Here is a 65,979-nt window from a genome sequence, read left to right as displayed (position 1 = left end):
CCCTTGAACAATATAGGTGTGAACTGTGTGGGTCTGCATATATGTGGATTTTTTTTTTTTTACTGCACTGTAAAATGTATTTTCCTGATTTTCTTAATATTTTTTTCCATCTAGCTTTTTTTAAAACACAGAATGCAATAAATATCATATACAAAATGTGTTAATGAACTGTTTATGTTATTGGTAAGCCTTCTGGTCAACTGTAGGCTTATTAGTAGTTACCTTTTGGGGGAGTCAGGAGTTATACATGAAGGGGCGCCGGGGTGACTCAGTTAAGCATCCAACTTGATCTCAGCTCAGGTCTTGATCTCGGGATCATGAGTTCAAGCCCTGTGTTGGGCTCCATGCTGGGCAAAGAAAAAGAAGAGATATACATGGATTTTTAACTGCATGGGGGGTTGGCATCCTTAACCTCTGCACTGTTCAAGGGCAAACTATAGTTGATAATCTTTCCTCAGTGCTTCTCCATTTTTAAAGTGCCCCTTGGTTCTCTGGATGAATTTGGATATTTCTAATCAGATGTCATATGATTACAGGATCCAGTCAGTCCCAGGAGCAGCCATCCAGTAGCTCTGAGGAAGCATCTGGAACGGAGGAGGAGGAGGAGGAGCAACCCAGCTTCATCACAGGGCGATGACAGTGTTTTCTGTAGTGGCTGTCTGGAGCCTGGCCCATTCTGAAACCAGGGCCTCAGAAAACCCTCCGCACAACCCGAAGGCAAAGGAGGCTCTGTTTCAACTCCGGTCCCCTCCCAACGCCTTGCTGAAAAGAAGCAAGTGGGAACCAATCCTGACTGTTCGCAGCCCGCCTGTTAGCAGGTCTCCATGCCTGTGGGACAGAGGAGACTCTCCTGAACCCTTGGGGCACCACCGAGCAGAATTCATTCATGCTTCCACTGGTGGGGATCACGCATAACCTTCTGCCCCTGGTGCCTGTTCTCATATTTGGACAGTGATATGATAAGTTTGGACTAGTTTCTATGAAAGAAATGTTTATTTAAAAAAAAAAAAAAAAAAGATGTTTATTTAGTAAAGAACAGAAACACTTTAGGTTTTGTTCAGACCTGTGTAATGTTGTTCCAAAGCTGTAGGGAAGGGCTGGGAAGTAATGTGACAGGGTGGGCCTGCTTCCAAGCTTGCTGAAGGAAATGGCCCTGGCTCTGGGGCCAGCCCACACTGCACAGTGCAGGACCTCCACTTCCTTCAGCTGAGGGGCAGACTATACCCCGTGATACATGCTGTTGCCCATCAGCCCCCCAGGCAACAAGTGTAAATTGGGAGGCTTGTGCAAAGGGAGATGTGGGGCTCAGCCAGGGGGCCAAGCCATAGGAAGGGCAACTTGGTGTATGAAGGGAGCTTTTGAGAAAAACAGACTAGAAAATAAGCAGGTAGAGAATCCATGCTGGACTGGACCAGAGCAGAGTATGGGGAGTCCTGGCCCAACTGGAAGGGAGGGAGTGAATTGGCTAAAAGCTGCATTTTCATCCTGTGTTAAAAGGGGAGCTGAACAAAGTGTGAGGTGACCAGGGGCAGCCTCTCAGGCCAGCAGGAGGGACAGAGATGGTTTGAATTAGAGCCTGTGCTCACTTTTGGGGTTATTTATCTCTAGTTCCAAGTTTCTAAGTATATTTTATGCCTTTTATGGAGTTTGGTAGAATTAAGGAAATAGGTTTTGAGCTAAGGGAAACTAAGAAGCATTTTACTTTTTAATTTTTGCAGTATAGATTTTCCTGGCCCCACCCTGAGCCAGGCGACATCTGTGATCACTTCTGTACTTTAAGCAATTCAAGCCACAGGAATCTTTCTTTCCCAGGAAGCTGAAATGGAAAATCAGCCCTAGTAAATTAGCATACCCCGTGGCTCTACATTTTGGAACCTGTGTTTCTCTTGTCAAGGACTGGCTGGTTAGTTTTGTGTTTATTTTTTGTTCCACTATCTTTATACTGTTGGTTTCCTTATCTTCCCACAAGATGTGTGTCACAACTCTTGCTTTGAATCTGTAGCCTGCATCTCGTGGATGTTCTCTTGCCCTGGAGGCTGTCGACAGTGCTAGAACTTGGAGCCTGAAGACCTAGGTATTCCAGTTCCTTTTTTTTTTTTTTTTTTTTTTTTTTTTAAGATTTTATTAGAGAACATGAATGGCAGAGGGAGAGAGACAAGCAGACTCCCTGCTGAGCACGGATCCCAGTGTGGGGCCTGAGATCATGACCTGAGCAGAAGTCAGACACTTAATCAACTGAGCCACCCAGATGTGACACCCCGCCCCCCCCCCCCCCCCCCCCCCCCCGCCAGGTATTCCTGTTCTGATGCTACCTCTGCCCAGTGCACCTGGCCAATAGCTCAATGAGAATGCAGAAGTGTGTGGGACGGGGGAGGGGGGGGTCAATGCTGGGACAGATAACAGGATGCTAGATTGGAGGTTTATGTTCTACACCTTTACTAGGTTTCAGAAGAGGATGTTTACATAGGAAATGTCTATAGCAATTTCTGGCAATTTTTAAGAGGCTGTCAGTACCTTGGGTTGAATGATGGTCTTCAGAGTATTGTTTGAGAAAAGGGAAGTTAGATGTCATCATTGAGAAGGGAGTGGAAGATAGATACCCCCACCACCACCAAAAAAAGCCATGATGGGAAGTTAATCATTCAGTAATGCCCTCATTAATTGGCTCGTGGGTGGGGGTAAATCTGGGCTTGATCCACAAAGGTGTGTATGACTTGGTTGTCTCAGGAAACCTCATGTAGAAGAACTCTGACTGACTCTGTTCACTTACTTGCTCCCCACATTTTTATTGAGCACTTCATGAGACACTCTTGTGCCCGCCCCCGCCCAAGTTATTTGTATTAGAATATTCTGTCCTTTGATCAGATGTTCCTCATAGGTTTACCAAACAAGATTTATACACAAAGAGCAGTCTGGGAATTTGCCCAGGTCACCCAGCAAGTAAGTGGCAAAGCTGGCATTTGAACCCCAGCACTGTGGCTCCCAGGATCCTCCCAGAATTCCAGCCCCTGCACCATAATGCTGTGCTGCTCTAGGGAGAAGCTGTGTGTAGCCTGGACCTGGTAGGGAGGGAGGCCCAGGGCATCTCTTTTGGTGCCAGAGTTGTAGGCTGAAAGGCATTTATTGTTCCTAAGCTCTCCATTTGTGAATTCACCTGTTCACTAACACCTGTAACCCCAAGATGAGTACTTGTAATTTTGCGGTCATCTGCAGACATGCACAGAGTGGTAAAAAATGCATTGTTTCCAGCTGAGTTCAAACAAGGCAATGCTCTACCTTCTGCTCAGCTCACGTGTCTATTTAATGGCAGATTTTTTGCATTTTTTGCTTTTGCTTTTTTTTTTTTTTTTAAATGATAGTCACAGAGAGAGAGAGAGAGGCAGAGACACAGGCAGAGGGAGAAGCAGGCTCCATGCACCGGGAGCCCAACGTGGGATTCGATCCTGGGGCTCCAGGATCACACCCTGGGCCAAAGGCAGGTGCCAAACCACTGCGCCACCCAGGGATCCCCATTTTTGGCTTTTTCCTTGATGATTTTGCCATTTTTAAAATGGCCCCAAAGCATAGTACTCAAAGTACTGTCTAGTGTCGTAAACACAAGACCAGATGTGCCTTAGATAAGCTTCGTTCAGGCATGAGTTACAGTGCTATTGGCTGCAAGTTTGTCATTAATGAATCAATACATATTAACACAAGTGTTTTTATTTTTTCTTTAAGATCTTATTTTTAAGTAATCTACACTCCAACGTGGGGCTCAAACTCAACCTCAAGATCAAGAGTTGCATGCTCAGGGTGGCTAGCAACTCTAGCCTAGGTGGCTCAGTAGGTTAAGCGTCCAACTCTTGATTTCAACTCAGGTCATGATCCTCAGGGTCAGAGGATCAAGTCCTGTGCCAGGCTCTGCACTGAGTGTGGAGTCTGCTTGAGACTCTCCCATTCCTCAGCCCCTCTCCCCCAAATAAAACTAAATAAATAAAAGAGTTGCTTGCTCCACCAAAGGAGCCAGCCAGGTGCCCCCAACTAAAGTGTTTCTAAACAAAAATAAAACAAGGTTACGTGCTGATCGGGTGATGTGACTGTGGGAGGAAACAACCCTATTTCCTCAAGCAGCAATGGTTCACTATTCATTAATCAATACTCAGGGCCCCGTGACTTTACAGAACATAACTACCATGAATAATGAGAACCAACTGTGTGCGTGTGTTTGGAGAGTGAGGGAACGTGCATGAGCAAACCTAGGCTTCCAGAGAGCAGTGTTACCTAAAGCAAAGACTTGTACTTTGTGCTGTATTACCTGTGTGACTGGGACTTTACCTCACCTGGGGGATCAGGAGCTGGACTCCCCAGTCTGACTTGGAATGTAGGACCATAGCAGTCACATGGGAAACAGCACTCCCCACCTCTCCTTAGGTCTTCCCTAATATATTCATCCTCTACCATCTAAAAGATGCTTTTACATGTCCTTTCTCGGCCTTCTTCCCCCTCAGCAAGAAATTGTCTCCCAGAGCAGAGAGAAAGCAGAAGTTCAGGCCAAGCCCTCCTGCCCCACCACATGCACTGCCAGGCTTGCCCTGCAAGTACCGTGCCTGGTGCGCCCCCTCCCTCCCAGCTGCAAGCAGCTCTGCTGTCTCCCATTTGTGACAACAGAGCAAAGGCCGGCTCCAGGCTCTCCTGCAAACTACCACCCCATTTATCTCCTCCCTTCTCAGCTGAACTCCCAAAGAGTTCTGTGTTTGCTTCCACCTCTCCCAAGTTTTCATCCCCATCATTCCACTGAAAGCTTTCAATTTGGCCACATCCAGGGCCTGGGAGCATCTGTACAGTTTAGAAACCTAAACCCTTAGCATCCCTGACAGTACTGCTTCCTGCCTTTCTGCCTTTCCGCCTTTCCCTGATTTGCTTCTCTGCTCAAATTCTAAATGTTAGGGTGACCCAGTGCACTGCCTTTTATGGTCAGCACTCAGGCCCCAGGAGATCTGAATCTAACCCATGGCTTTATTTTTTTTTTTTTTAAGATTTTATTTATTTATTCATGAGAAAGAGAGAGAGAGAGGCACAGAGACATAGGCAGAGGGAGAAGCAGGCTCCATGCACCGGGAGCCCGACGTGGGATTCGATCCCGGGTCTCCAGGATCGCGCCCTGGGCCAAAGGCAGGCGCCAAACCGCTGCGCCACCCAGGGATCCCTAACCCATGGCTTTAAATACCACCCTCACTGATGTCTTCTGAATTAAAAAAAAAAAAAAATTTTTTTTTTTTTTTTTTTAGATTTTATTTATTCATGAGAGACACACCGAGAGATGCAAAGACACAGGCAGAAGGAGAGGCAGGCTCCATGCAGGATCAAGTTCCCGATGTGGAACTTGATCCCGAGTCTCCAGGATCATACCCCAGGCCAAAGGTGGCGCTAAGCCGCTGAGCCACCCGGGCTGCCCCTGTCTTCTGAATTTGTGGCTTTGGCTTCCCTTTGGAACCTCCGCCTCTGCCTGGGTCCATGCCCCACTATCCTCACTCCTGCTCTGCCTCTTCCTGTGCTGTCAGGCCTTGGCTTTCCACCCACCTGGTTGTGTTTCGTTGTCTTCCTAGCACGCATCCCTTGTTTACTGGTCTGCACCCTGCCACACCAGCATCCCTCACATCCGCACTCAACTCTGAGCACCACCAGAGCAAGGACCTGCCTGTCCTGTTCTCTTGCTGTACCTCTAGTGCCTGCACAGTGCTTGGGACATCACAGGCGCTGAGTGATGTCCAGGTAGGTGACTGAGCAAATCTCAGTGCCTGAAAGCAAACAGGGAAGTCGCTCATACCCGAAAAACAGCCTGTGGCAGGAAGAGTCTGGGCAGGTGTACGCAAGACAAATGCGATGCTCCAGGCAGCAGCAGAGCCTGCCTCAGACATCCAGGCTCCCTGGCCACATCCCAGAGGCCGTCTCCTCGCAACTCAGGCATTTCAGACAGGGCCCCTCCCTCGCCTCGCCCCACCACAGCTTCTGCCACAGGCACCCCCACACCTTCAGAAACACTGGTTTGGAAGCTGTTGAGCACTGTTACTAGTTCAAGTTTCCTTTCCCATTTTCAACATGTATCTTTTTGGAAAAAGCAAATTATTCAACTGAGAGTGAGGTTTTGTTGACTTTCAGAAATAGGAATATAACTAAATCTGCTTGCAGACTGCTTGGAAAGCGAACTGGGAGGGCACCGTAACCTCCGGCGGTGTGGGAAACAGGTGTGCCTTCTCCCTGTGGTAGCTCATTCATGTCTACTGTTTGGCACACTTGACTCAAGTGAGTTACAATTACCATATTTTAATATATTTCAGAAAAGAGAACACTCTGGGGCAGGTCCTGAGACCTGGATTCAATTATTCCATAGAACATAACAGATGTTTGTTGAACAGGACCAAAAACTTAATCTGAAGGATTCCTAAGTGTACTTGGCTCAGCAATGGGATGATGGTGAGCAAGATGTAGACCTTGCCTTGAAGGAGCTCCAGATCTGATAAGAGACACAGACAAGAGAAAGGTCATTGTGATGGTGTGTAGCACTGGGTGCAGTATGGCAGCATGTGACCCAAGCCTCCAGGGTACGGATAGGGCTGGGCTGAGCTCCGGGGTTGCTCACAGCAGTTCTAAGAAAGCAAGTGGAGTAAGGATTAGTAGCAGATGTCCTGTCATGGCCTGGATTACTAGGTTAAGGGAACTGGAGGGAAAACTGAAGGGTGGGGTGGGGGACTGGGGGGGGGGGGCGTGAAGAGATGGGGATTTTTCCACCTTACAGTGCAGAGATTAGATGGGAAGGGGACAAGCTTTTGCAGGAATGCAGAGCAGGGGTGACGAGGGCCTGAACTAGTGTGAGACCGGTGGGACCAGGGAGAAACAGGAGAATTTATAGGACTGGATGGGGTCGGGAGGAATCAGGAATGACAGCAGCAGATCTGTAATGTCAAGACCGGTGACCCAGGAGGTGGAGCAGACAAGTGAGGAAAGATTAATTCAGCTGGGAGTGTTGCAGGGGGTGGGGTTCCTGGGGACATGCCCTGCCAGGCTGCGGGGGATCTGGGCTGGAGGTGACCATTTGGGGTCAACAGGCTCCTTGAAACAAGAGGAGTGGGTGGGACCCCCTGAGGAGGGTAGTGGAGAAACACATCTAGGGGACAGACAGCAGAGGGGGGGGCCTGCACAGGTTAGTGAGGTCACCAGAACAAGGACAGAGTCGTTTCTGGATGAAAGGACACAGCTGAACTCTGTCCTGGAGTTAGCATCACAGTGGCAGTGTGCCTGTAGAGGGCCGGGAAGGAAGTGGTGATGACAGCTCGCTTGAAGAGAGTGGCGTGAGGTGGCGGAAGGCGGTGGCAGGAGAGGTCGGAAGGAGTGGGGCTGAGTGGGAGGGGAGGCTGGGCGTGTCTGAGCACAGGCTGGCAGTGGAGTGAGAAAGGGTCAGGAAGTGGGAGGTGTGAATTTAAGATCTCCTAAAGAGCAGTGACAAGGACTAACCATAGGAATCAACGGCAAGAGGGCAGAACTGTCAGGGGACTGGCTACATTGGCCAGAGCAGCTGAGCAGCCATCCTGAATAAGAAGACCCAGGGAGGACGGAAGCAGGGGCCACGGTCTTCACTGCAGGAGGGTGTGCATTGATGGGAAGATCAGAGCTCAACCAGCCCCTCCAGTGCCTTGGAGAATTGGGTGATTTTCAAGCTGAGGCCTGAGAAGAGGGAGCAACTTGCTGTGGCCAGACTACTCGGGAAATCACAGCCTGGGGAGTATCACCCAGACATGCTGGGTGGCTGGTACCCATGGGCCTTGCCCGACCCTCCTTCTCTGTGTAGCTGTGCACCTGAGGGGCCCTCCAACTAATCCTATTCTAACTGTTCCTCTCTGTTCAGCATAGTGCTAGCACCTTCCTTAATCTTCTGGGAGGAAAAAAAAAGCCATTTTCTGTGTTTGGTTAGGAAACCAGCTCCTAAAAGCACTGGTGATGATGACTTAGATTTTGCTTTTGTCTGGGCATGCTCGATAAGTGTGCTTGGGGGTGGAGGCACCACTGACTGACACCAGAAGCTTTCTAAAAGATGTGCAGTCAGACTCCAACGGTGAAAACTGAAGCAAGTGATTCTGTTGTGGAAAGAATGGTCATGTATGATGCAATGACTCTAGTTTACAAAGGGTTTCTTCCTGTTTTCCAGATCATTTTACAAAGAGCTGTTGGTTTTGAGAATTTTGTCCCCTGAAATTCAAATGATCCCTTTCCTATACCCATGTGTGTGTGTGTGTGTGTGTGTGTGTGTGTGTGTGTGTGTGTGTTGGGCAGAGGGGCGGAGGGTGAGTAATCAGACCCTGGGATTTTCCTATGCTGTGGCCTGTTTTTAAATGTCTTCCTGAATTAAAAGGTCTCATTCTGGCTCTCAGCAATGGCCTCTAAAATATATCTTGAGAGAGAAATGGATTTGGCCTGACATCCTTCACCTCCCCTCTTAACAGTTGTCAGAAAACTTGGACTGCTTGACACGAGTGGAATTTTTCTTTCCTTTAGATAAATGTGTCACTGTCGGATAGTGTTGTGACAGATGGAAAAATCCTATGTAGGGCACAGGGGAAGGACTGTGAGGGGCGGTCCGGCACGGGTCTTGATATGAACCCATCTCACCTCTTAGTTAATTATTCGTACGCACTTCCTGAAAAGAATGTTCCTGTTTGAGTGTCTCAGTAGAGGAGCTCGGGGGACGCCCATCAGGGGCCCAGCGAGCTGCAGCCGGGCTTGGACCCTGCGTGTCCACTTGGGCCTGTGGGTGGGGGCTGCGGACCAGGCGACCACCTGACCAGTCCTGCCTGCTCCACCCCGCGCCACCGTCCACCCTGGCAAATGGGTGTAGCTTTCCACACTCCAGCCACCTCACCCCGCCCGCCCTGCGGCCTGACAATGGGACACCTGTTCCCTCTCCCCGCCCCTCCTAATGGCCATGGCTGGTCCTGGGCATCCTCTGGGGCTCACCCCGGAGACTCCGTGCTCTCCCTCTGTGCTGAGACTCCCACACAGACCGAGCAGGGCTCACCCTGCCCTCGGCCTGTTGTCCAGGGAAAGCGCAGCCGCATCGCTCGCCGGCGCCCCCGCGGGAGGAGGGGGGTGGTGAGCGCGAGGGATGCCCAGGCTTCCGGCCCCCTTCGCCGCGCCAACCCGGGTTCCCGTGGCCCACGGCGCGCCCAGGAACCGGAGAGATGCGCACCGTTGGCGGTTCCTGCTCCCCGGCGTCCGGCCCGGGTGGTCCAGGCTAGAGCCGGTCCACGCCGCGGGGCCCCCCAGCAGGGGCCGCGAGTGCCGCCCCGCCCTGCCCTGCCCTCCCCTCCCCTCCCAGCCTGCCAGGTCACGTGGCTCGTGGCGCCCCCACGGGCCGACCACGTGACGGCGGCGCGCCGTTGCCTTGGCAGCGGCTGCGGTGGCCCGCGGGGGCGGGGCAGCCGGCGGGGGCGGGGCCGGGGGAACCCGGCGGGACGCGCGGAAGGAGGGAGGGGGCCGCGCTCAGCGCCCCGGCCGGGCCGCGGGGCCGCAGGGCAGCACGGCCACACCGCCTGCCGGAAGCCCGAGCCGGAGCCGAGCCGGGCGAGCAGGCGGGGCAGCTCGGTGAGTGCTCGCCTTGGGGGGTTGGCGGGGCGTGGGGGGCACCCCGCCCTGCTAGGGGACCGGAATTGCACCGGGAGACTCGACGAGGGGAGGGGATGGGCTTTCTGTTGGGCTAGCTTGGGATGGGGTGGCTGCGGGGTCGGAGGGTGGCCAGGTGGCCGCAACCCTACAGGATCCCCGGGCGGGTGCGGCGCTGAGAAGGCGCTGAGATCCGGGACGGAGGGCGGGGGCGGGGGCCGAGTGCTGGTCCTGCGGCTACTGAGGCTTCCCTAGAGGAAGGGACAGAGATGCAGGTGGATGCCTCCGGGAACCCACCCCCCCCCGTGGGCTGCGGGGGGCCCTCCCCGCGCGGGTGTGACAAAGACAGAGTCAGGAACAGACTCGCCATTGCTCGTGCCCCAGATGTTTAAAGGAAGTTAAGACAGGCAAACCCCAAAACTGTCCCCTGGAAACGTTTCAGACAGGCCTGCCAAGGAGAGCAGCTCATCTTTAGAGAGCCACCGTTATTCTCCAGGAGCCTTTTTCTGTGACTGCCCCTTATATATAAAAAACAAAAAAACCTTTCAAAGTTCAGGCAGGAGAGCACCTTTTGGAGCCTCTGCCACCTGACAGAAATGTCCATTTGCATCTTGCCGCACCCCACCCCCTACTCCATCGGGAGTGTGAGGACGGGACTCTGCCTCTCCCTGGGGTAGGGGGAGGAGGACTGGCACAAGGTGGGACCCTGGGGCTGGGACGTTGGGATGGATATGAATCCCGTCCAGGCTGCTCCCTCAGCAGGAAGTGGCCTCTCTATCTCCAGGACCCAGAGGCCTCCTCAGGACCCAGGCTCCCAGCAGCACACAGCCCGCCCTTCTTTCCATTCCCTGCCACTCTGAGGACATCTGCGGGCTGGAGACTGCCTGGCCACTGCCCAGAGGCCGTGGTCAGCGCTTACTGCACCCAGAGCCCTCCCTGTCCGCTCTCCAATGTCAGCCCAGCCCACGCCCACTGATGGTCCTTGGGCTTCCCTCTTCTTCACCCCACACATGCCTTTACCTCTTTGGAGGCTCCCAGGCCCTCCTGTCCCTTAGCCACCATTTCAGCGGTCACCGAGAGCAGCCTGACCCCAGGCTGCCCCCTTCACTGTTCCTTCAAAGCCCCTGCAGCCCGGCCCCTCCAGGGAGCCCAGCACAGTCATACTCATACTGCCTGGGCTGCCCCCGGCCCCCCACCTCCCCACATCCTGCCTTCCACCCACATTTCCCTGACCCCCTCTGCAGCCAGCCTTCTGTCATGTTCCCTTGCCTCTTGGAACACTCCCATGCAGGCAGCATCTCTTCTTTGAGGGAGGGCCCCTCTTTGCCACTGCTGCCTTTACTACTTACGTCCTTGTCTCCCCAGTAAGGACATCTCCCTTCCCGAGACTGAGGCAGCCACCCCCTCCTCTGCTCCCTTGGCTCTCACACCCTCTTCACTAAAGCAGCATTTAGCTCAATAGGTGAGAATCACCCCCTTAAATTGCTCCCCCACTGGGCAGAGTTCCTTGGAGGGACTCATAGGATCCTCACCATTTTCCTCGTTGATGCCTAAGTAACAAATGCAGCCTGACCTGAGATCCCAGTGAGCATCTGTGCGATGGAGGTTGGAGGAGGGATTCTCTGAGGAGGCAAAGGTTGTGCCTTCCACCCATCCACACGGCCATATGCTGTCCTCCTCATACCTGTCAGCTCACCTTTGTTACGTATGGGAAAAGAAGAGAGGAAAAGTGAATTTCCAGATGATAGCATTCTAAATTATTTGGAGTTAACTGATGGATTAGTGAGCAGTGTATCTCTTAATTCTCCCCAAGGGAAGGGATGTTTCAGTGATTGAAGTGCATGAAAGCAGTGGTGCTGGCTGCAGACATGGGGAAGGGGCAGTGACCAAGGCTCCCAAGTCGACATTCCTGGACATGACCTAGTAATTGGTATCCCCTGGCAGAAATAGAATACAGAACTGTTCCCCAGGGTCCTTTTGGTCAGTAAAAGCTGTACCTCTGCAGCCTGGCAGAGAGCAAAGAGGAAGGCACCCCAAAGAGAGAGCTTTTCCCCAACTGCAGGATCTTCCCATAGAACCTTTTTAGAAATTGTCATGGGTGGATCAAATCTGGCACATCTCCACAGCCACTGACCATGGGAAGCATCCCTTACCACCCCCCCCCCCCCGGCCATGCTCCCTGGGATCTAGGAACACTGATCTGCTCTTAATAGCCTTAAGTAGGCTTTTCATGAGGCCTATGCGGGCCTGAATGTACAAGTTAATATCTGATGCCAAGTGAGCTGTGAGGTGCCTGTGCCCTTGAAGTCTGCCCTACAGATTAATAGAGCCGATCCAGGCATGCTGCTGCATGGGCCAGCCTCTTGGGCCACATGAGACCGCCAATCCCCCATTTGGATTAGTGGAGATTTGGGTTTAAATTCACAAATCTTGACAGATTGGCCCTTCTGATCTTTATTCTGTGTTACTGTCAAACCAGGTATCTACCTGGGATGACTGCAGACGTCTGTAGCCTCCATTTCTCCGTCAAATGTGCTCCTCTCGGTAGATTCGGTTTTTCCTTTTGCTCACAGTTTCCATTACAGCCTGGATGTGGCTTTCCTTTAGTTACGTAAACCAAGTATTTCTGGGGGTGAACTTCACTGATTAAAATCAAAGTTGGATTTGAGACCCTGCTTGGAGATGTGTTTTTCATGATTGGCACTTGGGCATGAGAAGCAGTTATTTTGTTTAAGTGTCCTGTGAGGGTAGGGATGTCCCCACTGGAAGATGCCCAGGGTCGGAGAGTTCAGATGTGCTCAGGGTCACACAGTAGGATCAAATCCGGGCTTGGCAACTAGATCCTAGGATCTTGCTGTAACTCCCTATTCCCTGAAGATAGGGGACAAATTGGAGGATTCGTTAGGTGCTTTTGGCTAACATTGGAGTTCCATTCACCCACAAGGCACACTTGCTTGGAGCCTTTCTGATATAGGATGGAAGGCTGGATTATTAGCTTTGTGGAGACACAATGGATAGTGACCAGGTGCGGGGGGTTACTAGAAATGCATTCCTGGCCCTCCTCCCCAGCAGAGGGTCCCCACAATCCTGTGCAGGGCTCAGGGTGCATCATACTCACACCACCCCTGGTGTAGGGTGTATACAGCAGGTCCCAGAGAAAGTTAACTTGCCTGGCTTCTGGCCCTTCCAGGTCTCGGGAACCCTCTGGGTTGCCTAAGAGTGTTTCTCTCCTGCCCCCAGCCTGGCTCCCACCATGAGCGCCGAGCTCAACGTGCCTGTGGACCCCTCCACTCCTGCCTGCTCTGAACCGGGCCACAAGGGCATGGATTACCGAGACTGGGTGCGCCGCAGCTACCTGGAACTGGTCACTTCCAACCACCACTCTGTGCAGGCCCTGTCCTGGAGGAAACTTTACCTGAGCAGAGCCAAGCTGAAGGCCTCCAGCCGGACCTCTGCCCTCCTCTCAGGCTTCGCCATGGTGAGTGTAGACACGTGGTGGGGCCTGGCACCTGCAAAGTGGGCTTCTGCTGTCGCCACCCCGTGATGCTTCAGGGGGCAAAGCACTCCCTCTAGGCCCTACTGGCTGCAAGGATGGACCCTTAGGAGGTCCCCCCCAGCTCAGCACCTGTGAGGAGGGCTTCTCCGTCAACCGGAGGGGTTGTCTAGGGGCCCAGGAGAGTCCCCAAGCTCCAGAGGCCCCAGGATGTCCCCTTCTGACATTCCCACAAAGCAGTTACCTGGCGGGGAAGTTGAGAGCAATTGAAATAGCTTCAGTGTAAGGGAGGAAGGTCCCCATGTCTGCCCCATCCCGGGTACCACCAAACCAAGAGTTTGGAAATCTGAAGGATTTGAGTAGGACTGTGGGATGGATTGGGGTTTGCTCAGGGTAGCCCAGCTCAGAATGCCAGTGCCCCTCAAATGTGACCTCTTAGTGACGAAGCAGAGCCTCTGGCCTGACTCCTTCCTGGCTGCCAGGCCGCAGCTTTCCTTGAGTCACTCCCCAGGACAAGAGTCAGTCTCGAGCAGAAGCACGTGCCCTGAGAAGGGCCATGTCACCTGTTGGCTCCAACGCCCTGAACCACATCCCTTCAGGGGATTGTGCCAGAGGCTGAAGATGCCAGGATTCTGAGTGAGAACAACAGGGTGACCACCCCTCTTTCTCTGTTGTTGTATGCTGTGTCTCTCGGGTAGAAATATTTTTTTTTCTGTAATGTAAAAAGCGATTGTTATTTTGCCAAAGCCCAGATTGGAGACAGAAAATAAGCTGTCAGAGTGACCACGGTGGCCACTGTGGCCGGGGCCTGCTCACCCATTGGTACAGGCCACCCTTGGAAAACCGAGAGCCTGCGTAGTCAGGGTGTGCAGAGGTCACAAGTTTAGAGGCAATAAGTCTGGGTTGAGGTCTGTAGTTTAAAGCAAAGGCTTTATTTAGGTGTTACGTGGTATTGATTTACTTATTTTTAACATCAAAAGGGTATGATTATATGGTGCACAACTGTGGCTTATGGTGATTTTCTTCCCGTGGTTTCCATCTCATGCAGAAGACAGAATGGTTTCTCATGCTTAATTTCAAGGAATAGGTGTGAGAAGTATCAAACGTCACTATAAAAATGAGACCTTGTTTTCTGCACCACAGAATTACAGGATTGCATTGTTTGTCTGGCCTGCTCTTATTATTTTTGTGACTTTGGAAAACAAATCATGGGGAGTATCTCATGACCTGATGCAGTAAGACAGTTTCCTTTGTGTGTGGAGCCCAGGTCTTGGAAGTCACTTCTTGTCTGCAGCTGTCTGTTTAGACCCTTGCCTTCCAAGCATTTGGATCTCCAGACTTAGAGAAGCTTCACTGTTTTCCCAGCCAACAAAAGGGGAAGCCCCGATTGAAACCTCCAAAACTATTCATTTAAAATTGGAAAACAAGCCCCGTTCATCAGATTGTAAAACAAAGAGTGAATTCTGGAGGACTAGTTGAAACTTAGTGGCAGCCCGCAGGGTTGTGGTCTTAGAATGAAAATATTGACCACAGGGGCATCTGCATGGCTCAGCTGTGAAGCATCTGCCTTCAGATCTCAGGGTGCTGGGATCGAGCCCCGCATTGGGCTCCCTGCTCCCTGGGGAACCTGCTTCCCCCTCTGCCTCTATCTACCCTTCCACCTGCTTGTGCACGTGCACGCTCTCTCTCTCTCTCAAATAAATAAACCTTTTAAAAGAAAGGAAGAAATAGTGACCACAGAGTGCTATCCATCCCTTGCTTGGCAATGGTGGTCACAGTTGCCATAATAATTCATTTCTTCAGCATTTATGAAGTGTCTCCTCTACCAGCTCCCTTGAGTAGTCCGAGATACATTTCAGAAGCTGTGCAGTGCCCTCACCTTCTCTTCTAGAGGGTTCCTCTCGGGGAGGCTGCCACAGCCTAGTACACACCAGAGATGCAGCCGTAACAGGGAAAACTGGAAAGCCGTAGAAACAGCGTGGGCATGAAGACCAGGGGTGGGGAAAGCAACAGCTCGCCCACTTGACTAGAGTAACTCGCTGCCAGTAGGCCAGGTAATGATTCAGATGGTGGCACAGCTTGGGAGAAACCAGACACATACACACAGATCGTTCGATGGCGTTCCGGCCACAGACACCGTGGCCGACCAAGCGGCAGGAACGAGAAGCAATGAAAACAGGCACTTTGCTCCGTGGAGCCTCTCCCTTCATGTTATGTATCCCCTAATTAGAATTGCAAAGCTGTCCTTTGGTCCAACGGCAAGCACTTATGCCCAGCCTTGAGCCTGTTTCTTCATGTTTATCCTTCTGCGAACACACAGAACCAGTGATCCGAGGCCTCCTCATAAAACCTTTGCATAAGCACACTGAAAAGGCCTTTGGCCTTTTCTCTCCTGAAGGGTGACCAAAACCATTTTTTCTGCTGTAGGCCTTTTAATTATCTTTGTTTACCTCTGTGCCCTCTGTGGTTTACAACCTCCTTCGACTGAGCCATGTCCTTTGTGGTAACAAGAGCCTGCTCAGGCCACAAGGGCACTGAAAAAAGAGCGCCCCTCAGCCTGTGTGGTAGGGCGACTCTCTGTATGGAGCACTCATCACTTCTGAGTTTCTGTTCAGCTGTGGTCCACTAGGACTGCCGTGTCTTCTTTTCACCAACCCAGTGTTCCGTCTCTGCTGAGAGGATGCATCTCTCACTCTAGAAGGTGGTAGTTGCTACAAGTAGCGAAATCTTTCTTGTAAAATTTAAAAAATGGGATGTCTTAGGTCTAAGAAGCAAACAGTGGGTAGAAAAGCCTTCTTCTGGCTTCTTTCTGCCTTCCCATCCTCCTTCCTTGACTGATCTGGTTTCTTACCTCTGGGTACCCGGAGCCCCAGAGTCCTTGCGAGGCCTAGACTGAACCATCCGGGGAGGTCCACAGTGCTGGGTGGGGAGTGGGGTGTGGGGGGGGTGCCAGGGCACAGTGGGAGCCAGTCTCCGTGGACCAGGTCTCCCCTGGGGGAGGCAAGGCAGGAGCATGCTTCCTAGTCTGTGGTTTGAAAACCCCTTAGAGGGACTCCTGGGTGGCTCAGTGATTGAGCATCTGCTTTCCGCCCAGGTGTGATCCTGGAGTCGTGTGATCCTGAAGTCCTGGGATCAAGTCCCATGTTGGGCTCCCTGCATGGAGCCTGCTTCTCTCTGCCTGTGTCTGTGCCTCTTTCTCTGTGTCTCTCATGAATAAATAAATAAATAAAATCTTAAAAAAAAGAAAAAAAGAAAAAGAAAGCAAGCCCCTCAGAAAGGCTTGCAGTGAGTGGATCCTGCCTTGCTGGCTATTCATTGCCACAGAGATAGGCTGGGGCTTCTGGTTCCCTCTGTGGATCTTTTTTCCTTTTATTTTTAAATAATTATTTATTTATTAGAGAGAGGAGAGAGAGAGAGCACACCCGAGTGGGGGGAGGGGTACCGGGAGGAGGAGAGAATCTCAAGTAGACTCCCCTGATCAGAGCCTGGATGCAGGGCTCAATCTCATGATCCTGAGATCATGACCTGAGCAGAAACCAGGAGTCAGACACTTAACTGACTATACCACCCAGGTGCCCATTTATGTTTTATTATTTAAAACTAGTTTTTGGGATGCCTGGCTGGCTCAGTCAGTAAGGCATGTGACTCATGATCTTGGGGTTGTGAGTTAAAGAATTTTTTTATTGTTTAAAATTTTTTTTCTTAAATTTTATTTATTTAACAGAGTAAGAGAGAGAGAGAGAGACAAGCAAGGGAGCTGCAGAGGGAGAGGGGGAAGCAGGCTCTCCACTGAGCAGGGGACTAGTGCAGGACTCGATCACAGGACTCTGGGATCATGACCTGAGCCAAAGGCAGACGCTCAACTGACTGAGCCACCCAGGCACCTCTGAAAAAGTTTTTTAGTTAAAAAAAAAATGATAAAAAGTTTTTATTTTATCAAAGTTAATACATGCTTACAGTTTACAAAGGAAAGAGTGCAGGGAGGCTGATAAGCAGCCCCACCCCCTGCCCAGGGGCAGCGCCTCCAGGCTCCTGCTTTCTGAATAACTTTCTCCAGACTGCTGTTTCTAGATTTATCCATTTCTGGACTTAGCTATTGGCGTTGGCTTCCTGTGACTGCAGTGATGACTCAGCTCTTTGCCCAGCCCAGCCCCCTCCCCCAACCCCCACCCCCACCCCCACCTATGCCCTCATTCCTGTCACCATTCTTGGCCTTCAGGATGCGGGTCCTCCCTGGGGCGTCTGGTCTCCACTGCCAGGTATACCCATGGTCCATGTGAGGCTGTCCAGGTGTGCAGCTTGGGAGTCCGGGGGCCCCAGGAGCCCCCGTTACTACTTTTCTCTTGTTACCCTTTGAAAGATTAGTGTTTTATTTTTTGAAAAACAGCAGTCGTTCGGTGGTGGAGCCCTGCTGATGCCAGCAGCCAAACCACTGGTTCCTGGCAAGCGTGGCCTTGGTCCTGGGTCGGCACTGGGAAGTCCCCTGGGGGGCGGGGTGAGGCCCGCCCCCCCCGTTCCCCACCCTCTGCTTTAATCTCTCCTGTACCTGCGAGATTCTTCCTTAGCAAGCTGTTCTTTAGCTCAGCAGAAAACAGAAGTTGAAGCGTGTGGACAGCGAGGCGGGTGCCCTGGTACCAGAGCACCTGGCTGAGCCCTGCCCACTGTGCGTTGCAGGTGGCCATGGTGGAGGTGCAGCTGGAGACGCAGTACCAGTACCCCAGGCCGCTGCTCATCGCCTTCAGCGCCTGCACCACGGTGCTGGTGGCCGTGCACCTCTTTGCCCTGCTCATCAGCACCTGCATCCTGCCCAACGTGGAGGCCGTGAGCAACATCCACAACCTCAACTCCATCAGTGAGTCGCCGCACGAGCGCATGCACCCCTACATCGAGCTGGCCTGGGGCTTCTCCACCGTGCTGGGCATCCTGCTCTTCCTGGCCGAGGTGGTGCTGCTCTGCTGGATCAAGTTCCTTCCCGTGGACGCGCGCCGCCAGCCCGGCCCCCCACCTGGCCCTGGTGGCCACACAGGCTGGCAAGCTGCCCTCGTGTCCACCATCATCATGGTGCCCGTGGGCCTCATCTTCGTGGTCTTCACCATCCACTTCTACCGCTCCCTGGTGCGCCACAAGACTGAGCGGCACAACCGTGAGATCGAAGAGCTGCACAAACTCAAGGTGCAGCTGGACGGGCATGAGCGCAGCCTACAGGTCGTGTGAGGGCGTGGTGCCCCGGGCAGAGGCCAGTGCTGCCGCCACTGTGGAGCCCACCAGGATCGACTGCCTGTCTGCCTCCCGGGAATAGCACCACTGTGACACTGCCACAGAGTTCGAGACCAAAGTCTTATCCCCTCCTCCCATCTGAATTCTGGAACACCCGGCCCGGGTGATCCTCCCGCAGAAAATGAAATTTGTAGTAAAAAGAGAGACTCGGTTGCTAAGAGCTTAGAGGGGGGAAAAAAAAAAAAGCCTGGGGCCTGGGGATTTCCTGCGGCAGGAGCCCGGGCTCCAAGCAGTACATGGTTGTCACAGGCAATCTCAGCAACGTGGAACCAGCAGCCGGGAGAGTCGGGGGAGGGCTGAGAGTTTCAGAGAAGGGCTTGCCCTGTGACACCTGAAGTGGGTCTTGTGGCAGCAGGGTGGCCCACAGCTTGGCCTGGTGCTTCCCTCCCCTGTCCTGGGGGGAATAGGTGGCTGGGCTTCCAGGGGAGAGGCAGGAGCCTGGATCAAGTGTCTGCTCAGCAGGTGAGGGCGGTGCTCAGGCCCAGGGGGAGACTTTCAAGGGTGGAAGCCTGGCAGGGCTGGGGAGGCACGTCTGCAGGCATCCCGTGTGAGATGCCCACCTGAGGAGACTTTTAACTGAGGGGTGCTCTTACCTGGCCTACTTCTGAGGTACACCAGGCTCAAATTCCCTCTTCTAGCCAGACTGGAACCCTGGTCACGTTGACCCAGCAAAGCCACCAGGTTGGGGAAAGGGCCCACAGTCCAGAGGCCTCTATCTTTGGGTTACAAGATGGCCTCTGAGCCCCAAGCAACTGCCCCTCCAGGCTTCAGCTGCCAAAGGTACCTGCCTGTGACCCCAGGTGGCAGGAGGGCACAACCTGGGGGACTTTCTGTCTAGATGAGGCCGTTAGCTTGAGCTAGCCAAATGCAGCAACCACAGGGAGGACAAGACCCCACATAACGCTCCCCTGCAGGGACCCCCAGTCTTCTCAGCCACTTGCAGGGGCCCAGCTCATACATTTCCATGGCCACGTGCAGGGTGGGCTCAGATGTTCTCACTGGACCTGAGCTCAGGTTCTTGGGCCGTGCACATATATATGACAGCTCAGCCTGTTGGTGAGCATGCCACACCCCGAGCTGCTTTTAAAAACCATGTTTACCACATCAGCCAGCAGCAGCCTTGAGAGGGAGCCTTTGTTTTCATTGTCATCAGGCGTCATGCTCTGATGGCACCTCTGTGGACTGCTCACTCTGTGGGGTCTGGGTTGCCTATGCCAAGAAATCCTGGCTAGCCTGGCTGCAGCTGCTGGGAACGTGACATACTGTGGAGGTCATAAACCTTAACACATAACCAAAATGCCAACTGTCTGGGCTGTCTGGGAGCTGTGCCGGGAGTCACCGGTGTAAGTCGGGACATTATGGGAGCCTGGGCATCGGGTTCCCTGGAGCCAGATGAGAGCCTGGCACCTTTCTTGGGCATGTTCCTTGCCTTCTGCAGACCTCTGTCCTTGCTTGCTTGCTCTCTAGTGCATGTCTATTCTTTCCTGGAGCTTTGCTGAAAAGGCTTGTCTGGCTTCATATGTACTCGCTTTGTGTCTGCGTCACTGTGAGACAGCCTCTCTGTGTCCTGGCAGGGACGAGACGGGCTGGCTCCTCTCCACAGCTGGGAGCGGGCAGCGGGCCCTTCCTCTCCCTGAGCCTTTTGAGAGGGGCTGTCTGGTGCCCCTGCCCCAAGTGTGCCAGACGTGCCAGGTTCCCCAGACTGGAAGGCACCCCCCGGTGCCAGCCGGGTGCCTGTTAATGCTTGCTCCGCAGGCAGCTCTTCCGGCCTGGCCGCACAGGGCTAGTGGTTGGGTTACCTGTGACGGTGCCACCTGGATAGGAAAGACGCCGCATCTGTGTTTTTAACGCTGATTAGGAGAATGTAGTTCTTGTCCTCTTTGATCCAGAGTGATCTCCCAGCTCCCAGGGCACGGGGCAAGTGGAATTTGTGGGAACAGACAGGACCACGGGTCTGGGGACTGGCTGTCGGAGGAGAATCTCAGGGCAGCCCCGGAGCTTCGGGGGAGATGGAGGATCAGCTGCAGACACAACTCAGCGGGGCAGGCAGGGGGGTGGGTGGAGAGACGGCAGGTTACAAGCTGGAAAGGCGGTTTCTGAAGGTTTAAACCGAAGGTTTAAACCTTGTGAAGGTTCCAGGCGCAGTGGCCACAGGGCGGAGGCGCCGCGCACGCCACCCGGAGCCAGCGAGGGCTTGCCCTATTTTCCTCAGAGCAGAGCCTGCCTGGTGCTCAGGAAACAAGCGCCCGCAGATACGCTGAGGCCCTTTCCAAAGTGGAACACAGTCTCCATTTAGTACCTGACCAGAAGTTCCAAAACTCCGGCGTTTCTATTTTAGAAACTGCGAGGGCAGAATGTATTCTAGTGTCTTCTAGGAAAGTGTGTTGAGGCGAAAACTGTGTGAGTCTGAGTGCATCAGGGCTCGGCAGAAGTGGTTACCTGTCTCGTGCTGATTCATTCGTTATGTGTGACACTGGAGATCACGTATGGTGTGCACAACTCCTGTCCTGTGTGGGGGGTTTGAAAACAGTCACCCTGGATTGAACTGAATAAACCAGTGAAGCTGTGAAGTGCCCTCTCTGCTCTTGGCGGAGCGCCGTGGACAGAGGTGACAGGTGGAAGCCCCTGGCTCCTCCCCAGTGTCAGCCGCATCCTGGAAGGCAGACTTCTTCTCCTGCAGCCCCTCGTGCCTCCTCCTGATTGCTGGTCACAGGCCTCAGGTCTTAACAAGCTTCCCAGGCAAGGGAGTGGACTTCTCTGGAGTGGGCTGGCAGGGTGCTTGGCCCTAGACATGCAGGGAGGCTCCCTCCAAGGGGGGCCCTGAGAGAATGAAGCATCTCTGCCTGCTGCTTCCCTTCCCCAGCGGGACTCTCTCTTTCTAGAAACACAGCAAGGGACAGCCCCACAGGTGGCTGGGTGCCAGCAGAGCCTGTCTGAACAGGATCAGCTTGAAGGTCCCCATACCCTCCAGGTGAGAAGCCACTGAAGCTCTAGTCCCGTGTTGCCTTCTTTATCCCAGGTAGTTGTGGTGCTGGGGTCAGGACCGGGGTCCAGCCAGGCAGCAGGAATCCCTCCCTCAGCCTAGTGACACTCATGAGAAGCTGCCAGACATTCTGTTTTGTAACTGTTATCCATTGAGGCCCCCATCTAGGAAAGGATGTCTCTTATTATTTTTAACCTGCAGCACTTCAGCCTAGAGGCTCCTAGGAATCAGGTATGCCAAGCAGCCGACACCACTGCATGGACAAGGCCTGCCAACCTGTTGTGGGGGGCACATGCCCCTCCGCTCAGGAGGAGCACATCCCAGAAGGTCTGGAGAAGGGCTGGGTTCGGCACAAAGCCCGTGTCCAGCAAGTCCACACCACAGCCATTTCCCCAGCGAGTGCAGCCAAACCATAGAAGGCTGTCTTGAAAAAAAAAAAAAAAAAAAAAAAAGAAGGCTGTCTTGACTCACATGCCTCCTGAAGGTGGAGAGGTAGGGTCCACAGAGCCCTGGGTGGGGCCCCTTGGGGCGAGCGGCACAGGACGGCGCTGAGATTCTTCACTAGGCCCATTTACAACCTGCTGAACCCTCTTTCCAGCTCCTGGTGTCTGTGGGTCCCCCCCACAGTTACTGGGGACATAGTATAGACAGGTTCTACGTGAGCCTCAACAGGACTAACCCAGAGGATGCTCCCTAGACAGAGCTCAGCATCCTCCTGCCCAATGGGACCAGCCTGGGCCTCCCCGCCCCTAGCTCCAAACAAATAAAGGCCCTGAGTTTCCTTACAGTCTTTCAGAGCAGGACAGGCTGAGTATCAGCTGAGCTCCCCTGATTCTGAAAGGTGGTGCAGGAGGCCACCCTGGGTGGATGCATCCACATTAGTACGTGCCTGTAAGGCCCACCTCTCCTCATAGTCGGAGACTGCCAGAGCATTAGGACAGAACGGTCTGCCCGCGTATCTGGTGTTCACGCAGAGCGAACTGCAACCTCAAACATTGTACCCCTAAGGCTGTGGCTGAACCACCCCAGTTGGGGCCTCGCCCAACGCCAACCTAGGTGGCGGCATGAGCAGTGGACGCTGAGGTGGGCACACTGAACCGGATGCTCTGCAGATTGTAGCTTCAAGCACAAAGTTGGGGCCACCAACTTGGCCGTGACATGATGCAGCATGTCCCAGTGTGTGCTCTGCGGACTGCACGGACCACGGCATGGATTGGGGCCTGAGGTGCACTCTGCAGGGCTGTAGGAGGGGCCCACTGTCAAATGTCTGCCAAGCACTGGGCGATGCTGGGAGGGAGATGGGCTGCTTTGCCAAGCGGCTCTCCCGGCCTTCGTAGGCCTCTCCCGCACAGGTCTGGGTGTGCAGCGTTTCCCAGACATACATGTCAGCACAGCATCTCACAGGCTCCACACACGGGTAATCTAAGGCCCAGCCTGTCAGGGCATAGGCTCCCCACAGGCCCCCAAGGAGTAGGCCACCAGGCTTGCAAGCCCACCGAGCTGCTCATATGCAACAGGACTGGCTGGAGCTCCAGCCAGGCCTACATCTGAATGCCCAGTGAGGGCCCCAGAGCAGGGTCTGCGAGGGTCACAACTCTGGGAAGAAGCCGTCCACCCTCCTGCTCCAATTGAGCTCACCTGCCCTGTAGCTGGGCTCATTCAACCACTAGAAACCAGCGGCCTCTCCACAGGTCTCGAGAGTGATGCCACTTCACAGACAGTGTATGGCAGCCAGTGACTGCCCCTCACCTGACTGCTCATAGAAGGTTCTAGAATGACTGAAGACCAATGGGGACCATGAACTTTCCTGGGCTATGATGGGGCCCTGGTCCCAAAGTTTGGCACTGAGCATGTTGCTGGTGAGTGTATTTTCTCATAAGCAGCAGAAGAGGGCTGGCCACCCATCTAGGTGAGCACCCCACACAGCACCAGTGTCAAGTGAACATCGTACTTCTCCCTAGGGCGGGGAAGGAGGTAGGTGGGACCAGACTCTCAGGAGACCTCTCTCCTCACTGCCTCCCACACCTCCTGGGGGTCAAGCGTAACCCAGGCAGAGCCCAACTCAGAGGCTGTCACCAGCTCTGCAGGCTGAAATAGTAACTTTCAATCTTCTGTCAATTCTGTTCTCCAACTCACTTCCCAAATCAAAGGACTGGAGAATGGGGTATCAGGGAACTTCATTAAGGGAGGGGTATAAAGGAGGAAAGGTGGTGCCAACATGTTTAAGCTCAAATGATCCCACTGCCCTCAAACTGTGACAAGCCAGCCACACAGGCGGCCACGGCACAGGTCAAACAGGACCTGAGGCGCGTCCCATCACAACCGGATCCCAGGCAGGGCCCATACTGTCGTGGTGTCAGGATGCTAAGCAGTCTTCTCTTAAAAGCTAGAAGCTGGGGAGAAAGAACCCGTGCTGGGCACCTGGCCAACAATCGACCCTGGAGCCGGTGCCAGCTCCTGTCCCTGGGGAGGTGGCTTACATAGGTCTCCCCTGAAAGGAAAGAGAGATCTGCAGGAGTTCCTGCCCTAGTTCTTGCTGCCTCCCGCCGGGACAGAACTCGGCCGACAGCTCCCTGAAGGTGGCGCACACGCGGCGGGCCTCGATGTGTCTGCGGTGGATGGCGTGCTTCCACTGGTGCCGCGCAGCGCCTGTGAGCACGAGCAGGGAGCGGCGGGGTAAGGGGACGGCCACTTCCACCTCCTGGCACAGCACGGACCTGCTGGGGGCCATCACGCCCTCCACCAAGGCCTCCGGAAAGCCGGAAGGGGCAAGACAGAGCAGCAGGCTGCCGGGTGCCTCCCGGGACATGGACAGCACAGTCGGGGACAGGAGGTTGAGGCTCACCAGCCGCTCCCCCCACAGCCAGGCGTCATCCAGGTGGGGGTCGATGGCCGAGCCCCGTTCGGGGCAGTAGTCCAGGTTACACTGCTCCACCGGCCGGAAGTCCTCCAGAATGGGGTATAGGGCCATTCTCCGCACCACGTCCCGGCTGAAGCTAGGGAGGCCTCTGAAGCCAGTGGTCTTTAGCTTCTGTTTCCGAAAGTTGACTTTGGGGCCGTAGTCCTGAAGGGTGAGGACAGAGAGGAAGTGGAGAAACGTCTGAGTTTATGGGGATGGCTATCACAGACCAGGTCTGGAGAATCTGATCGCGGTGACCAAGACAGGCAAAACTGCCAGACTCTGTGAATCAGGATCTGGCTCTCCAGCAGCAGGAGGCCAGCATCAATGACAAATAAACAGCAAACACTCTGATGTTGATAAACACTAAGGGAAAAAATAAAGCAGGGAAGGGGGGATGAAGTGCCCCTGAAACCAGAGGGAGAGACAAACAAGGCCCAGGGACATGATACCAAGGGGTTGGGAGGTGGGAAGAAAGAGTAGCAAGGGAGGGAGGGACAGCCCAAGGCAGCCTCAGCAAGCAGTCAAAGCTGGGGATCACTGGGGCTCTGAACCACAAGAGAGAAATTAGCATGTGGCCCAGCAATTCTACTTCTGGCCACACAGACACGTGCCCCTGAGTGTTCACAGCAGCCAGAAACCCGAGAAACGACCCACTGTCCACAATCAGACGAGTGGGTGAGGCGGTCGTGGCAGAGCCATACGACAGAACACCATCCAGCCACAGATGCCACACAACACTGACACAGGCTGCCGACGTTGTGGTCAGTGAAAGAAGCCAACACGAAGGGCCACGTGTTATGTAATCCCATTTACATGAACTGTCCAGAGCTGGCAAATCCAGAGGCAAAGAAGATTAGCAGTTGCCAGGGGCCAGGGGAGCAGGGAGAGACTGCTGCTAGGTACAGGTTTCCTTGGGGGTGATAGGCACGTTCCAGAAGCAGGCACTGGATATGGCTGCACGTTATGAATATAGCAAAACAAACCATACAGGTTAAATGAGAGAATTTTACGATTAGGGAGGAGCTTTCTAGAATACCCCTCAGACTTGTGACCCAAGGGATGTCCATTTATCCACCAATTCCTGCCCCCTTTGGGTCCCCCCACCCCCAGTGGAGGGTGGTGCTATCTGGTGCAAATGTCTTTCTCCTTCCAGCTTCGGCATGAGCACGGCTCAGAGTGGCTCCCCCCAACCCAGGCAGCAGCAGGCAAGGGAGGAGGGCTGGAAGAGCAGGGCACAGAGGGACGTGACTTGGAGGGGGCTGCCTGGAGCAGCGGGGAAAGGCCTGGCGGATCTGTCATAGAGCAGCAGGTCCACCTGAGGAGGGGTCCTCTCCAAGGCAAGCTGACAGAAGGAGGGTGAGGGCCACAGGAGGCTCCCAGAGGAATCCTGGTGGCAGAACCAGGGGCTGGGACCTAGAGGGGGGCTGTGGGGGTGGCTGGGTTTTCAGATTCCGGGTATGTGTGAAGGGAGAAAGTACACAGGGACTACCAAGGAGAAAGAGAAATCTGGAAAGCTCCATGCTTTCTGGCCAGAGCAGATGGAAGATGGAATTTGCCGAGATGGGGACATGACAGGGTTGCAGGGGCGGGCCAAGACCTAAAGCTCAGTTAGGATCTGGCAAATATGGGAAGCCAGTTGGAGACGTGAGTGTGGGAGTTGCAAGCGCATGCACGGTGTCAGAGCCATGACTCATGGAGCCCGGCAAGGCAGTGTCTGGAAAAGGAGAAGGGGCCTGAGGACTGAACCTGAAAACTGGCCATTAGGTGAGGGTGCAGAGGTTGGGATGGAAGTGGTGCGGGTGCTCAGCGGGGTGCTCAGCAGGACGGGAGGAGAGGCACTGAAGACAATGAAGGAGCCCTCCAAGGAGCTGGGCTGCAGGGGTGAGAGGTGGAGCCTGCGGGCGGTCTGGTGGGAAAGGTCCAGCTGAGGAACAGGCGATGTCAGGGGCAGAGGGGAGCAAGGTCGGACAGGACAGCACCTTCTGAGCCAGGGCAGGGAGAGAAGGTCCGGGTGGGGTGAGAAGCGCACCCCCGCACAGAGAGGCCTGGCTGTCAGCAGAGAGACAGCCAGAGAGCTGGGGGAAGGGGGAAGGTGCGGGAGAAGCCACAAGGGGGCCGTCCTAGAGGACACTGGGGTGACCTCCGGGGCAGGGCAGCCCAGCTTGGGCTGGACAGCCAGGCCCGGGAGACCACCTGCCACAGGAGGCAGACATGACCGGGACTGGAAGTTGCAGGATGGTGAGGGGCCACAGGGCACAGGAGCACCAGAGCAAGTGGTGTGATGACCAGCCTGGTGCCAAAGGTCACAGAAGGGAGAGGGGACAGGAAGGGGAGGGAAGAAGAGAAGGCGTCCGTTGCCTGGCCTGCAGGTCCTGGCAGACACAGCTGCAGGAAAGAAGGGCTGCGATCCCCGACAGAGGGGAGGTCTAGGACTTGGGGGGCCTGAGGATCTCGAAACTGATGGGGAGAGGACTTTGGCAGGAAGGTGACCGGCGGCCTTCTAGAAACCCTCCAAGCTGAGCATCAGTCTGCCCTCAGCTGGATGGCCCCACCTCACGTCTGGGGTGTCTGGTGAGGAAGCTGAACGGGCCACGCCTGCCTGTGCCCCTTCCTCCAACACACCCCATGCACCAACTCCCCTGGCTGCCCAAGCCTCAGGGACAGGGGAGCTGACCCCCCTAGTGGCCTTGAGGTGCTGTGGCCACAGGGAGAGGTGTTGGGAGGAAAGTGAGCAAAAGCACACAGGGCAGGGAGTCTGAGGGGCCCAACGGGGGGAGTCCTCTCTGACCAGCCAGCCTGGCCCGCCCCTCCTCCCCAGCTGCAGCTGGCCTACCTGCTTTCTCCGTCCCGACTGGGAGAGCTTCCAAGGCTCATGGTCCATCAGCTGCACCATCTCGGCTTCCTCCTCCTGGGTCACAAAGTCCTCGATCAGCGTCACACCAGGGAAGGGGAAGGCCCAGCCTTCAAAGTCAGACTCCTCAGCCCCCACGGCCCAGCCAGTGTCAGAGTAGTAAATGAAACGGTGCGTTTTCTGCAAAGGAAAGATGAGGGACTTGGAACCACTGAAGCCCTTCCCCCCGAGTGTGTGCCCTCCTTGGGGGCAGCCCACTGCCCAGGGGTTCTCTGAAGCCACTCTGGAAAGCAGCTGGAGTCCAAAGGGAGGCGGAACCCCGGCCTGGGGCTGCCTCTTGAGAAGGGCCCTCTGCCCTGGCCTTTCTCTCTTTCTTCATCTTATGTGGGAAGAGCATCCATATAACCACTATCTGTTCTCCATTTTAAAGATGAGGTGACCTGGGCCAAGCAAAGTTAAGGAACTAGCCTAAGGCTGCAGAGCTGGGGGCTGCCTGTGAGTCCACACCGTTCTGGTGTCGCTGTGGGGTGTCTAAAGGATAGGACCCCGGGGCTGTCCAGAGGGCGAGCTTGCTGGGCAGCTGAGGGGCAGACGCCGTCTCTGGGGCGGGGATGACTCTGGGCCCTGCCTCTGTGGCTGTGGAGGCACTGTCTGAATCTCCTTTCCCAAGAGAGAACTTGCCAGTCATCCTCGAGGAGTGCCCAACTGACAACCTTCTCCTGCGGTGCTTTCCTCGACCTGCCTCAGGTTTCAGGCTGAGGCCATCCTAGTCCCACGCAGGCCCCAGCGAATGACTTAGCACAAGTCTGGCTTTTTATACCTGGCAGTCTGAGGCCCACCCTGTCCAGTTAATTCTGCTTTCTCCCCCTTTACGTTTCACGACCACTGCTATCCACTTCATCTGTGAACCAACGTGTCCTATGTCTTCTTGCACCTCACACGAACACATTAAAACCAGGGAGTCATCCAGTACCTTCTGCTCATCCCACAACCAGCAAGTTGGACAGATGCTACCCCCACGCCCTTGGTCATAGGCAAAGTTTAGACTTTTGGCACTTCTCAGGCTTTAATTGTGGCAAAATATATGTCATATAAAATTTGTCATCGTCACCACCTTTAAGTGTATGGGTCAGCGTTAGGTACCATCATATTGTTGTGCCCCCACTCCCCCTCGCTAAGACTCTGTCCTCTAAACAACTCTTCTTTCTTTTCCCCAAGTCCCAGGCACCTGCCGTTCTATGAATTTGAGTCCTCTGTGGACCTCACATAAGTGGAATCCTGCAGTATTTATCCTCTTGTGACTGACATTTCACTCAGCATAATGATCTCAGGATCCATTCATGTCCCAGCAGGTGTCAAAATGCCCTTCCTTTTTAAGGCACATAATATTCCACCGCGGTCAGTATGCCACATGTTGTTTATCCGCCATCCACTGCTGGACACTTACGCTTGCTTCCATATTGTAGCTGCTGGGAACAGCACTGCTAGGAATGCTGCTAGAACGTGGGCGTACAAGTATCTCTTCAAGTGTCTGCTTTCGATATTTCTGGGTGTCTACCCAGAACTGCTGGATCACACAGTAATTCTACTTTTAGTTTGCTGAGAAATCACCAGACTGTTTTCCACAAGACCTTCCAAGCTTTCGCCAAGGACGCTCTGACAGTTTCTGCACTGGCTTCCCAGGCTCCATACCTTCCAATCTGCTTCTCCCCATCCCGGGATCTTTCTAAAGATCACGTGTAACTTCCTTTAAAACCCTGAGCGGCTGCTGGAGGCCCTCAGGACAGGTCTGGCCTACCCAGGGACCACACACGGAGCCCCCCGTGGTCAGGACCCCGCCCCGGAGGCATCCCGCTCCTCCCAGGCCCCTGCCCAAGCAGTTCCCCCGGCGGGAACGCCCAGGCCGGCCGCCAAGGCTCGGAGTTCTTTTTCATTAATTAGTTGGAATTCGTTTCCTGCTTGCCCACTCCGGCTCAACGGCGTCTAGGACACTTTGCCCTGCCTGGTTCTCGGCATCCGCTTCTCTTTCCGGGTGGTCTCCCCTCTCCCGCAAGCTCCCAAGCCCCAGACCTGGGGGCTGCGGGAGGTCTGCCGTCACACTCCCCCCGGGGCTCAGAGGGGAGTTGTGGTAGGACAGCACGCACTTCAGCCCCTTCCCCCCTCCAAGCCCACCCCCCCAGAGCGCTCGTCTCATCCTGCAACGGCCCTCCTTCCCCCGCGAGGGCCCGGCCCCCGACACGGGTTGATTCCGGGCCAGTCTGGGCCTCAGTTTCCCCATATGAAGAAGGGACTTGTGGCACGGCCCCTCCCCCAGCCCTCACCTGCGGGGGGTGCTGCCAGGGCGGGTCACCTCCGCGCTGCCGCTCGCAGATCAGACAGGTCCGGATGCCCTTGCAGCCACATTCCCGGAGGACCTCGGGGGCCGCCACCGCCGCAGCCGCCATCGCCCCGTCCTGGCGACCAGGGCGCAGGCGCGGGGCCGCGCGGGCCGCTGGGAGTTGTAGTCCGCCCGCGAGGCACGAGGTCCGCGGGACCACTTCCTTCCGGTCGTCGCTAGCTACGGGCTCGCGCACCGCCGCCTCCAGAGCTTCGCCGGCGGCAGACGTTCGCGTCGGTTTACGGGCGGTACGGACTCAACCGGACGCCGGTGCCAACGACCGGCCAGCGCGGGCCGCTCCTCCTCGCCATGGGGCCCCTCTCGGCGCGGCTCCTCATGCAGCGGGGGCGTCCCAAGAGCGACCGGCTGGGGAAGATCCGGAGCCTGGAGTAAGAGGCGGGCCGGGGGCCGCCGGGGGGCCGCCGGGCCGGGGCCACACCGCCCACCCCCAGGGCCTGGGTCGCCGGCAGGTCGGGCAGAAAGGCTGGGACTCTTGCCCACTCCCTTCCCGGCTCCGTTATCGCCCTGTCGGCTAGTCGGCGTCTCCAGTCACTCGGGCCAAGCGCCGAGCTCCCGTTAAGAGACGGGCGGGCTGGGCCCGGGGTGGCCTCTCCCCTGAAGGGCGCCCGGGCTGTGGGGGAGAGTTCTGCAGAAAGGGTATTAAGCAGCCTGTCGAGCTAGTTCCTGAGGCCCTGGGCGGCACAAAGGAGCCCCCCTAGAGGATCGGGGAGAGCGTCCTGGAGGGCCAGCTTGTACGCAGTTGTAGTTAAAAGATTTTTAAGAAGGAAAGGCTGTGCGTGCACAAGAATCTCTGCAGAGAAAGCCCTCAGGCACCCAGGACTGCCCCAGGTGTGAGGTGGGAGGCCTGGCTACGACCTGAGCTCTCCCCGTCTGCCCCCAACCAGTTTGTCGGGGCTGAAGCTGCTCTCAGAGCACTTGGACCCCAAGCTCCTGAGCCGCCTGAAGCAGCTGCAAGAGCTGGACCTCTCCAACAACCAGCTGGAGACGCTGCCTGCCAACCTGGGCCTGTCCCACTTGCGTGTCCTCCGCTGCGCCAACAACCAGCTGGGGGACGTCACTGCCTTGTGCCAGTTCCCGCAGCTCGAGGAGCTCAGCCTGGAGGGCAACCCCTTCCTGACCGTAAGTGGGGGCCCCCACCTGCCTCATACCTAGGGCCAGCCAGCACCCTGTGGGGGTGCTGGAGAGTTGGGGTGACACTGAGCCATTCTCCCTCTCCCCCCAGGTCAGTGACAACCTGAAAGTCTCCTTTCTCCTGCCCAAGCTCCGTAAGGTCAATGGCAAGGATGCTTCCTCCACCTGTTCTCAGGTGGAGAACCTAAATCGGGAGCTGACCAGCAGGGTGAGGGGGCCGGCAGGTATCTCTGGTGTTCGGGAGCACTCGGCGCGGCTCCTCATGCAGCGGCCCTTGAGCGAGTGATCAAATTGGACATTTGGAGGACCCTGAGCAGGGTTGACAGGGGCTCTCTGCAGGGGACACTGAATGGCGCTCATGTCCTATCCTGACATGTTGCTCTGAGCCAGGCCATGGCGCTTGGCCTCTTGCCCATGGAGGTCCTCTCTCAGGGTGTGCGGGCAGGGCCCAGCCAGGGAGGCAGAGACACTTTCACAGTGACTGGACCCTGTTATTCAGGGCAGTTTCTCTCATGTGGCGTGGTTTAGGTTTGTGCATGCTGCCGCCAAGACAGCTGTGGCTCGTGGAGGCTTCCAGGATGCGGTAGAGTCATCTGTGGCCATAAGATTGGAGTCAGGGGTGCCACAGAGGGTCCGAGACATCTGGGGTGGACTGGGCTTGAATCTGGTCCCTCTTGTACCAGGTCACAGCTCACTGGGAGAAGTTCAAGGCTGCACTGAGCCCAGAGGAGGCAGAGAAGGCCCAGGCCGACTTTGTGAGGTCTGCTGTCAGGGACGTCCGCTATGGGCCTGAGTCCCTCAGCGAGTTCACCCAGTGGCGGGTATGACCTCACCCTGCTATGCTGGGAGTCGGTTCTCCCCACTCCTCAATGGCTCCCATGCCTTCAGCTGCCCTAGAGGCCTCTGGCCCTGAGGGGTGGTGGAAAGGGGTGGGTCAGGGAAGGCAGCTTACTCTGGAAGCCAGGGCTCCCTCTGCCCTGGGCATCTGGAGGGGCCAGGGCCCCTAGGTCCATACCCAGCGTCCTGCTGTCTTGGCCCCACGTAGGTGCGGATGATCTCTGAGGAACTGGTGGCCTCTGGTGGGATCCAGGTGCGGGAGGCAGACATCCCAGAGAGACCTCCAAAAGCCACAGCTGCCCGGGAGCCCAGGGTAAGCGTGGTACCATGGAGCCCACAAGGCCTGCCTTGGCCTTTCCTGCCTAAGGAGACTGTAAGGAAAGGGGGAATGGGGTCCCGGAAACAAGCCCAGGAGATGGCCTCTGATGCCTGAGCTCTTTTGCACTGACCCTGGGCCACGCCTTGTTTTCTCCCCCCATGGGAGGGTGCAGCCCAGCCTATAATGCCGAGGACGCAAGCCCTGGGCAGATGGGCCCGTGGTCCCTAGGCCCTCAGGCCAGCCCTGACCTTCCATAGGCCAAGCCCGCGGCCTTGAAACGGCCGGATGACACCCCACTCAGCCTGTCTCCCAACAAGCGGGTGTGTACCTCTTCCTCGTCGGCCCATGTCGAGGGCTCTGATGGCAGCCAGGTAAGCTAGCAAGGGGGCAGGGAGCAAGGCCTGGGGCAGCTGTGACCCCCCGCTGCCCCCCTCCCCCACAGCCCACCCTGGAGCCCCTGCACTTTCTACAATGTCACAGCAAGAACAACAGCCCTCGGGACCTGGAGACGCAGCTCTGGGCCTGTGCCTTTGAGCCGGCCTGGGAGGAGGGTATGTCTTTGGTGGGCAGGCAGGGCAGGGCAAGACCACGGGGAAGGAGCAGAACAAGCTATCTAGACTGGGCGCCTGGGAATGCTACCTGCAGGGGTCAGGGGCTCAGTGAATGGGGGGCCTGGGAGAGACCGCCTACAAGGTGTTGTAAGGACAGGAAGAAGGAGCTGCAGGGGCAGACTTCACAGAATGTTTTTATTGGGCTGATCCTCAACACAGGGCAGGCGGGGGCCACGTCTCAGACAGTGGCCACGTGTGGCGGGGAGGCCGTGTGTGTGATAGACTGCCAGACAGGCATCGTGCTGCACAAGTACAAGGCACCTGGCGAGGTGAGAGCTGGGGCCTGGCTCCTGCACAGCTCGGGGCACAGTGCTAGGGTTGGGGGTCCAGACTAGGCCCCTTGGTGACGCCTGTGCCCCCTGCCCCCATAGGAGTTCTTTTCAGTGGCCTGGACAGCCCTGACTGTGGTCACGCAGGCAGGCCACAAGAAGCGCTGGAGTGTGTTGGCAGCTGCAGGCCTTCGGGGCCTGGTTCGGCTGCTGCACGTGCAAGCTGGCTTCTGTTGTGGGGTCATCCGGGCCCACAAGAAGGCCATCGCCACCCTCTGCTTCAGCCCCACCCACGAGACCCATCTCTTCAGTAAGACCCTCTCCCACACACCTGAGACATTCCCAGCACCCTGTCCTGCGGCTTGACACCTCAGTATGCCCTCCCTGGGAAGCCAGGGAGGTCCTGGGGCTGGTGGCCTTCACACCAGGCTGCCAAGGTCCACTCTGGCCATGGTAGAAGCAGCATGGCATTGGAGACAACAGATCAGGCTTCAGATCCTGGCCCCCTTACCCACCCCACCAAGTGTGGTAAGCCTGAGAAGGGGTATGTGAGCAGAGGCCTGCAAAAAGATGGCTGCCTGGCACGGGGCGTGGTGAGGTAGGGATGGGTGGCCTATGAGTCTTGGGTCTCCCAGCTGTGGCCCTGCTCTCCTTGGAAGGGCCAGCCTTGCGACCATGGTCTCAGCCTAGGAGGGAGTAGGGCCTCTTCAGAGCCCCTTCCCATTCCCTCCTCAGCCGCCTCCTATGACAAGCGGATCATCCTCTGGGACCTCGGGGTGCCCAACCACGATTACGAATTCCAGGCCAGGTGAGGCCGTGGGGCAGGGCAGGGGGCTGCTAGGGCAGACACCTGGGTGCGTGGCCACATCCTCTCCTCCCCTGCCGACAGCCAGCTGCTCACACTCGATACCACATCCATCCCCCTGCGCCTCTGCCCTGTGGCTTCCTGTCCGGACACCTACTTGCTGGCTGGCTGTGAGGGTGGCTGCTGCTGCTGGGATGTGCGGCTGGACCAGCCGCAGAAGAGGAGGTGAGGCCTCAAAAGCTAAGTCTGGGTGCTAGGCAGCAGCTAGTCCAGATGTCTGACCCCAAGCACATCTGCCATGGGTGATGCCCAAGCCATGCCCTATTCTAGGCAGCCAGAGGCCATTTTCAGGGGCCTCTTCGAGGGGCTGGCCTGTCCCCACCTCCTCCTCAGGCCCTGTTCCTCCCTCTAGTGCTTGCTTGGCTGTGGGACTGGGCTGGGTCAGTTCTTCCAGCTGTGGCCACCTCACCTGGGGAGTGGGGAGGTAGTGCCTGGGCAGACACAAAGCCTGGAAAGGTTTATCTGTACCACCAGAAGGTGGGAGACCATGCTCGGCATGGCATCCCTGCCCTCGTGGGGCCCACAGCCTTCTGGCAGAGATAGGTGTTTAAAAAAGGTGGCCCATTAAAACCCCACGTATTGTAACGTCAAGTATGAAGGAAAGAGAGTTGAGAGAACTGTGAGGTGAGGTGGGTCCTCAGGCTCGCCTTCTCCACGTGAGCCTAGCAAGGGAATTGGGGCAGCAGAGAGAGAAGGTGCAGGCCTAGGGTGGTGGCCTGTGCAAGGGGCGGGAGAGTGGGCTGACCAGGGAGGTTCAGCCCAGCCTGGGAAGCAGAGAGGACAGGATGAGGTGGCAGGGTTGCTTGGAGCAGGGAACACTGGCTCTGGTAAGACTGAATTTTGTCCTCAGCGCCGTGAGTAGTCTGGGAAGAACTTTGGGGGGGGGGGGGGGTAACGGCAGTGAAGCAGCTGCTCTGTGGAGCCAAGTAACAGAAGCATCGGGCCAGCTGGTGGCTTTTGCCCAGGCAAGAGCCTGTGCCGGCCCATACCCCACCTGAGAGTGAAGCCCCGTGCCCCGTCCCCAGGTCTGTCTGGTCTCCAAGCCTTGGAGAGGAGTCCAAGCCTCAGCTGTGCCTGCTTCTCCTCCTCTAGATACTTGGCCAGCTTTTGTGGCTCCAGGCGGCATCTCTAGGACTGTGGGCCACTGCTGGGTGGCCTTTCCAGGCACAACATGACCCCACACACTTCTCCATGTGGGGACGTGCAGCAGCCACTTGCCCAGCATGCACGAGGCAACTGACCACCTCGTCTTCTGCCCCGCAGGGTGTGTGAGGTGGAGTTTGTGTTTTCTGAGGGTGCGGAGGCAGCCGGGCGGAGAGTGGACGGGCTGGCATTTGTGAATGAGGATGTTGTGGGTGAGTAAGCCCCACCCTAGGGGGGAACAGCCTGGCCTCCCGGGAGCCCAGGTAGGCCCTGGTAAGGCCTCTGTGGGCTACTGCTCCCTGGGCTGGGGTTTAGGACCAGGGGCTCCCGAGTGGTCCCTACTGTGCACCAGGAAACATCTAGGGGGCCCCCCACCCAGTTCTCTGTTCTTCCTCCCACAGCCTCCAAGGGGAACAGCCTGGGTACCATCTGCCTGTGGAGCTGGAGCCAGACTTGGGTGGGCCGGGGCAAGCAGTCCACTCTGGCAGTGGTGGTCTTGGCTCGGCTGCAGTGGTCCCCCACCAAGCTGGCCTACTTCTCACTGAGCACCTGTCCCGGTGAGCTCATGCACCTCCCTCCCAATCCCGCCTCCCACCCCTGGGAGCCCCACCCCACCTTTGACCTCTGTCCATGTGTCCCAGCAGGTGAGGGGATAGTGCTATGTGGGGATGAAGAGGGCAACGTGTGGGTTTACGATGTCAGGCACATCCTGACCCAGCCGTCTCCACTGCCAGCAGCTCCGCAGGCCCCCACACAGGTAGGCGCCACCTGCCTGCCCTCTCCCACTGCTGGGACCATGTGTGGGACACCAGAGCCCAGCTCTCCTTTCTTCTCGCCACCCCAGATTCTTAAGTGGCCCCAACCCTGGGCGCTGGGCCAGATGGTGACCAAGACCATGGTGAACACGGTGGTGGCCAACCCCACCTTTACCTACCTCACCGCCCTAACGGACTCCAATATTGTGGCCATCTGGAAGAGACAGTAGCCAGAGTGGGGTTCCTGCCTCTGCGGCAGAGCACCAGGGACACGACTTAACTTATTCAGCTTTGGGGCTAAGGACGAGGATCTTTTCATCAGTGAATATATTTTATTAATAAACTCTCTGCTGTCTGAGGGAAAGCTGGAGAGCTGTTTGTGGCTCCCCTGGTGTTCCTACCTTGAGCTCTGAACAGACTCCTAAAGCACTGCCACCCCCACCCTCCCAGGCTCCGGGTTGTTGGTCTAGGAGTCGGGGCCCCAGGGCCTGTCCGCTGTGAAACTGTGAGCAGGTCCACTGCTTCCCACAGCCAGGTCTTTATTAGAAAGGTAAAACACTCCATGTACAGGACACACCCACTCTGGGGGGAGGGGCTCAACAAGATGTCCCTGAAGCCAGGGAAGCTGCTTGCCTCTACTGGAAGCTCGGAGAAGGTTCCAGCGCAGGGTAGGAACCAGCCAAACGAGACTCCTCCAGCCCACTATTCGATGCCTTCTTGCTTATCTTTAATAGCCACCTGAGCGGAGAGGGAGGGGGCAGCTGCTTAGTGGGAAAGCAGCCCCAGTGACCCGAGGTCTGCCTGGGGCCCTGCTCAATGCTTAGTGAAATGGAAGCCCTTTGGTCAACGCTGCTGCCCACACACCTGGGACCCGTTGTGCCCAGCTGTGAGGTGAAGCGTGCATGCCATGCTCTGCCCTGGGCCCGTGGGGGATTCTCTGGAGCAGCTCAGCAACCCCAGGGCCTTCTGAGCACACCCCACCCATCTGCCTGAGAAGCTGTGGATCTTTCCCACTTGACACCCAAGTCAGACTTTGAGGCCCTCTGTGTGGACAGGTGGGACCATCCCCTTTCGGCCTCAACTGTGGGACCCTACCCTGCCTGGGATGAGCTGCCCCATGTACAGATACCTGGAAGCAGCCAGGCCTTAACCAGAGAAGGCTTGGGGGAGCAGTCCCAAGGAGACCCTGGAGCACTCAGTACAGTTTCCACCCATGCCTGCAGATAGCAGGCCCCCGACCTCAACTCTGTTAAAACCCCTTAGTCCAAGCTCGCTCAAGGCTGTAGTGGCATTGCTGCTCGGTCACCACCTGCCCCCACCCCACAATAAATCCGGAAACTACCCAGGGGTTGTTGGTGTGGGCATCAGAACAGCTCTGGCCATACTGGCTGGCATGCAAACACCCCTCACCGCCCAGCTCCTCACCCGGAATCGCTCTTCCAGCAGGGACAGCTCGCTGATGAGGTCTGTGATGGCGTTGGTGAAGGCCTCCTGGGGGCTGTAGTCTGGTGTGGTCTGCACTCGAATGATGATCTTGTGCTCCAGGGGGTGGGGGACTTTGTAGCCAGCAAACAGCACCTGGGGGTCCTTCAGCAGCTGTCTGAGATCAGGAAATGGGCAGTGTGACATGGGGGCTGGGCCTAGCACCTGGGACCACCAGGCCTCTAACCAAGGAGCCTTCCCACTGGCTTGAGGCCTAGAAGCGAGGGGGGTGGGACAGGGAGGAGATGGCTGACTCCAGCTGCTTTCCTGCTCTTGATTTCCCAAAGATATCTCCAAGTAAAACATCTGGAAGATCTGCCTCGTGAGGACACCTCCCTCCTCCCCCCACCCCTACATCCATGAGGATCCAGGACCCCAGCTGGTAAAGAGGATTTCCAGCAAACTTCCCTCAGGGGAAGTCGGGGGCCTGCAACAGCACCAAAGAGCCCTCCCCAGGCAGCCAGTGCTCAGTAACCAGAACACAAAGTGCTGCTCCTGGCCCAGTAAGAGCGTCTGGCACAGCAGGAAAGGCTCAGTGCTTAGTGAAATGGAAGCCCTTTGGTCAACGCTGCTGCCCACACACCTGGGACCCGTTGTGCCCGGCTGTGAGGTGAAGCGTGCATGCCATGCTCTGCCCTGGGCCCGTGGGGGATTCTCTAGAGCAGCTCAGTCAGCAGCAGGCACCAAGAGGGAGGGCTCTTGCACAGGTGGGGACATGCCTCCCAGAGTAGGGGAGCAGAAGGGCCTGGGAGCAGCACCGGCATGGCTCAGGGTGGGGCCAGCCAGACTGGAGAGAGCTAGCCCCACCTCCTACTTTCAGCCCAGAGGTGAGGTGGGCTCCTGCCTGTGGTCTCAAACACATGAACCTCGGAAAGACCTAGATTCACCCATGGTGCTTTTCTGACAAAAGCCCTTGAGCCCAAACAGCAACCACATCACTGACCACTTACCTGGCCAGGACCTCGCTGATGTACTTACACACCTGCTAACCAACATGAGCATCGGATAATCACAGAGCCTCTCCCCCACCTTCTCCCCTCATTCTAATAAGTTCCAATCTCTGGCAAGTCGGCCTAGGTTTCTCTGGCTTTGCCACACGTTCACTTCCTTTCATCAGATAAATGAACCAGTACAGAAATATAGCTGTGGGAACAGATCCAGGGCAGCAGCATTTTGGGGAAAACGTACTGAAACGTGTGAATTGCCAGAGCAAGCACCCAGACCTTCAGGCAGCTTTTCCTTCGGGAAATCTGGGACGTGTGCTTTGCCTCAAAGAGCCCCATTAAACATTGCCCCAGAGCCGCTGACTTGGAACTTACGATTTGATGATGTTTCCTAGTGTGTGGTCTTCTTTGTTGATGGTAAACAAACAGGCATTGGGTACCTTGGTGTCCTTGTTAATGGTAATCCTGGGAAGAGGTGGTAGCAACAGATGGGAAACGGGGCTCTCCTCCTCCCCCAAGGATAAATCCTGCCCTTTAACTCAGGCTTAAGTCCCACTTCCACCTTGAAGCCTTCCTCCATCTCTTCATCCATAAAGACCTCTGACTCAGAGCAGCAGAGTGGCTGTGCCCCGATTCTGCGGGACCCTCACCTACTCTGGATTGCTCCTTGGCACCAGTGACATCTTAGGGTGGATCATTCTTTCCCGCAGGGGGTGGTCTTGTACATTGTAGGATATGAGCAGTATCCCTGGTCTCTATTCACTAGCTGCCAGCAGCAGCCCCTATGTGACGAAAGTGTCTGCAGACGTTGCCAAAAGTCCCCTGGGGAGCAAAATAGCGCCTAGTTGCCAACCACTGTTTCCAAGGGAGACGAAGTGGCTGGCAAGGGCTAGACATAGAGCCCCGCACACCAGGCTGTTAAGAGAAGGAAAAGCCGACGTTTAAGACAGTCTTTTGTGTGCTGAGCCCTGGCCTAAGCACTTCCCGTAAATCACCTCGTGAAGCTCCCCTTAGAGAAAATCCTGTGATTTAACAGAGCAAGAAGCCCATTTTCCAGATGAAGAAAGCAGGCCTCAGGCAGGCTAAGCCACCTGCCCAAAGACATGGAGACGTTAAGTGGGGGAGCCAGGAGCCAAGCCCAGGCTGAGAGACAGCAAGACTACACCGCCTGCACCCCGCGGGCAAGAAGCCGCTGAAGGTTCTCCAGAGGCCAGCGAAGCCGGGACGAGAGCCTGAGAGCCTGAGAGCCAGCTCCCCGCTGCAGCCGCAGGAGGCGGCGGCCAGGCACACGAGCGAGGGGGCTGCCGGATCCCGGCGGGAAGCACTCTGGCGCCACGCACACCGCCACTCCCCGAGGGCCGGGGCAGTTCCTCGGCTCTCTGAGCTTCAGTTTCCGCATCTGCGGAAGGGGGTGGTCGCCACCGCCCGGCAGGACTGGCTCGAATTTGGCGGACACAGAGGCTTCCGTCTCCCGCTACTGGACGGGCCGAGAAGCCCCAGGGTCCGCCCGCGACCCCAGGCTCGCCCCCGCCAGCTCCACTTACTTCTTTTCGCCCTCGAAGAGCAAGAACGACTCAAACGCGGGAGGGGCGTTCATCCTAGCGCCGCACTCGCAGCCGAAGTCGCAGAGCCGCCCCCGACGCCGGCAGGACCCTCTACGACACCACCTCTTCCGGGTTAGCGGCTGCTTCCGGGTTACGGCACCCCGTGGGGAGGCCGGCCGCTTGCCCCGTAGAGGCCCGGGGGATGTAGCGCAGGCGAGAGGGGCCCGGGAGGACCGAGGCGCTGGTGGCTCTGCGCATGCGTGAGGCGTTGGCGGCCCCAAGGGCCGCGCTGGGGCTGCTCCGTGCGCGCCCCCCCAAGATCCTTCTTTGCAAATGTGCTTGGAGGGCCCAGCGCGAGGCCCTCGAGTGGAGAATGGAGCCAGGGCGCAGTGGGGCCGGCAGGAGGCGTCCTAGGACCAGAAGGCCGCCGGCCGCGACCCCCGCCTTCCCCCGCGTGGTCGCCCCTTTGCGGAGCGGGCTTGGGGCCCGATGAGCTGCTTGCCAGGCAGACGGCGGGTGAGGGCTGGGGCCAGGCAGGTGACCCGGCAGCGGAGGCGGTTGGCGGGCCAAGAGGAGTGTGTTGGCACTGGTTGCTATTTTGCAGACCGCAGTTCTGTGCACGGACCCCACCTGCGCTGTTTGAGGCAAGGAGCTGGGTCTCCCGTCGGCTCCAGTAGCCGCAGCATCTGAGGAGCCGCCGGGGACCTGCCCAGGAAACCAGGAGCCTCCATTTCCTGGGAAGGGCTATTCCTTGCTCAAGCTTGGGCCCTGGGGTGAGGAGGTGCCATTGGCCAGAGGCCCACACCAGCCTGGACTCTCCGGCCCACGGGGGTGGGGAGGGGGCTTTAACTGGTGAGGAACACAAGGCAGTGAGGGGATGATGCACAGGGGCGTAGCCGCGACCCTTCTGGGCCATCCCGGCAAAGCCGGGATGCTACTTGGCTGGCTGGGGGTGGAGAGAAGGGGTCTAGTTTTTACCCCAAAGGGGCCTCACTCCCGCCTGACAGAACCTAGAGGTGTGGGGGTACATGAGCCATGGGGACAGTGCCAGGCCCTGCTTCACTGTCACCCCTACAGGCTGCAGCAGCCACCCCATCCAGGACCCTCCTGGAAGAGAGGGTGGGCGGTGACACCACTGGGGGGCTACGTATGCAGTTCAAATCCAGGCTTCTACCTGTGGCAGCCCCATAAGTAGTGCACACCACTTTCCCCTTCACTCTCATTAGGGTGCAGTGGACCCTGGGCTCTGTACTTCTGGACCACAAGGTCCTGGAAACCCACGGAGATTCAAAAAGCATGAGGATTTGTGTGAGGTCCTAAGGAAGGATCCAGAGAACAGGGTGTTGGTGATGGCGGAGGGGCAGCGCAGGCTCAGCCACCCGGGGGCAGGAAGGAAAGGTGAGGCACTGTTCAGGCTCTGTAGCCTAGGGGGGATGGAGCAGGGGTCCTAGGAGTATGGTGGGAACAGCAGTTGGGGGAAGAAACAAGTCCTCCCAGGATGTGTGGCGGGGTGAACAGAGGGGATGCACGAAGGTTATTCTGGTGGCTCCAGTCCTTGGCCACACTCAAGAAGCCACCGGAATCCACACCAAGCCCAGTCCCTCTACTGACCCCCATCACAAGACCCCAGAGCCCAAGCAGTCGCAGCAGGTTTATTGTCAGCAACAGCACCGCAAAGCTCTCCCAGGGGGGCCCAGCCAGCGGCTGGAGGGGAGCAGGTGATGTGATGGCCAGGAGCTGAGGGGATGCTGAGGTCAAGGCTTGGTCTCCTGGGTGGGCCCCATGTTCCCTCCCACCTCTGTGAGTCCAAGGAGTATCAGTCCACCTGGTCATAGGGCCATCCCAGGGCTGGTTTCTGGCTAGGTCTACCGGGGCAGGAGAGGGCCCTGGAGAGAGTGGGGTGGTGCCAGCAATGGCTGCAAGGGCTGCAAGGAACAGCCAGGCTTCATAGAGGAGCAGGAGCTCACAAAGTCCCCTAGAGACTACAGGTGGGCAAGGACGGGCCTCTGGCCCCCAATCCACCCAGCCCAGGAGAGCCCTAAGCCCCGCTTCCCAGTGAGACGGAGTGATGTGAAGAGCTGAAAGTGCACCAGGGGGGGTCTCCGAGCACCTGGCAGGGGGTTCAGCGAGGGCATGTGGGGCAGGCCTCACGTCTGCAGCTCCAGCAGGCGGTTTGTCTCCGAGGGCAGTGCGCTGGCTGGGCTGGATCTGTGGGCCTCCCGGAGGTCCTGCAGCACCTGGAACAGCTGGGCCAGTGGATCCTTGGGGGCTGGAGGCAGATGCCAGATGAGGGCAGAGCAGGCAGGGCCTCACCCACCAGCACCAGTCTGGAAGGTCAGAGGGCCCCTGGGGGTGGGCCCCACCCATAGCACCCCTGAGTGGAACTTAGGCCAGTGTGGGAGTCCAGCTAGGAGGACCTACCTTCCCCTGAGCCCCTAAGTGCAGAGCCTGCCTCTGTGCCTGCTGCACTCAGCTCCCGCTGCTTCTCCCTGTAGGGGAGGACCGAATGAGAGCTCGTGGTGCCCTTGCTGGGAAGGCTGGGTGACCCATTGCAGGCCTCCCGAGCTGGAGGGGATCCCAGGAGTGGGGGGCTGACACTTTCTGTAGGGAAGAAAAACAAGGGCCCAGGCCTTGGTCCTCTGGCCCCCTAGCACCTTCCCTCTCCAGCCCCCACTGGTCCTCCCCACCTCCAGCAGTGGGTCGATGGAAGGCACTCTGGAACGTCACTTCTGTTTTGGAGGGTCCTGAGGAAAGGGGCCAGTTGGGGCCTGAAAATCCCTGTATTAACTGGCCGTGGAAGGAGTCTCTTTCTTATAGGAAGAGGAGACGGTGACAACTTAAGCAGGAGTCCTAAGCGGGGTTCACCAGAGATCCCTGGTCCTCAGGCACAATCCCAGAAGCTCACATGGAGGAAGAGTGAGCAGCCATGTGGACCTCATGCCTGAAGTTCCTTGCTTAGGGACTACACTGGCTTGGCCCTTCTGAGTCTCCCAGGTTTGTTTTGGAGGAGATGTGTCCCTCTGCTAAGATCTAACAGGCTCCTCCTCCTCAAATGCCTTCTAGGCCCCATGGGATCGGCCTGGCCCCTTAACCGCTCTGCTCATTTGCCTATTCAACACAAACTACAAGAGAATACATCAATGTTGTTCCCAACACAAGTGTGCAGTGATCAGTTACGACGGGGAGTAAGGACAGACCCCTGAGTTGGAATCAGAGGTGCCAATGGGGCAGGAGGTCTGGCGGTGTGGAATGGAAAGGGTGGTTCTGGAGGTGGGGAGGCTCTCAAGGCAGGGTGCTACAGTGAGGCCCATGGGCACCGGTCCCGTGCTGGGGCCCACCTAAACCCAAGGTGGCTCAGGATCGAGTTTTTGCTCTGCCGCTTCCTGGCTTAAATGGAGGACAACTGTGGGTCCCAGGAACAGAGAAGACAGGGTGGTGGCTTCATCCCGTAGGTGGAGGATGAAGTCACCAAGCAAGGGGGCCACACTATCAGAAAAGGAGGTGGCTGCAGAATGACCTGAAAGCTACCAGAAACTGTGGCTCACAGGGGAATGAGTGGTTCCAGTTTGACCCCATGAGCTTTGAAGGGTTTTGAGAAAGATTAAACCCTGGAAAAGTCGATGAGGAACACGGACAACCACCACCACCCGTCCTGGGCCCTGCAGGGACCAGGGTTGGGCTAGAAAACTGCCCCCTTCCAGCAGGCTCAGGGAAACAGCGCTCTTAGGAAGCAGTGGGTTGCCTGGAGATATCCTCATGCTGGACTCCACTTCCAGAAACTCTGAGTTGGTGTGGTAGGGCCCAGGCATTCTGGTCATTTCTGAGCTAGAGCCAGGGTTGAGGACAAGCTCTGTGGTCCAAGGGCACAATGGGAAGGCCGGACTGGCTGGGAGGCTGGGTGGGCCCGGGCAGGACACAGCCGTGGCAGGAACTTGGGGCTTCTGCAGCCTTCGGGCCTTCATCCTAACATGAGCCAGCCCCGTGCTGCAGAGGCCCATGTGCCCCTCCGCGGGTGTAGCTGTCCCAGGCAGGCAGGGCAGGGGCCGGCCTGATGTGCAGTGGGGAGAGCAACCACAGGGACCAGCCCTGAGCCCTCACCCTGGCCCTGTACCTCACCCCGGTCCTCGCTGGCCACGTTCCCTGGGGCTCTATAGGCCTCCTCACCTCAGTGTAGCCTCCACACCCAGCAGGTGCCGGTAGATGAGCTGGGCCTCCAGGTCATGATCCAGAGGGTCATTCCACTCCTGTAGGGTCACACGTGACCGAGTCTTGTCACAGCCCAGATCTGGGGGCACAGAGAGGGCAGAGTCACGGGCAGGCCCTGGGAGAGCTTACATCCAACCTGGTGATAGTGCAGGTGGGGACACAAGAGGCTAAAGGGGAATAAGAACGGCCTCAGGGGCCCCAGGAGGGCAGCAGCTCATCCCTCTCGGTCTACTATTGAGCCCAGGGCCAAGGATACATGACTGCAGAGCACGGAAGCCACACAAGACACAAGTCAGGGGGCTGGACAACTTTCTGGATGTTTGGCTGCCTGGAAGGAAGAAGGGAGTGGCCTGGCACTGTAAGATCATGGAGATGGAAGCTGAGGGGTTTGTGCCCTGGAAGGAGCTGGCCCTGCCACTTGTTGGTTTTACAACCTTGGCAGAGGCATCAGCCCATTAAGCCTCAGTTTCCTCCTCCATAAAATGGGCTACCAGGTCCTGTGCCTCCTAGCGCCATGGGGAGCCCCCTTCCCCAGTGACAGGGTTTATCACCACCAAGGTCAGCAGGGGCTGCAAGTCAGGCCAACCAACCAGTGATGCCCGTGTAAAGAGCTGCCACTGCCCCCTCCCAGACCCAGGGGTGGTCTGGAGCAGGTGGGGCAGCTTCCCAGGGCCTCCCCGAGCCAGGCTCCAGGGGCTGAGGCCGGGCCCGGCCCAGAGGCCACAGGCTCCAGGGGCTGAGTCTCTTCTGTGAATGGGGAACAATAATTTTGTAAAGCAGACCAAGGTTAAGGAAAGGAAGATCTTAACAGTTCCAGAACTCAGCTGTCCCATAGGGTAGCCACCTAGCCACAGGAGGCCATTTGATTTTAAATTAATTAAAACTACATATAATTAAAACAAACTTAAAATTCAATTCCTGGGCCACAATGGCCATGGTTCAAGCCTAACCACACATGTTCGTGACAAGCACAGGTGCAGTACTGGGCAGTACGGATACATACCACTACCGCTATCACGGAAAGTTCTAGCAGAAGCTCATATGGGCCATCCCTCTGGTGCCGAGTCCCCCCACCCGCAGCTTCGATATCAGGCTGCCAGGTGGGCACTTGCAAACTCAGGAGCCCTCATGTGCCCTCCTTAGCAAGGAGTTCCTGAAGTGTGTTCCTTGGAACACTGGTTTTGCCAGAACCTCCCTCACTGGGCAAGAAAGGGTTCCCCTAACTCCCCGTGAGTTCCGAGTGCTGGATTATATGGCATCAGAGATGGTATTCCAACTCGTTTTCAGGCCTCTGCAGGGTCTTCAACGTGCCCATGTGTGTCACACATGCCACACACCATCTCCCAAACTACCCTGTCACAGAACCTTTCCCGCCTGGAGCACCTGCAGGGACTAGCCTGCCCCCGATTAGTCCCCGCAGGTGCACAGATGGCTCCCCAGCCAGGCCAACAAGCCAGGGCTCAAAGGCCCCAGTCCCGGCTAGGAGCCTGAAGCCAGTTGTGGACAGATGCAGTGTCAGGGGGCGCAGGCCTCCGCGCTCACCTGACTTGTCCTTCTGGTGGCAGCAGCTCCACTTGTCCCCACGGAAGATGCCGGGGTGGTAGGAGCCCAGCAGGCCAGGGTTGCTGATGCTCATCTTCCGTAGCGCAGACAGCCACTGGTTCAGCTCGTTCACACACTGCATGGAAAGCCGGGAGGGTAGGTGGGAGGGTTGAGGCCACCCCCTCCAGGAAGCCCTCCCTCCCTTCCTGGAGCTCCCAGGCACAGGGGCCGATGAACAGAGTGGGCCTACTTCAGCCATCCCCTGGGCAGTGTACAACCTGCCAACCAGATGTGGTGGCCTCACTGTCACCATTTTCCCCTGCGGCTCTGGACAGTCACTCTCAGGGACAAGCCAGACCCCCTCTGACTCCAGCCTTCCTTCTTACTCCCTGTGTCCTTCCCCTAAACGTTCTCTCCTTCACAATGCCCCAGCTCAAAGGCCACCTGTCAGAGGCCCTCTTGCTTGCCCTTCAGAGAGTAGCAAGCCCCGCTAAACACTACTGTGTCCCTTCCCTCTCCCCTTGTGTCCTCCAAGGCACTGTCACCATGTGACATTTTACATATTCACTTAGCATCCGTCTCATAAGGGACAAGCTCCATAAAGGCAAGGCTATGTCCTCTGCCGCTGTAACCCACCCCCAAGAACAGTGCCGGGAGCCTTGCAGGGGCGCCACAAACATGTCTTAGATGAATGAATGAGTTAATACCTAAAGAGAAGAATTTGAGAGCATGTACTCAAAGCCACATGCTTGTGTAAACAGGTGATTAATATGCGTTGACACGCACCACAAACACATAGGGACCAACGCAGATACTCAGAAATCCAGTTTCCCACAAACGTACAATGTGCAAAGCTTGGAATCACAGGAACGTACATATCCGTACACTGGACTACACAGAGACCTACATGTGGGCGTCTAGACGGGCCCAGGGAACACCATGGGCACAGGTCCCCAGAGCCCAGGACACACACACACACACATGCACACACACACTGTGCACTCACATCAGATCTCACACTCTGCTGGGCCTGACTCACTCCCATACCAGACGGCTAGTCTCACAGCACCCCTCCCCTTGAGTGTCCTCCATATGGTCCCCACCTTGCACTGCAGGTAGATGGTCTGGGGCTTGCCTGCGTCATCCTCGTAGATAACCTGCATGACGTGTGAGCTGCCAAAGCTCTTCTCCTCCACCTTCTCTGCTGCCCGGATATTGGCTAGCTTGATGAGGGCACTTTTCTGGAGTGGGCCAGGACAAGGAGACTCAGGGTCCGAGCTAGAACCACTCCAGGCCCTAGTCCTGGGCCTTAGTCTCTGCATTTGCAGCACCAGGGGCTGGCACAGGGGACCCAGCTCTGTGAGCAACCTCAGCCAGACAGATAGTGACCAAATGCCTGGCCTCTCGAGGGTTCCCAGTGGTCCTGGGATATCTGAGCTTTGGAAGTGTCTGGACTCCCAGCAGTCCTCAGGCCTGGAAAGTAGCACCCGCCAGACCAGGCCCTGTGCCTCTTCCCTTATGAATAATTTTCTCACCTACCTTTACCTTCCCCACCTCCCGGCCCCTCCCCACTCCTGCCATCATCTGATACGGTGAGATACAAATGGGACAGGGAGAAGCCCTGTGTCTGACAGATTCATGTCCCCGAGAGGCCCCCAACCTGAGGAAACTGAACCTGTGCTAGCAGCCCCCAGCCCCTGGCCTTTCCCATCGGAACTCATCAGGGCCTTCATCACTCAAGTAACCAGTTCCCATGGCCCTCAGGAGAGCACCCACACAACCCCAGCCTGGCATCCGAGCCCACCACCCCTGCTAGCCTCATAAACGAGCAGAGAAGGGCAGGGTCATCTCTGGGGGAGGAGTGGGAAATCCTGGAGGGAGGCCTGGGGACACACATCTGAGCCATCTTGGGGTGGGGCCTCCCAAAAGACAGGATATGCTGCCTGCTGTTCTGGGGAGCAGCTGCTGGAGAGGAAACAGGAAGCAAACAGAAGGTGGATGCATGGGATGTGCCCACAAAACAGCAGAGCCCAGTGCCCAGGAGCGGAAAGGGCCCAGAGCGTGATAAGGGAAGGCCCTGCCAAGCTTTGCTGAGGCTACAGAAAATGCAAGGGGGACTCAGGCACTGGGCAGCTGCCCAGAGTGGAGGAAGCTGGAAAGTGAGAGGTCAGGCTGACAGGTCACCCAGGGAGCTCCCTCACCCCCTCAGTTTCCCCATCAGCTGCTCAGGCTGGGTTGGCCATCCCCAGCAGATAGTCCCAGAGCCTGGCTGGCAAGGGGTTGGTGGGGAGGCCCAGCTAGGGGTCAGCAAATCCATCCAAGACGTATATGCTCTGCCCTTCCTGGGAGAAGAGCATGGACAGGAGTCCAATCCAGGGCCCTTGGCAACACCACTGGTTAAGATCCTGCCCTATAGGGCAGTCCCAGTGGCTCAGTGGTTTAGCACCACCTTCAGCCCAGGGAGGGATCCTGGAGACCCCGGATTGAGTCCCACGTTGGGCTCCCTACATGGAACCTGCTTCTCCCTCTGCCTGTGTCTCTGCCTCTCTCTCTCTCTATGTCTCGAATGACTGAATGACTGACTGACTGACTGAATGAATGAATAAATAAATAAAATCTTAAAAAAAAAAATATTGATCCTGCCCTATGCTGGGCCCGGGCTCTGCATCCTCAGAGCAACCATCTCCTCTGCCCTCAACAACTTGGGAAGTGGGGACCATTACCCCTGATTTGTTGGCCAAGACACCAACCAAAACTCAGAAAAGTTGAGACACTTCCTCCATACACAGGGCTGGAAACTAGGACCCCTCCCAGCCCTCCTCGAATTCCTTCATCTCCCAGAAGCAGCCCTCTGCCCCCCACCCCACTCATGCCCCCAAGCAGCCAGGCCTGACACTGCAGCTGCTGCCTCCCCTCCGGGCAGAGGAGCTTCTTCCCCACGGGTCTTTAGAGATCCTGTGGCTAACACCAGAAGACTGGTCCTGCCGAGCTTTCTTCTCCGATCCCAGTGGACCTTTGGACAGGCTCCGAGGGAGGCACAGGTGCCTCCAGGGTGTTATAAACTCTCACAACCCACCTGCCTGCTTCTTTCCTTCCTTACCCACCTTAGAGTTGGGTGTCTTGGCGAAGCTCAGGGCCTCGGTGGTGAGGGAAAAGTGGAGTTTCTTGAAGGAGGACATGAGGGGGCCCTTGCCCTTGGTCCTGTGGATGAAGAGTGGCCCCTCCTTCACCGGTGGTGCCTGCAAGCTCAGCGCCCGCTGCAGGTCCAGCTCTGCTGGGCCAGGGAGGGAGGGCAACACGTGAGCCCAGGGATGATGGCAGGGCTGGGGCACAGCCACAAGGGGCCCAGGCAGCGGGGGGCAGGGGGCTGTGAGTGTGACCAAAGAGGCACAGGGGTAGGTGGTGACACGGGGCACAGCACAAACAGGACTTGCAGGCTGTGAGCAGGGCCACACTGGGCAGGGGTGGAGCAAACTTGAACGTGAGAGGGTGGCCCGGGGCCCCACGGGGAGCCTCACCCTCCTTCTCCTCGATGTCCACCAACTTAGTGATGAAGTCCTTCAGCTGAGCCACACCCTGGCGCACGGTGGGCTGCAGCGGCTCCATCCAAGCCTCCTTGGCTCTGGAGGCCGGTGTGTCCATGTTGCCCACGTTCTGGACCGCCTGCAGGTGACGGCAGCAAGCGCCAGGCTGCGCTGGGTCAAGGGCCCCCGCGCTGCACCCTCCCCGCCCCGCCAACCCTGGGCTGCCCCCGCGGTAGAAATGGAGGCAGGGACAGCACGGGGTCCGCTCACGGACCCATTCCATCCCCCGCCGCTCAGGGCGGAACAGATCGGGCGCCCGAAGCCTTCGGGCCGGGCCGGGCCGCCGGGCCGCACCTTGGCCAGCAGGAGCAGGGTGCGGCTGGTGCGCGCGTCCGCGTGCCGCTCGCGCAGGTGGAAGAGCTTGGGCGCCATGACGGCAGGAGACACGAAGCGCAGGCACAGGAAGCTGGTGACGGCGATGAACGGCACGTTCTGGGGGGGGGCGTGGGAGAGCGGGGCTGGGCTGCCCGAGGCCGGACCTCGCCACCCACGGCGACCGCGGGGGGCCTGCCTGCGGCTCCAGCCCCGGCCCACGGCCCCACCCCGCCGGCAGGGGGCGCACCTCGTGCTGGGCGCTGGGAAAGCGCTCGCGCACGCGCAGGAAGAGCTGGCGGAACGTGGCTCGGACGACGGCGGGGCAGGCGCGCACGGAGCGGCTGAGCGCGCTCAGCAGCGCCCCCAGGTGGACGCGCAGCGTCTGCGCGCTCTGCTCCAGCACCTCGGCCTCCGTCTGTGGGCGGTGCAGCCCCGAGCACCTGAGGGGGACCCGCAGAGAAGATGGAGGTCAGCGCCCCTGCACACGCCCCTGCACACGACTCGCACAGGGGCTCCCCGAGGCAGGCGCGGTACGGCGTCAGCCGACACAGGGGGGCAGAGCGACGAAAGGTAGACCCAGGCAGAAAGAGCCTGGCACCCCCGCCCCCAGGGATCACCCGCGGCCTCACCCTACGTCCTTGACCTCCACTCTGCTGGGGTCCAGCTCCACGTACTTCTTCTCCTCGAACACCCTGTCAATGATGGGCCCCAGGACGCCGTGCAGATAGCGCATCCCAGCCACCTGGGGGCCGTGGGGAGTGGCATTGGTCCTGCCTCCATCGCCCCGCACCTGGCCTCCCAGCCACCCCGGCACCACGTGAGCGGACCCGTGGATGGATGCATGACATTCTTAGCCTAAAGGGCCCCGCGCTCTGACAGAAGACTTGAGCTTAAGCTCCCACTGTCTCTCGGCCCTTCTGAACCTCCATCTCGTCTATGAAAGAAAGACCACAGACCCCTTAATCTCACCTTCAGAAAAGATTCCATGGACTTTGAGGCCAGAGAGTTGCTCCGGAACAGGGTGTTGGCCTCACCTACAAGCAGAGGTTCTAGTGGGTCGGAGGTTGGGGGAGGACAGAGGACTCTAAACTGGACCCTCTGCAAGGAACTTCCTTGCCACCTCCCAGCCCACTGCCCCACCTCTGCCTTCTGCTCTTTCCTTTGCCTCCTAGTCAGACCCAGCAGCTTCCTACAGGAAGACTTCCCAGATTTCTCCCCTCTTAGCATCTCTGGAGTCCTTGGCTCCTGGCTCCCCTCTCCATCAAACCCTCAGACAGGCCACCCCCTCCCAGGCCTCACTGGTACGACCCAGCTCCAGCTGGAAGAGCAGGTCCAAAAAGTCTTTGGCCAGTCCCTGCCCCAGGAAGAGCTTGAGCAGGTTGGTGGCCACATCCTGGCGGCACTCAGTGCTTGTTGTCTCCTCAATAAGTGGTATCAGCTGCCCTGGGCCCTGTGGGAGGCAGCAAGGAGAGGAAGGGTTGGAGGAGGCACAGGGGAACCCAAACCCTTCACTCTGAGGACCTCAGAGGACCATGGGGAAGAGGGGGCACTTTCCCAAGGGATGGCAAGGGGCCCTGGGCACTGGCTAGTTCCTTACCATTCTGAGAACTGAGAGCTTTGCTCTTGAGAACAGGTTTAGAAGGGCAGGGAGGACAGGCCTACTGTCCCCGGACCCCCCACCTTCCCCCGGGGCCCCCTCACCTGGGTGCCCAGCTTCACCTCATGGCACAGCAGCTGCACCAGGGGCTGGTAGCAGCCAGAGGGCAGTACCGTCTCGTCCCACAGCCGCACCTCCAGCTGCAAGGAGCCCAGGCTGCCCCTGGAACGGGCAGCCTGTGACCTCTCCACCTCTCCACCAGGGACCCAGGCCGCCCGGGCTATGCCCCCTCCCCACTGCCTCCATCTTCCCCACTTGCGACCAGCCTCACAGCCTCTTGGCTCATGCCCTCCATCCTGCTTCCCTGCACTGCCCCACGTCCTGACCTTTCGCCAAGCTGCTTTCTTTCCCTGCTTGGGAAGCCCCTCCTACCCCCACCCATCTTCACAGCCTGGCTCCCTGTCACCTCTGGATTCCCTGGACTCTGAGCTTGACCCAGGTGGACATGCTGGGCTCCCCAGCCTTGAATCTCTAAACCCTCAGAGCACAGCTCCGTCGTGTATAGGCTTCACAGTAAAACAAATCCCCAGTCGTCCTAACAACCTGCCTGGAGAAGGTTAGGCAACTTGCCACAAAAGACCTAACTGCCAAGCTCCCCTGCTCGAATCCCTCCTGGTGACAGTACTGACCAAGGCTTAACTGTCTCTAAGGCCCCCACTTCCAGAAGCATAGCAGAGTTCACAAAATGATGCTAATCAGCCCATGGCGTCACACACAGTAGAAGCTGTCCACATGGCCCTTGGCTGGTTCTGTGGAAATGCCTTGCTCCTGGACACAGCCGTCTGCCCTGCTGCCCCTGCCCTGTCGATGGTGGGGATGGGGAGTCTGGGGCTTTCCGCAGAGGCAGAGCTGAACTATCCAAGGTGGGGGACACGTCCTCTACTTCCAGGCTGAGCCCAGAGGGCTTCCTGGATACAGTTGCCAGATTTACCAAAATAAAAATATAAGCCTCCAGTTAAGTTTGAGTATCTTTAGAAGTCTGTCTCCAACACTGCAGGGGCATACTTACACTAAAAAATTATTCAATGTTCGTCTCAAATTCAGCTTTAAGCAGACATCCTATACCTTATTCCTGGAAAATCTGGGGGAGAGTCAGAGCTCTGGGGACTTGAATTCTGGTCTGAGGTCTACTGAGAAACCCCTCAAGGGAAAGGATCTGTGAGCCTGTTCCAGAATCTGCCAAGAAGGTAGAAAGCAAGAGACCTGTACTGCCTCAGAACTCAGAGGACAGGGCTGAGTCCAAGACTGTGAGAAGGGCCAAGCAGCAGGATCAGCCAGGATAACCGAGCCTGGCCTAGTAGGCAAGGGTCAGCCCCTATCCCCGCGCAGCCCGCCCGCCTGCCTGCTGGAGCCAACTGTCAGCTGCACTCACGGCCCCCGCCCCCCTGGGGCCCAGAGCCCACCAGCCCCACTGCCAGGCCTGGACACTCACTCTCCCCGCCGACTCTTGGACTGGTCGGGCTGCAGCCGGAACCAGCCTTCCTCCTGCTGTGCTGCCCATAGTCGCTGGACATTGAACACCACCTGAGGGCAAGGCAGAGGCAGGGCAGCCACACTAGGGCTGATATCCTCAGCTCTCCTCCTCACCAACTTACTGTTCCTTTTGGAGGAGTTGCTTCTGGGGGTCCCTGAACAGCAGTGGCTGGTTCTGGGGAGTGCTTTGGGCAGCGGCAGGGTGGGGAGGGGTGGTTGGGGGCAGTGCTAGAATGGAGGCCAGGCTCCAAGGTGGTGGCAGGTGCAGCCGGAAGGGGCGGGGCACTCACTTTGCCCAAGAAATCATTCCGGCTGACAAGATCCCAGTCCCAGGCTTCCACACACAGCGCCTCCGCAGCCCCTTCCTCCAACTCAAACTCAAACGTCTCGTTCCAGCGTGGGTAGCATGATTTCTTCACAATCTACCCAGAACAGGATGAGTGGGGGCAGAGCTGACACCAAGCCCCACCCGTGCACCCCCAACCCCACCTCCCCCACCCTGGCAACAAGGCCCAGCCAAAGACACAGCCACCCCAGACACCCCACTTGGGATTCCTGCAGGGGCCTTGCAACAGCAGAGGTATAAACTTCCTGTCCAAACCTCTGCTCATTTCTCAAGGGGAGAGATTGAGGCCCAGAGTGGGTGAGGTGCTTGTCCAAGGCCACACAGCAAAAAGGCAGCAGACTGCACTGAGAATCCAGAACTCCACACCCTCCTCACCCTAGGGTTGAGCCCACCACCCAGGCTGTTTCCTGGAGGTGAGGAAAGCAGTGTGGGGAGCTGTTGGACCATGCAGATGAACCCCACACTGGCTATCTTGGCCTATGTGGCTGGGAGTGAGAGGCAGCTGGGGCTGTAGGGGTTAATGCCCGAAGGGCTGGGACCTACTATGCACTGAGGTCACCCACTTTTCTAAACCTCATCTGTGAGACCGCAGTCCCAGCCTGCCTCTCCCAGGTGATAAAGGCCCGCCCGCCACCCTCAACCCCCTCACCGAGGTCTCCTGCGTCCGGCCGTTGTAGCGCACTCGGACAAAGGGGTCAGATGCACCATTCCGATCCTTAGGAGCGAGGTCTCTGTAGGGAAGCAAAGCATCCACTTTTCACATCCCCTTCCCCAGACTGTCACCCCACCACTGTGGGGTAACCACACCAGGCTAGGCTCATCCACACCCTGGCAAGCCGGGTAACTGTGGACAGCACCTCTTCATTCTCTGGATGCTGGTTCTCACAGTCTTCACCCCACCAGCCTCCCTGTGGCACCCATACCAGGCAAGGATCCCCTGAGGTGGAAGCTGTGGCTCCTCTGACCTGACAGCTGCAGACGAGCTGCTGCAACTCCTCTGCTCTGGAGAGCAGTGGAGGCAAGTGCATCGAGGCAAGTGCACCTTCCTGGGCTGTGCCCCCCATCCCACCCCCTGTTCCCAGGGCATCCCTGAGCTGGGGCTGGCTCCCTGAGCCTCAGCTTCCCCATAGGTAGAATGGAGAAGATAACCCCAACAATTGAGATAATGGGGCTTGTAGAAGGCCTGCCCTGCAGTATTTCCTGACTGGGATGGTGCATCTTGGAGAGCAGCCCTGATTAGCCATCCTGCCGATCCTTTGCAAGGCCCAAACATGGTCACAGCAGCCCCAGCTCAGAACCTTCTGTGGAATAACAGCAAAGCCCTCTCCTCTTCCATTTACTGTAAATACTATTTTCTGCTCTCTTCCATATTTTCAGTTTAAAGCCTCTCATGCCTGCTTTTCTTTCCTCCTCAGAGCCGTCTAATAGAATTCCAGAACGTGGCCTTGAGAATCTGCCCAGAAAAGCGAGGAGAAATGTTCTTTCTGCAAAGACACGCTTCTTAGGCCTCCCAGAATGCCAGCAGGGTATGAACAGGGGGCGACAGGGGGCCAAGGGTGCCCCCCCACACTCAGCACAGAGGTGTGGACAGACTGCTCCCCTCGCCCAGGCAGCGGCTAAGCGTCCCCAGGAGTCTCAGCATGTGTGAGTGTGTGTGCACATGTGTGAGCGGTGTGAGCATGTGTGAGCATGTGCACATGTGTGAGTGTGCGTGCATGCGAGCGACACACAGCCCACTGCCAGGCAAGGCTGATGGGAGAGGAGGCGGGTGGGCACGGGGCCGGAGGGCGGGAATGACTGGGTGTGCGGGTGTGACGGTGCCTCTGCTCAAGTCCACACACTTTCCATCTGCTTGTGCCTCTTCCCCACTTTAGTCCCAGGACAGAAAATGCAGCCAGGGGAGCCACAGCCTCACTGGTAGGAGAGAGATCTTCCTCCCAGGGAAGCCAGCCAACCTGCGGGGACCCGCTCCTCTACAGGCGCTGGCCAGGCCAGGCCAGGCCCTCCCGCCCCAGAGGCAGGGAAGGACCCTGTGGAGGCGGGTTGGAGCCAGAAGGGAAGGTACTGCTCATGGAGCGTGTGTGACTCACACTCAGGCCCAGACAGGAGGGAAGCCCGCAACTAAAAATACCCCTGGGGGGGAGGGGGGTCCTGTCACAGGTGGCTCAGGCAACCTTCCCACCCAAGTCACTGTCCCTCCTGGAGAGAACCCACCCCTCCCATCTGGATTTTTTCAGCAACTCCTTTCACCCCACTGAGGACATCCTCCCTCGCCACCAACACACATGCACACACGGACAGGTGTGCGCACACACATCAGGCCAAGTTCATACTGGAGTTAAACTCAGGGGAAGCCCAGTCATGGCACTGGAGGCGCATGCTCAGAGTTTGAGGTCCCCTCTCACCTACTACCCCCACTGCTCTAGGATGCCTGAAGTTCCACCATTAGAACATCACCAAGTCCCCTAAGGGGACTGTCCCCCAGCCCACACAGAAGGCCTCCGTGGGAGGAGGTGCAGGGCCAGGCCATGGAGAGGGGGGCACAGCAGGTGGGCAATCACAGAGGGTGTCCCCCACCCCCACCCCAGACCTGTGCATGCCTCACCTGGCCTCCAGCACAGAGCAGCGCAGCCGGCAGGGCCCTGGCCCTCGCACCACCTCCAGGCGCAGGTGGATCTCGCCTTGCACCTCCTCATCAGGGTCAACCTCTGTCAGGTGGGCCCAACCACTGAACCCTGTGGGAGCAGTGGCTCAGCTGGGGGCCTGGCCCTATCCGTCAGCCCTGCCAGGCATCACAGGGCCCCTCTGCCACCCCCTCAGAACCCCCTCCATGAGGCAAGGGCTGTCATCCCCAGTGACAGATGTGGACACGGGCTCGGAAGCTGAGCAACAGCAGTTGGAAGAGGCTTGATGCGAATCCAAATCCAGCAACCCCTGTGTCCTTACTATCGTGCCCTGCTGCTGACCCTGACTCATGATAGGCTCACCCTCTCTGGCCTCAGTTTCTCCATCTTAAAACAGCGGTTCTTATCTGGGGCTGCTAGAGGAGGGGCTGAGCCCCAGTGGGGTAGCCACAAGGGACCAGCATCCCTTGGGCCACTGGACCCTGAGGGGCTGGCAGGGGCAGCGGGCAGGAGAGGCCTCTGGCTTGGCAGGGGCCGAGAGGCTCCGTGAGTCAGCAAAGTCTGCCCAACCCCGCACGCCTGCCCCAGCCTCACAGACAGGAGCAGGTGTGTCGTGGAAAGGCCTGGGAAGAGTCACAGGGGCTCGAGCAAGCAGAACCTGAACTGAGAGCTCCTGGTCTGAGCCCTCACTGGCAGACAGGCACCCATCCCAGGGGTGGCAGCACCTGCCCCAGGTCACACAGTGAGGCCTCAAAACAGTGTCAGCATCCCAGCAATCATCCAAGGGGCCTAGTCCAACCACAGGCCAACCCCTCAGGCTTAGGACAGAGCGGCACTGGGGCCCAGGCTGAGGGGACAAGGGACCCCAGGTCCCACCACTAGCAGCCCCTCTTTGCCCTAGAGGGATGCGGTCCCAACAAGGGACAGAAGGGGACCCAGGGCACAGAGGCCCTTCCAGGGAGGGCAGACATGGCTCTCCCTGAGCATGGGCAGTGAAGGAGCCTCAAGCAAGCATCTCTGAATTGGCGGAAGGCCAGGGACCAGGCTGACCAGTGGAAGGAGAGAGGAGGGAGGCCAGGGGAGGAGAAGAAAGAGCAGGCCATGGGCTCCCTCCCAGGGATCTTACCCTTAGGGTGAGCGGCCAGGGTGTCCCTGGTAAGACAGACCTTCCCGATAACGTCGTCCCGGCTGGAGGATGGAGAGGGAGCCAGAGCTGGGCAGGGCTCTGCAGAGAGCCCAGGACCCCTCTCCTCCCAGTATAGGGGCCCTGCGGGAAGCAGGGAGGCTGACAGTCCAGTCATTTACAGCAGCCTATTAGAGCAGGACCAATGACCCTCCTGTGGGCCCTGTATTCTGGAAACTCTCATGAGCACATGCTGGGTTTCTGCACATGGGCAGACATGTGTGCCCACGTATATGCCAAGTTCATGCTCTCTGGGTTCCCTAGCTCACACACCCCCACCGCCCGTGCACAGCCCAACACACCTGTACCTTTATTCCTGTGCATGTGTATGTACGATGTGGGGTGAATAGTGTGAACACCCCCACCCCCCACAGACATCTGCACACTCAAACCCTGAGCCCTTCCAGACCCTCCTGGGGTTCCCCCTCCTTCCAGGCTGTGAAGAAGATCCAAAGTGACCAGCAGTCCCAGCAGTGACACGGGCAGGGAGGAGGCAGATGGCAGGGTCTGGGCCCACGTGAGGAGTGGGGGCCCACTCACCTGAGGGCATCCTCATCCATGACGTAGAAGGCCACTGCGTGGAAGGTGGGCGGCAGGTGCACCTGATACTCCTCGCCCCAGAAGGGACACAGGGTCTTCCACACAGTGGCTGTCCTGCAGGAGAGGACCCTCAGCACCTGTCTGGGCTACCCACGGGTCCCAGGACGTGACAGGACAGGGCCATGTGACTTAGGTTCACCTCTCTCCATATCCCCTTCCACTCCCACTCTGCTATTTGATGATTTCCCACTGTCCACCATCATTCCCTCCTGACCTTCCTTTCTGCCCTGGGTAGGTCTGTCAGGCTACTTTCCATTTGGGGAAACTGAGACCACAGGTGGCCATAGCTGGCCTCAGGTCACATAACAGGACGGTGGCAGAGCCAGAACCAGAGGGCTGGCCTCCCAGCCTCACCCTGGCCCCTGATGCTGAGCAGACTCGCTGAGGGTGGAAACAGGGGACTAGCCAAGTTGACTCTGGAACCAAACAGTCCTCCTGGGGGGCCTGGGAGCCACAGTCCAGAGCCTGACCCAGAGAAGTTTTATGTGGACAGAGCCTCATCCAGCTCTGGCCAGCCTCCAGGACAGAGCTCATGGGACTTAGCAGGGGATACTGGGGGCGGTGGGGAGCTGAAACCCCCAAGGATGTGGATGAAGGCACAAATGATGACCTTCACCTCAACCACTTCTTGAACAGATCATTTGAACTCTGGAGACTCGGTCTCCCTGTCTGTCACAGACACAATCAGAGCCATCCTGTCTGTCCCCTTCTTGGTATCGTGGTTTAGATAGAATGTGGAAGAAGATTTGGAGTCCTATTTGCACGGGGGGAAGAATCATGAGTCTGGCAGCTTTGGGTGTTGGTCAGTGATGGGTGCTCGGGTGGGAAGAACAGTGGGGAGGCTCTAGACATGAAGTCTGAGGCAGAGGCCCAAGAGACAGGGGGATGGGACCTCAAATCCCTGCCTAGGATTGTGGAGCCTGTGGACAAAGGCACATCCAGAGGAAGTGGTTCTTCTGGGTACGGGCTGGGGCCCCCTAGCCCGAAGTAGCCTTTCTGGGATATAACCACCATGGGAGTCTCTCAGAGAGGAGGAGCCCCGAGGGAGAGCAAGGACCGGGGAGGGGGAAGTTGCTCAGGCTTTGCAGTCAGCCAGATTTGGCTTCTGGTCTGACTTTGCCACCTCCTAGATATGTGACTCTGGGCAAGTTATTTAGCCTCTCTGAGTCCCCGGGTTCCTCATCTATAAATGCAATTCAATAATATCACATCTAGTTTGTTGCAACTTTTAAATGGGCTACAAAAGGTTTAGCGCAGGGCCCAGCAGACTGTACTCCATAAACGACAGCTGCTGTCACTAATCACCATCCTCTGTCCCTTCTGAGGGCCCTAAAGATCATAGAAAGAAACAGAGTTGGTGGGATCCCTGGGTGGCGCAGCGGTTTGGCGCCTGCCTTTGGCCCAGGGCGCGATCCTGGAGACCTGGGATCGAATCCCATGTCGGGCTCCCGGTGCATGGAGCCTGCTTCTCCCTCTGCCTTTATCTCTGCCTTGTCTCTGCCTCTCTCTATATATATGACTATCATAAATAAATAATAAAAAAATTAAAAAAAAAAAAAGAAAGAAACAGAGTTGGTGAGAGGTCCTTGGATCTAATGCCCGGATGGGCCGTAAGGTCAGTGTGATCAGTGGGAGGAGTGAGGGGACAGTTTTCTCACCTACCAGCAGGTGTGTCAGGGAAGGGGGCAGGAACAGGAGATCAGATACTCTGAGCCCTCCCCCTACGCCAGATGTGAGCTGGACCAGGTGGGGTGGGTGGGGAGGAACAGGTGCAGCCCTGTCACCCACCCGCAGCTGGGGCTGGAACGAGGGGCCGTACCGGATGATGGGTTCATTGTCCACCTTCACGATGCAGTAGGGGTCACTGCTGCCAGTGCTGCAAGACAGAAGGCCAAGGAGGGGCTGACCAATGGACCGAGGGGCTGACCACGGACCGAGAGGCCAATGGGGCAAGGGTAGGTAGGGGTGCCCAGGGGCTCCCAGGCAGCTCAGGCTTTGGTCACCCTAGGGAAAGGATAATCGGGGCTGAGGCACAGGGGGCCTGGGCTGGAGCCTAAGAGCTCCTCAGGCTAAAAGGTGTGCCCCGCCCCATCCCCCATCAGTCTGGGAAGCTGGTGGTGAGCAAAAGCTCCCCTGCCCCCTCCTGCTGGGGAAAGGATGCTCCTTCCAGGAGCCCCTTCCTCCAGCCCCGCCCTGCTCTGCCTCAAGGAGGACAGAAACCACAGTCAGAGCAGGGAACAGCCCCAGGCCAGCTCCAGAAACCCCTATGCTCAATACCCAAGTCGGCACCTTGTTCTCTCCCCAGCCCATGCTCCTCTGCTCTTCCTACCTGGAGTGTGCTGCCTACCTCCCAGCCTCAGCATCCCCCCACCCCTCACCCCCACCCCCGCCTCTCAGAGCCTGCCTGTCCCTGTCCAGAGTAGGCTCTCCCCTCTGACCCACTGGTCCCTCTGCCAGGCATCCTCTCCATCTTTCCCTCCATCCCAGGACTGCTAGGGATGTGCTGTCCTCAGCGGCCACCCCCATCTGACTAAACCACTAAAAAGAAGTGTGTCCCCAGGGCCTAAGGCAGGGCCAGCCGGGCACAAGACAGGGGGCCCAGGAGCGTTCACAGGATGAAAGAATGAACAGTCTGACCTCGAGCTCTCAGCCATCTGGGAAAGAAGGAAGGGGAAGACCAGCCCAGGACTGCTCAGGTGCCCTGGTTTCGTTGGGTGGGAGATTCCTGGGGTGGGAGGCAGCCCCAGCCAGGCCTAGGGCTGGTCCCAGACTAGAAAGGGGGTGAGGACTGTCTTGGGAGTGCCTTTCAGGCTCAGGGTCCATAAAAAGGAAGTGATTTGCGTGTAGGAGGTTGGGGAATTCCAAGCCCTGCTTCCCTTCTCAAAAGGGGCTCTTCCTGCAGAGGAAGGGAGAAGGAGACACAAACATCTCCAAAGGTCCTGATGCTGAGCGGAAATGTCTGGCAGGACTCAGTTCCCCACACAGTACAGTGGGGCACATGATGACCGCTCACAGCGTGGCTGCCCCAGGTCCCTGGCCTGGTAGGAGGGCCAGCCCATGGCAGGTGTTTAGTAAATGCTGGCAAGGTCCTAACCCCTTGCTCTTCTGCCTGTAAGCCTTTCTCCTGTCACTTAGGAGCCCCCTCTTCCAGACAGCCCCTGGAAAGACGCCAGCCTGCATCCCAACACCCCAAAGCCAGGGGACTCCAGGGCTCCAGCAATAAGATCCCTGGGGCCCCCAGAGCTGAGCTACCCGGTGGCAGGGCCCAACAGCTGCGTGCATATTTGCACAAGGAACTCAGAAGGACGAAGATGTCCCGTGTGGGCTGAGACCTGAGGGGAGGCTCTCTGCCTTGCCTCTGCCTCCTCACCCCGGCACCCATGAGTCCAGCTCTGCCCACTGGGCAGCTCTCACTCAATGAATGAATCTCTGAATGAACGGCACGGTTTGGGGCTTGTGTTACAAGCAAGATAACCGAAGTGGGCAGAGGCCTGGAGGCAGGAACAGACTTGGTGTGCAGGGGCAGCGAGGAGCTGGCTGGCTGGATCAGAGGAGGGCAAAGGGGGTAGTGTCAGAAGCGGACTAAGGCCAGAAGCCCAACCGTGATCCCTGGCCAGCTGTTGGGATCTGTGCCCCTGCCCATTACCCCTTGGCCTGATGAGGCCCCTGGACCGGCCCCCTGCCCCACTTCCCCTTCCCCAAGCCACTTGGGGAAGCCAGCCTGACTACTTGCAGGGCCTCTATATTTAGCCCCTTGGCAGTTTGCAGGCTGTGGAAGGGGAAGGATCAGGGCAAACCCTGAAATAGTCCCGGGCCCGTCCCCAGGGCCACTGGGCGTGGGAGCCAGGCAGTCACTGGTCATTATGAGACTCAGCTCCTTTCTGGCTGAGCTATGCACTCAAGGATGGGAGATAGTGGATGGAAACACAACAGGAACAGGTGGGCTCCAAAAGCTGTCGGTGACAGGGAGCACAGCTGTGCTCTGTGCCCTTAAAAGAACTAAAAAGCCCATGAGTATCACTGGCAGCTGTGATGAGGTCTCCCTCCTCAGAACAGCCTCAGTCAAGATGGGCCATTATGTAAAGTGGTGAGCTCCCCATCCTCAGAAGTGTGCAAGTCCCGGCTGAAAGAGACGCTGCTCAGAAGACAGGCTAAAGAGGCACACTGAGGCAGGCTCACCACCACCCCTGCCTCCAAGCTCAGTGAGGGCCTCCTGTGATCTCCAAACCCCACCCCACACCATCCCTGAGCCAAATGATTTGCATGGCATTTGCAGGGCTTGGTCCCCACTGAGCCCAACAGCAAGCCTGCAACAAGCCTGCAACCTCGGTCCAGCTAGGATTCTTGGCCTGTCAGCAGCAGCAAGAGTGGCTTTGAATCCTGACTTCTCTACCTACACGCTGTGTGGCCTTGGCAAGTGACTTGCACATCCCGAGTCTCTCAGTTTCCCCTTCTACAAACTGAGCATAACTACCTCATAAGACTAATAAGAGGATTAAATGGAAGAGTCCTCAACACCCCCCATTCTCCTCTACCATGGACCAGGAGCTCCCCAGGGCCCCTGGAATGCCAAGATGAACGAGTCACGAGTCACAGTTCCTACCTTCCTGTTCCACAGCAGGGGCAGCCCAAGCAGCAGCAACTGCTACCATTCCAACTCCAGCTGACCTAAACTGCTGGAGGCACAGGGCACATGCCATGGCAAACGAACCAACCCTGCCGGAGGGCACCAGGGAAAGCCCTGGAAGGGAACCCAAGTTTGAGAGGGGTTCTGAAGGATGAACAGGAGTTTTCTGAAGGACTCTGAAGGGGAGTGTCTGAAGGCAGAAGCCTCCTAAATGTGTGCAAAAGCAGGGCTGTGAAGAGCCCAAGTGTGGGGGGTTGGGGGAGGGTCACAGCTGGATTTAAGAGCCAAGTGACCAATCAGAGCTGTGTATGCCAGCCACTGTGGGGAGGGCAGAGGAAGCAAGATGAGGGGAGGGGAGGAGGGAGGCAGGCAGGGCAACGAAAGAGATGGTGGAGGCTGAACCAGCAGGACTCAGTGGCCACTCCTCAGGGGATGGAGACTCAGGGTCCCTGGGCTGTGCAGAGGCAGGGGCTGGCCAAGAACCTGGCACCTTGGATCCCAGGAAGCCCCAGTCCACAGTTTCACCGCCCGGGGCTGGGGAAAGCCTTGAGCCAGGCACAGGGGCCTGCAAGGATGGAGAAGGAGGCGACAGACGGAGGGGCTGCTCCTCCCGGCAGCCACCAGCCAGAGGAAGCCAAGCTGACCTAGTTAGCAGTGCCAGCCTGGAGGGCGGGGGTGCTTAGAGGCTGGGCCGGGAGGCTGAGACCCTCCTCAGAGCTGTCTGTGGGTCCTCCCCAGAGGCCGCATACCCAGCGCCCACCCCACCTACCCCCCTCAACAAAGAAACCCACCTGGAGACAGCCCGCCCAGCCCCCTCCCTCACCCCATCGCCATAGCAACTGCTGAGCCGGCCTGGCCGGGGCCCAGGGGGCCTTGAACTAGAACTGCTGGAGAGGCTGAGAGAGCAGGGAAACTCACAGGGGCCGCTGTGCGTGTGAGAGAGACACCCTTGCCCCAGCCTCTGGCACCCCTCCCCATTCCCCACCTCTTGGCATCTAGGAGCTGGCTGAGGAGCCACGACTGGCAGGGGAGGGAGGTGTGTGTGGGGGGGGAACTCCAGGCAGCAGACTTTGGACCCTATGCAGCCTCAGGGCTCCCCTTCCCCCACGCTGCTCCAGGCAGCCAGCGCACCTCTTGCTTTGTGCTTAAGGGTTGTTTTTTTTTTTTAAGATTTTATTTTTAAGTAATCTCTACATCCAACAGGGGGCTTGAACTCACAACCCTGAGATTAAGAGTCGCATGCTCTGCCAACTGAGCCACCCAACACCTCTATGCTGAAGGGATTTTGACCTCCAGTTTACAGAAGGGGAAACTGAGGTTTCAGAGCTAAGATGCCTAAGGCTGTATGCAGGGGAGCCAGGGACATGATGGGGCAGCTCAGCTCTGGGACTACTGAGAAACAGACTGGGACAAGGGGCTCCTTAACCTCAAATCTGGCCAGGGACCAGGGAAAGCCCTAGATCTCAGTGTCTGTTAGGAGCTCTGGAGCCAAGGAGCCAGCTCTGCCATTCGGAGCCAGCATTTCAGGTCTCTGAGCCTCGGTTTCCTCACCTGTAACATGGACTGGTGAGACCTGCCTTGCTGGATGCTCGTGAGGAGGTAAGCCCACCGCATGGCTCCGATAAAGCCCGGGGCACAAGCAACAGCTGCTCCCCAGCCACCCCATCTTTACATGGGCCCGGCCTCCTGACCTACGGATTCACCTGTCACGCTGGCGCACAGCTGGAAGCCCCGGGACATCCCCGGGCCCCAAGGCGTGTTTCAGGTGCACACTCTCGGGTACTAAAGGTTCTAGAACTACTGAGGAAGACACGTCGTTTCCAGGGGCCTCCCCCACCCCCTCCAGCCACACCCCCGGCAGTACGTCTCCCTGCGAGGTGCCCCCCACGCTCAGCTCCGGTCCTATGAAAGCCCCTTCCCCTCCTGAGCCGCCGTTCGCTCCCTCCTTACTAACTAAGGCCCCTTACAGCCCCCGCCCTTCCCAGCCCCCCGCCCCGCCCGGTGCTCCCAACAAATCTTACTGTCCCCATTTCCCTTCCAGTCCCCTACCGCGGACACACTCGCCACACCCTCGCCGCGGCTCCACTTGCAAGCGGGCCGCGTGGACCCCAGGGAGGTGAGGCTTAAGGGGCAGCGCCCCTCCCCAGAAAGTTGGGGCCCCCACCCCCGGCAGCGCTCACATGTCCTTGGCGGGCAGGTTCTTCCCCTCCACGATGCGGATGGACAGCGAGCTGCGCTTGGCCATCGCGGGTCCACGACGCGGGTCCGGGCCCGGGGGAGCGGGCCGCTGGGGTCCGGCGCAGCTGGCAGGCGGGCGGGCTCGGGACTGGGCGCCGCGGGGGGCGGGCCGCGCGGGGCGCTGGAGGTGAGCGCGGGGGCGGGGGAATCGCTTCCACTTCATTCACCCCCGCCCCCGCCCCACGTGCGGGGGCCAGTGCGCCCGGGCGGGCCAATCGGCGGCCGGGGTTCCCCGGGGTGGGCGGGGCCGGCCCGGATCGCGGCGCTCATTGGCCGCCTCGGGGGAGGGGAGGAGCCTGCGCCCAGGGCCGCTGACTTGCTGGCCCGCCGCGCGCTGGAGGTCGCGGTGGGGCGAGAGGACGATGGTTGGCGCCCGGGTGGCCTGTGCCACCGGTACGCGTGGGCGGCGGGCGTGGTCCCGGTGCCAGTCCCCAGGTGCACGGACGCTATGTGTGCTCAGAGGCGTGGGCCAGTACGGGGACACGCGGGCAGGGGACGTGCGAGGAGGACAGCCCTGGCCACCCGAGCCTGACGCGTGGGACGCCCTGCGTAGGTGTAAGATGAATGAATGAACAATCGGACGAACTAAGCAAACACTATGTCTGTGTTAGAACCATCTGGACCCAGGAGGACACAGCGAGAGAGCCGTGGCAGTCCAGAGCTTTGGGGACCATGCTTTTGAGTCTGAAAGATCAGAATGGATGATTTTTGAGAACCTGCTCTGGAGGAGGGGACTTTCTCAGTTGTCACTTCACTTAGGCCTCCTAGCTCCCCGGCAGTGGGAACTTGGATGAGGCCCTCAGGATCACAGAGGGAAAATCACTAGCTAGAGGTCACCCATTTGGCCCAAGGAGGGCGAGGCTTGACCTACCGGGTCCTCGGTGAGCAGGGGCCTTTCCAGTACCGGCACCATCCTTCTCCCAGACTCAGTGTCCAGACCTGAGTCTCTAGAGTCCACCTCTTTGTGGTTTCCTCCCAGAGCTAGAGCTCATAGTCCTGGGGCTGGCACAGCAGCAGCTGGCCCTGGGCATCTGTCTGCCCCGGGAGGGCACTTCCCCAAACACCACTGCTCAGCACTCCCTTGCTGGTCACTCTGAGTGGCTTTCTGATCTTCTAGGAGCTGGTTCCATTTAATCCCCAGCAAAGAGGGAGCAGAGACACCTGCCATAGATACCCAGGAAACATTGAATGTGTGGGCGCCTAGCACAGGTTCTGTTTTCTCTTACCTTCTGTTTTCTTTTCCTATTCTGTTATTTATACAACACATGCATACTTTGCCAAATTCGAAAGATATCAAATATTTACAATGCTTTCAATGCTTCCTTGAAAAAAAAAAAAAAGGAGGGGCACCTGGCTGGCTCAGTATAGAGCATGTGACTCTTGGTCTGGGAGTTTTAAGTTTGAGCCCCACCTTGGATGTAGAGATTACTTTACTTTTTTAAAAATATTTTTATTTATTTTTTCATGACACACACACAGAGGGGCAGAGACACAGGCAGAGGGAGAAGCAGGTTCCATGCAGGGAGCCCGATGTGAAACCTGATCCCAGGTCTTCAGGATTGCACCCTGGGCCAAAGGCGGCGCTAAACCACTGAGCGACCCGGGATGCCCATAGAGATTACTTTAAAAAGGTGCTTTCAGGGTGGCTGGATGGCTCAGTTGGTAAAGTATGCAACTCTTATATCAGGGTTGTGAGTTCAAGCCTCACATTGGGTGTGGAGCCTACTTTATATATATATATTTTAAGTAGGCTCCATAAATAAGTGTTTTCAATAAAGTGTTTTCAATAAAAAGACAATAGCTCTTCTCTTCCAGGCACACAAATTCCCTCCCCCAAGGCATCCACACCCCTGATTCCTCGTGCAGCCTACTGAAGACAGTCTCTGCCTACGATGCAGCAGCAGACATACATGTTTTTCTTTTACATGCAAATAGTAGCTAACAGGTTCTGCCTACAGTTTCTCTTACTTTATCTTGGAAAGCCATACATATTTATGCATTAAAAAAATTCTCATTCTCTGCCAACTGCCCGGTTTTCCAGTGTGGACGTATCATCATCTCTGACGGGTCTCCTGTGAGTTGATGGGCGATTGCTTTCACCAAACAATAGCGTGGCTCACACATCATATCGTACGTGAGCAAATGCA

General features: G+C 57.4%; 6 protein-coding genes and 1 long non-coding RNA gene across 27 annotated transcripts in view; 3 read left to right on the top strand and 4 right to left on the bottom strand.

Moving 5' to 3' along the window:
- PRKRIP1 (PRKR interacting protein 1) overlaps positions 1–1,049 on the top strand; it is a 22,977-nt gene extending 21,928 nt beyond the window's left edge. The window contains exon 6 of the mRNA XM_026019664.2: positions 537–1,049. Within this exon, the coding sequence (XP_025875449.2) occupies positions 537–637 (101 nt within the window). The 3' untranslated portion in view covers positions 638–1,049. The remainder of the gene's footprint in view (positions 1–536) is intronic.
- A 5,229-nt stretch (positions 1,050–6,278) lies between these two features.
- Positions 6,279–9,104, bottom strand: LOC140598270 (uncharacterized). The gene is made up of 2 exons (XR_012000521.1): positions 8,989–9,104; positions 6,279–6,493 (listed from the first exon to the last, which is right to left on the bottom strand). It is a non-coding gene; the product is annotated as an uncharacterized lncRNA (long non-coding RNA).
- Positions 9,105–9,417: 313 nt separating this feature from the next.
- Positions 9,418–20,973, top strand: ORAI2 (ORAI calcium release-activated calcium modulator 2). Of its 2 annotated transcripts, none has more exons than XM_026019712.2 (3): positions 9,418–9,615; positions 12,874–13,111; positions 17,801–20,973. In XM_026019712.2, the coding sequence occupies exons 2-3, from the start codon at positions 12,887–12,889 to the stop codon at positions 18,338–18,340; spliced, it is 765 nt and encodes a 254-aa protein (XP_025875497.1). In that variant the 5' UTR covers positions 9,418–9,615; positions 12,874–12,886; the 3' UTR covers positions 18,341–20,973. The 2 variants fall into 2 exon arrangements, with proteins under 2 accessions (XP_025875497.1, XP_025875498.1); XM_026019713.2 differs by having other exon boundaries at positions 9,482–9,615; positions 12,824–13,111.
- Positions 20,974–23,546: 2,573 nt separating this feature from the next.
- On the bottom strand, positions 23,547–29,636 carry ALKBH4 (alkB homolog 4, lysine demethylase). The gene is made up of 3 exons (XM_026019711.2): positions 29,461–29,636; positions 27,122–27,319; positions 23,547–24,450 (listed from the first exon to the last, which is right to left on the bottom strand). Exons 1-3 carry the CDS (start codon positions 29,581–29,583, stop codon positions 23,863–23,865), a joined length of 909 nt encoding a protein of 302 aa, XP_025875496.1. The 5' UTR covers positions 29,584–29,636; the 3' UTR covers positions 23,547–23,862.
- A 5-nt stretch (positions 29,637–29,641) lies between these two features.
- On the top strand, positions 29,642–35,831 carry LRWD1 (leucine rich repeats and WD repeat domain containing 1). Of its 12 annotated transcripts, none has more exons than XM_072752930.1 (15): positions 29,642–29,905; positions 30,422–30,656; positions 30,760–30,843; positions 31,352–31,489; positions 31,714–31,818; positions 32,082–32,195; positions 32,267–32,375; positions 32,595–32,704; positions 32,807–33,014; positions 33,440–33,512; positions 33,594–33,734; positions 34,833–34,924; positions 35,114–35,269; positions 35,357–35,469; positions 35,557–35,831. In XM_072752930.1, exons 1-15 carry the CDS (start codon positions 29,826–29,828, stop codon positions 35,695–35,697), a joined length of 1,899 nt encoding a protein of 632 aa, XP_072609031.1. In that variant the 5' UTR covers positions 29,642–29,825; the 3' UTR covers positions 35,698–35,831. The 12 variants fall into 12 exon arrangements, with proteins under 12 accessions (XP_072609031.1, XP_025875492.1, XP_072609030.1 ...); XM_026019707.2 differs by having other exon boundaries at positions 29,658–29,905; positions 30,760–30,876; positions 35,354–35,469; XM_072752929.1 differs by having other exon boundaries at positions 29,660–29,905; positions 35,354–35,469.
- POLR2J (RNA polymerase II subunit J) lies at positions 35,780–39,620 on the bottom strand. 2 transcript variants are annotated; one of them, XM_026019714.2, is made up of 4 exons: positions 39,438–39,620; positions 38,269–38,358; positions 36,893–37,067; positions 35,780–36,205 (listed from the first exon to the last, which is right to left on the bottom strand). In XM_026019714.2, exons 1-4 carry the CDS (start codon positions 39,488–39,490, stop codon positions 36,170–36,172), a joined length of 354 nt encoding a protein of 117 aa, XP_025875499.1. In that variant the 5' UTR covers positions 39,491–39,620; the 3' UTR covers positions 35,780–36,169. The 2 variants fall into 2 exon arrangements, with proteins under 2 accessions (XP_025875499.1, XP_072609037.1); XM_072752936.1 differs by lacking the exon at positions 38,269–38,358 and having other exon boundaries at positions 39,438–39,576.
- A 1,141-nt stretch (positions 39,621–40,761) lies between these two features.
- On the bottom strand, positions 40,762–64,036 carry LOC112935793 (ras GTPase-activating protein 4). 8 transcript variants are annotated; one of them, XM_026019699.2, is made up of 21 exons: positions 63,775–64,036; positions 58,787–58,843; positions 56,908–57,021; positions 56,311–56,372; positions 55,166–55,295; positions 53,210–53,291; positions 52,505–52,636; positions 52,174–52,265; positions 50,786–50,903; positions 50,384–50,534; positions 50,054–50,118; positions 49,714–49,826; positions 49,332–49,524; positions 49,064–49,201; positions 48,704–48,848; positions 48,290–48,456; positions 46,289–46,426; positions 45,186–45,321; positions 43,602–43,722; positions 41,859–41,926; positions 41,076–41,706 (listed from the first exon to the last, which is right to left on the bottom strand). In XM_026019699.2, exons 1-21 carry the CDS (start codon positions 63,993–63,995, stop codon positions 41,585–41,587), a joined length of 2,565 nt encoding a protein of 854 aa, XP_025875484.2. In that variant the 5' UTR covers positions 63,996–64,036; the 3' UTR covers positions 41,076–41,584. The 8 variants fall into 8 exon arrangements, with proteins under 8 accessions (XP_072609024.1, XP_072609025.1, XP_072609026.1 ...); XM_026019701.2 differs by having other exon boundaries at positions 58,756–58,843; positions 63,775–63,938; XM_072752928.1 differs by lacking the exon at positions 63,775–64,036 and adding an exon at positions 61,571–61,847.
- Between the last annotated feature and the right edge of the window lie 1,943 nt (positions 64,037–65,979).

The sequence above is a fragment of the Vulpes vulpes genome, chromosome 3 (genome assembly GCF_048418805.1).
Source record: "Vulpes vulpes isolate BD-2025 chromosome 3, VulVul3, whole genome shotgun sequence".
NCBI lineage: Eukaryota > Metazoa > Chordata > Mammalia > Carnivora > Canidae > Vulpes > Vulpes vulpes.
This window is presented reverse-complemented; position numbering and strand designations above follow the sequence as displayed.

Bases quoted from the DNA above. Each gene is read 5' to 3' on its own strand.
- ORAI2 (XM_026019712.2), top strand. From the start codon at position 12,887: ATGAGCGCCGAGCTCAACGTGCCTGTGGACCCCTCCACTCCTGCCTGC. The intron at 13,112-17,800 runs GTGAGTGTAGAC...TGTGCGTTGCAG, and splicing joins TCCTCTCAGGCTTCGCCATG to GTGGCCATGGTGGAGGTGCA.
- ALKBH4 (XM_026019711.2), bottom strand. From the start codon at position 29,583: ATGGCGGCTGCGGCGGTGGCGGCCCCCGAGGTCCTCCGGGAATGTGGC. The intron at 27,320-29,460 runs GTGAGGGCTGGG...TTTCCTTTGCAG, and splicing joins CCTGGCAGCACCCCCCGCAG to AAAACGCACCGTTTCATTTA. The intron at 24,451-27,121 runs GTAGGCCAGCTG...CTCACCCTTCAG, and splicing joins AGTCGGGACGGAGAAAGCAG to GACTACGGCCCCAAAGTCAA.
- LRWD1 (XM_026019703.2), top strand. From the start codon at position 29,826: ATGGGGCCCCTCTCGGCGCGGCTCCTCATGCAGCGGGGGCGTCCCAAG. The intron at 31,819-32,081 runs GTAAGCGTGGTA...GACCTTCCATAG, and splicing joins CAGCTGCCCGGGAGCCCAGG to GCCAAGCCCGCGGCCTTGAA. The intron at 35,270-35,353 runs GTGAGCTCATGC...CATGTGTCCCAG, and splicing joins CTCACTGAGCACCTGTCCCG to CAGGTGAGGGGATAGTGCTA.
- POLR2J (XM_026019714.2), bottom strand. From the start codon at position 39,490: ATGAACGCCCCTCCCGCGTTTGAGTCGTTCTTGCTCTTCGAGGGCGAA. The intron at 37,068-38,268 runs GTAAGTTCCAAG...TCCTGATCTCAG, and splicing joins CTAGGAAACATCATCAAATC to ACAGCTGCTGAAGGACCCCC. The intron at 36,206-36,892 runs GTGAGGAGCTGG...CTCTCCGCTCAG, and splicing joins TGCTGGAAGAGCGATTCCGG to GTGGCTATTAAAGATAAGCA.
- LOC112935793 (XM_072752923.1), bottom strand. From the start codon at position 63,839: ATGGCCAAGCGCAGCTCGCTGTCCATCCGCATCGTGGAGGGGAAGAAC. The intron at 52,637-53,209 runs GTGAGGGGGTTG...TGTTCTGGGTAG, and splicing joins GCCGGACGCAGGAGACCTCG to ATTGTGAAGAAATCATGCTA. The intron at 49,202-49,331 runs GTGCGCCCCCTG...GCCCCCCCCCAG, and splicing joins TTCCCAGCGCCCAGCACGAG to AACGTGCCGTTCATCGCCGT.